Source organism: Macaca fascicularis, chromosome 15 (genome assembly GCF_037993035.2).
Source record: "Macaca fascicularis isolate 582-1 chromosome 15, T2T-MFA8v1.1".
Lineage (NCBI taxonomy): Eukaryota > Metazoa > Chordata > Mammalia > Primates > Cercopithecidae > Macaca > Macaca fascicularis.
Window position 1 is genome coordinate 123103082 of NC_088389.1, and position 71301 is coordinate 123174382.

The 71301-nt window shown below is 50.3% G+C and overlaps 1 protein-coding gene and 1 long non-coding RNA gene across 5 annotated transcripts; one reads left to right on the top strand and one right to left on the bottom strand.

Annotated features, from left to right (window-relative positions):
- Positions 1-381: 381 nt before the first annotated feature.
- On the bottom strand, positions 382-48954 carry BICD2 (BICD cargo adaptor 2). Of its 4 annotated transcripts, none has more exons than XM_005582258.5 (8): positions 48626-48954; positions 17992-18204; positions 11682-11834; positions 9335-9790; positions 7574-8617; positions 6835-6986; positions 4297-4507; positions 382-2483 (listed from the first exon to the last, which is right to left on the bottom strand). In XM_005582258.5, exons 1-8 carry the CDS (start codon positions 48863-48865, stop codon positions 2478-2480), a joined length of 2475 nt encoding a protein of 824 aa, XP_005582315.1. In that variant the 5' UTR covers positions 48866-48954; the 3' UTR covers positions 382-2477. The 4 variants fall into 4 exon arrangements, with proteins under 4 accessions (XP_005582315.1, XP_045228913.1, XP_005582314.1 ...); XM_045372978.3 differs by having other exon boundaries at positions 48545-48954; XM_005582257.5 differs by having other exon boundaries at positions 382-4507.
- A 2797-nt stretch (positions 48955-51751) lies between these two features.
- On the top strand, positions 51752-64149 carry LOC123569079 (uncharacterized). The gene is made up of 3 exons (XR_006692597.2): positions 51752-52155; positions 60260-60397; positions 64051-64149. It is a non-coding gene; the product is annotated as an uncharacterized lncRNA (long non-coding RNA).
- The last annotated feature ends 7152 nt before the right edge of the window (positions 64150-71301 follow it).

Here is a 71301-nt window from a genome sequence, read left to right on the forward strand (position 1 = left end):
GCCTCTGTCCAGGGGGCACTGTCTGTGATCTCCACTCCCACAAATGTCGCATGGCCCAGTGTGGCCTGGCTCACTTCTGCCTGGTGGTGTATTTGATTGGCACAGGCACCCAGACACCAACTCTACCCTTTCTCTACCCTCATCTTCTGGGTCCTTGAACACATTCCTGCTTCAGGGATGGAGTGACAGCCTTCCCACATATACGTGACCCCTCCCCCCTCTCCTGAAGGTGGACCCCAGGCTGCTTCCAGCTCCCACTACCAGGGTTACTTGCGAGGCTGGCTTTATTGCTGTTGTTGTCTGAGGCAGTGGAATTACTGTGCCTTGCTTAAACCACAGTCATCTGGAGCACGGAGTCAGAACAACCACAGAGAACAAACATGTGCTTTGTCTTTTTATTATTCTTTATTGGTCCTACCAATGTGACTCTTTACCCAGGCCCACTGTTCCTATGCGCACTGGCTTTGTAGGCATTCACATCACATGTCTGTGTCCTGAAAATCTCAATTAATTTCTCCTTCCTATTCCTTTTCCATGCTCTGCCTCATTTTCTCAGAAATTGAAGGCATTTAATTATTACTATTTTTTTGTTTGGGTCTGTGTAAAGGTTCCTTGGCAGGAGAACATGCATATGACTTTAAAATAAAGACCAACATTCTGACACTAAGGTAATGCACAGAAAAAATACAGTACTCAGACATCGTTGCAAATAAATACCCCATACAGATGAAGTTATCTCAAATGTAACAATATTTCTTATGAATCAACACTGTAACGGAAGGTAAAAATAGGAGTCCCTACAACTAGGAATAAGAAATGCTTATTCCAGGAAACAGAATTCTTTTATTTTTGTCATTTATATTATTATAATTTTTCCTTTTTTGGAGAAGGAAGGACAGTTTTTCTTCCTCCAAGAGTACCAATTTGACCACTCCCACGAACCTCACTCAGCAAACAAAACAGGATGTAGACCTGGTTTACTAAGGAGTTTTAATGAGTTCTGTTTCCTGAAATTAACAGTGATTAGTTACACCAAGCAAGAGAAGATATAATGTCTCGCTTTCACATTTGCAAAGAATACTATGGCTAACCCTCGTCCCCTACTGCGCATGCCAACAGAGCGTCGGCCCTCCTGACACCCTCAGCTCTTCACAAACGTGGCGTTCATACAGCTTGCTCAGCTTGTCCCAGAAGGTCCATTTGGTTCCCAAAGCACACTCAAGGTTTTGTGTTTGCTTTCATTTTCTAAGCCCCTGAATTTGCAAGTAAAGAATCACTGACTAACAGAATTTTGCACAATGACTGTTTTCTTTCCCTCAATGAAGATGCCCAGGTCCGGGTGTGAGGAGCGCCTGCCTCACCTGCTGTCCACGCTGGCCTTCGGCATGCCCACTAGCTCTTCCCTGCTCGCTTTCAAGAATGATCTACGCTGGGACACCTCCCTTAACTGATGAAGGCACTACTGGCAATGATTACTAACAAAAAGGTGTTGAAAGAGAACACCCTAAAAATCGACGACTGTAGAATTTTCTAAGTGTACCACAATTTGGCACAACAACCAGAGTAACAAAACAATTCCAATTTGGAATTTTATTGGTACAGTTGTATAAAATTCTGTTAATCAGTCATGCTTCACAATGTCCTAAAACCCAGAAAATTCTGGAATTTGTAGGTAATACTACTCATTCAATAATTTATCTTTTTTTTTTCAAGTGCCTATTACTGTTTTAACCAGAGCAAAGGTCAAGTTTTCTTCTTGTTACATTGAACTATTCCTAAGAATAATAATAATACAATATGAAAAACCCCAGAATCTGAATACCCTGGATTTCTTAATGAACATGGCATTTAAAATCTGTAATTTCAAACATGAACCACAATGCCGTATGATCTAAAGGCTGCTGAACCACAGCGTGGATACACGTAGCCGGGCTCCTTGCTGGGTCAAAGCACTCATCTCCGAGTCTAAAGCTACACGCTACGGAGCACACAGCTCTGCCTCGTGCTGACACCAGACAAACACAGTGGGAGCTGAGGCGGACAGCTACAGGACCACGAGCATAGACCACGGCACCTGAGACCGTCTCTATGCGAGGAATTAAGGAAGCAAATATAATATCAAAATATCAAAAGTGCACAGGTTGATCGGATAAAAAAAGAACATGTGTAACAAGGAGCCCCGTGGTGGGCGTTTCCAGCGGGCTCCTGGCGAGCCTGGCAGCCAGGGAAGAAGGGTCTTCGGCCCACACAGAGGCCTTTCCACGCAGCAGCTCGCAGCATGCTCAACATTAAAGCTTTTTTTCCTCCCATTAAAAACTTGGGGAATGCTATTTTGAAAAGAATTGCAGTGGTATATCCAAAAAGTTTCTAAGTGGGCTTTTAGGTTGCCCTTCCTTCCTCCTTGTGGGCCACGAGAGGGAAGGGGAGGGGGCTGCAGTGTGACAGGGCTGGGTGGCCAAGTCCTCCTGGCAGCTACTCTACAGCTGAAAACGGGAGAAAAGAGAGCGTTAGAAAGCGGTCATCAGTCGCTTCCTGTTTATCTGACAACTGAAGCTCTCCACGTGCTGGGAGGGTGCGAGCACGTTAGTTGGCAGAAGAGAAGACCTGCGTGTGTTAGGGGGAGCCCAGTGGCTTGAGTGTCTGCAAAGCCCCTTAGGAGTATGGAGAGAAGCTGTGTGCCAGGCTTGCAAGGAGAGGGCAAAGCACGTGCAGGGTGAGCATGCCAGCAGTCATCCCACTGCGAGTCTTGCTGGGGCAGGGGGATCTGGGCCCAGGATGAACACGCAGGGAACATAACATGGGCCTGTCCTGGAGTCTGGAGAGGACCGAGACATACTCGGCACCAAAGGGAAGAGCACGCAGGGTAGACAGCTGTGGGAGGGGGCAACACGGTCTCTCACCAGGTAACTCGAATGCCTCTTCCGCATGAGACAAGGCAAGCAGCCTGCAGGGGAGAAGACTGCAGCCTCAAGTCCAGCTGGTTCCACGGGGTGATCGGGAGAAAAATACTGATAAAAGTTCTGCTCAGAATGTGGGAAGGCAGGCGGCCTGATGCCAAAGCTCTGGTGTGGATGGAGCCTCTGGAAATGGGAGAGCCCTACAGCTACCTTTCCTCTTTCTCTGTTGCCATTCCCCAAATTGCACTAAATAAAGAGACCTAAACATCTCCTACCTGTGAATCCTGACAATTGGCCCTGGCCCCATGCAAAGCTTTCCCAGCACCAGGCTAGGCTCTGGCTACAACTGTGGGTGTCCAACCCAGCCAAGCCCCTGGTGGCTCAGACTTCAGGCTAGGGTTTTCAAAGCCCCATGTCTTTGGGACTGAACCCCCTAAGGACAGCCAGATAATTGGCTGCTGAGGTCACCCCAAGTACAAAAGGACAGGCTCTGCACTGAGGACCAAGGTCTGGCCAGGCACTTGGACAGCTTTTCTCATGAAAAATGAAAACCTGGGGCCTTGGGCCCTGCCCATTTGTCACCACACAGGCCACTAGACAAGCATCCTGATCTCAGAAATGTAAAACCGAGCTCTGGATTCCTGGGTTATGGTCAGCTGTGTCTCTGCCATGTGTGTCTGGCCAGCAGAATACAGGGGCTCAGGGCTGCTCTTCTCTGGGCTTGGGGAAGAAATTCTGCACTTCTGTCCTGAATATGATTTGCAGTGAGATAGTGCATAAACTACAACATAATCCTTTCCATGAAACTATGCCAAGTGCAGAGCCGTCCTCTGAAGCAGTACCTATACGGCAAGCTGGAACCTCCTAAAACTGCTTTCTAGCGCTGACATTAGACACATGCGAGGAACATGCAAGTTTCAACTCAGGTTCTGCCCCATTTGGGTGCTGAGGGAGCAGGACCAGGACTCCTTCACTTGGGTTTCCCCAAGGGTGCCCAGGGCTTAGAAGATGCTTTCATCACACATCTGCTGCAAGAATGTGCAGCTCTATCCCCACCTCTGACCCCCACCTACGAGAGCAGCTGAGGACTGGGTGCTCCTGAGGGGGCTTTGAGGAGTGAGAAGCGACACAAAGCTCTCACAAGTGTCCTGCTGATGCACACGCCCCATGGCGCCTCAGCTAGAATCCTACCCTCTGTGCATTAGTCACGTTAAGATTGACCTAGCGCCGCTGTTCCGCTGCTGCTGGGTTAGTTGAGGTGAAGCAGATGTTAGCTGCAGCGTGCGGCGCCCCACAGCCCCTAATCACAGTAAATGCTGTGCTTCTCGCTGCAGAACACCTGGTTGGCCAGCCCGGTGCCCTCGGCCCTGTCGCTGGCACAGGCGCAGGCGTGACTTACGCTCGGGGTGGCTGGCTTGGCCTTCGGGGCAGCTTTGGTGCGGCCACGCCGGGTCTGCTCATGGTCCAGCTCGAGCAGCTCCAGCCGCTGGGTCAGTGCCAGCTTCTGCTGGATGGCCATGCGCAGCAGCGAGTTCAGCGTCTTCTTCTCGTCCTCGGCGGCCGCCAGCTGCCGCTGCATCTCATCCAGTTGTGTGATGTACTCGTCACACCTGTGGGTACCAAAAACATGACTGAGGAGTGGGCAGAGCCGAGCAGAGGAGAGCAGGGCAGAGCCTGTGCAGCCCTTTGAGAGGCCTGCACCAGAGCCATCCTTCGGTGTGGCCTCTGGACTGGAGGGTGGGGGTGGGGGAGAATTATTCTGGCTTATTTTAGCACAGGCTTTGCTCGGACAAATCCCTGATAAGGGTGAGAGGGAGGCTTGGGCCCAGGCAGGGCAGCCCTATGAGGCTGGCTTGAGTTTTGTGGTTTTGTACGGGAGGGGCTGCTGTGCTCATTCAGCAGCATGTAGTGCTTACAGAGAGGCTATGCCCCTCAGTGACTGGGCTGCTTCTAGGAGGTGCGCTCCCCACTTAAAAGGCCTCGAGGTGGCCTGGGGCATCAAGACATGGAGATGCCATGGCTTCTAGGGTGTGGACGTAAACCTAAGCAGGACTGGGCTTGTTCCCAAGGTCGATGCTTCGTCAGTCTGTGCTGAGCACTGACCGGAGCCAAGGAACCATGTGTGTGGATGCCATCGATAGCTTCATCCCAAAACCCGGTGCGGAGCTGTGGGAGGGTGTGATGTGTCCCTGGATGCCCTTCCTCCACATGTCCCATATGGGTGGGGCTTGGTAGAGACACAGGGCGGGTTAAACCCCGGGGCTCCCAGGGTGGTAAGGCTGTGCAGGCACTGAGCGCAGCCCCACCCTGCCCACACGCACCCCACCCTGCCTGTCCCCACCTGCCAGGAACTGGCCCTTGGATAGCACCCTCTCCAAGGACTCTGCTGCCCACCCTTTTGAGGACACACACTGAGCTGTGATCCTTGCAGGTTCAAAATCTTGGCTCCATCTGAAAAGTTAACTTTTAAAATAAAACAAATTTTAAAAGGTAGGGTTTACATGCCAGATGCTGAGAAACTGTGGAATTTTTTCCCAAGCCCCAGAAAGACAAGACGCCTCCAGAGAAACCCTGGGCCTCTTCCTAGTCCATACCCCGCCCTGGCAGGGCCTGCAGGGATACCGAGAAACTGGGAGTGCCTGGCACCAGGCTTGAGAGAAGCAGGCCCTATGTGCAGTTCCCACCCTGTCCAGCTCAGATCCTCAGCTTGCTCACCCACAAAAAGGAAACATCTAGGTTATCTGCTGCGCCCATGGTGGGCCTGGCTGTCCCCCATGCAGGGCTGGCCCCATGGTGCTATCCCAATATGACCCAGCAGGTGGCACTACCCATCTCTGGAAGATGAAAGACAGATGGGGGCACCTGTCAGGGAGCACCTGGGAAGATGCTGGAACCAGGACCTGCCCCACAGAGGCCCATGAACACCTAGGGAGCCTCGATTCCCAGCCTTGGGGTCTGACTCCCAGCCAGGGAGGGGTGTGCACCCACCAGGGGCAGCCCACCCAGAGCCCACTACTAAGAGACCCACCGCGGAGGAGGAAGGAAAGCTGGTCTCCTCCAAGCCCCAAGGCCCTCTCCTCACCTTCCCCAGATTGGCAAAGTGGAGGATGGGAGGTGAGTACCCAGTGGTCACAATGACGCAGAGGTACAGGGCTATGCACAGAAGTGGGACCCGAACTGTGGACCCCAGCAGTGACCTGCTCCAGCCAGGAGGGTAATCCTCCTTCTGATTCTACAAACATAAATGCATACTTGTGCCATATGGCCAAGTTCTTGGGGGCGAATACCTCATGAGAGAAAAGGCCAGGACTCCTCTGTCACCTGTTGGCCCCAAGTAAGTCCCTGGAAATGTTGGATCCAAGGGGTGGGAGCCCAAGCACCCCCTGAAGCTCTGCAACTCTGGCCCATCCACTCCAGGATCTGCTCTCCTCAGCCCCTCTGCCCTCAGTCTCCATATATGCAAAGCAGAGGCAAGCCTGGGCCTGCTGTGCTTTCAATCACAGCAAAATCGAATCAGCGCCACAGAACCAGGCTCCTGGGGGCTGGGCTAGGTGTGAAAGGAACAGAAAAAGGATCACACACGCTCTGCTATCCCCGGCCACATGTGGTCACCTGCCAGGCATGCGCTACGCTCCAGCACCTGCTTGCGTGACCTCGAAGGAAACTGAGGTGACCTCGGAGGAAACCAACCCCATGTGGCCCCCATATCGCCTCACCCTTTCTTGTCACCAACTTGAGCACCAGTATGCCAGAGATGTGCCAGGGGCCATGCTTCCCCAACCTTGTACCATGTTGGCCCCAATGGAGCTGGGCACAGCCACTGACTAGGCAGGGCTGCAGGCCTCAGTATAAGGCAGTGAGAGGCTAAGGGTTTCAGAGCAAGTGCTGAGGACAGCTGGCCTCAGGGAAGGGGAGGGCCCGACAGCAGCACGGTTACCTGGTGGCAAACATGGCACGCAGCGAGGAGAAGGTGGCTGCGTCCTCCTTGAGGGCCTTGAGCTCATTGCGCAGCTTCATCATGGTCTCGGTAACCATGGCCTTCTCATTCTCATACTTGCTCTTCAGGTTGGCAAGGGCCACCTCGGCTGTCTGGGGTACAGATGTGTAGGGTAGAAAAGTGAGAGGCGTGAAGTCATCCTAGAGGTGCTCTGGGAGTAGGACGGGGAGCCCTGGTCTGAAGTGGTGGCGGTGCCTGGGAAGAGAGCTCCTGGGAGGCCCCTCCCTCTGACAAACCCTGGGGATGGACTCCAGCAGCTACGCCATGGGGAGTCCCACCTGCTGATTCTGACTGGCAGAGGAGGGACTGCCCCCAAACCTGCCTACGGGACCCCCACAAAGCCCCACAATCACTCTCCACAGCTCAGACTACGGCTCTCACACGTTTTCCCGCCAGCATCAGGAAGCACTATGAGGCAGTCACAGTGAGTGAATGGCAGCGGCATTTCTCACTGGCTGAGTGGCTCTGCTGAGGGGCCCTCATGCCCACCTGCCTGCTCCACCCTCCCAGCTGGGGGCCCTGAGCAGGGGAGGGCAGGCGGCCAAGCTACTGTGGGCTGGCTTTGCCTGGTGGTGACGTAGGCCTGGGGGGCCCCGTGGCAGGGGTAGGAAGGAGGCCAAGGGGAAACACCCTGAGGCCAGCAGTGGGTGACAAGTGGCCCTGCCGCCTGGCGTCTCACCTGCTTGTTGGCCTTGAGCACAGTGCGCAGCGTGGTGATCTGCTCCCGCTTGGTGCTGAGCAGCGACTTCAGCTTGAGGATCTCCTCCATGAGCGCCTCCTTGTCCTTGTCCACAGCAGGGCCCAGCTCCTGAGAAGCAATGCGCTGGCGTGACAGCTCCGTGGTGCGGTCCACGGCTGCCTGCAGGTGCTTGATCTGGTCGCGGATGATAGCAATCAGGTTGTAGATGTTCATGGGCTCCCGGCGTGGGTCACTCAGGGGTGATGGCAGTGAGGAGCCAGGTGAGGGGCTACTGTCCCCGCTCCCGCCATCGGCTCGGCCGGCCTCAGGAGCCAGCAGCCCCTTGGGTAGAAGGATGGGTGAGCGGCGGCCACGCCCCTCAGGGCTGGTGCGGCCCCCGGGGCTGGTGCGGCCGGCCCCGCCCTGGCCCTCGCGGTAGTAGTCCAGCATGACACGGTTGGGCGTCTCATTGTTGCACATGCACACATGGTGGTAGAGATTGGCCAGCTCCTCACTGAAGGTCACCAGCTCATCCTGGGCCACACTCAGGCTGCCCTGCGTCTCACCAGCGACGTCGCTCACCTTCTTCAGCTCCTTCTCCAGCCGGGCCAGTAGCTCGCGGTCCTGGCGGCTGGCCTTCTCCAGCAGGGAGACCTTTTCCATGAGCGCCTGGCCCTCAGCCTCGTAGCGGCCCTTCTCCTCAGCATGCTGGGCCTCACGAGCCTCGTGCGTGCTGCGCAGCACCTTGAGCTGCTCACGGAGCTCACCAGCCTCAGCCACGGCCACGTGGTACTTGCAGGCCAAGATCTCGGGCCCGTTGATGTCCACCTCGTAGTAGTCGCCATCCTCATGGCTGTCACGGTCCTTCTCATTGTCCAGGGCCGTCTGCCGCTCCTTGCCGGCCTGCAGGCGCCGCAGGGCACTCAGATTCTCTGTGAGGCGGGTCACCTTCTCCTGCTGTTCTGACAGGGATCCCCGCGTGTGCTCCAGCTGCTTCTGTGTGTCCTGCAGCGTCACCAGCAGGCCCGCCTTTTCCCGCTCCATCTGCAAAGGCACAGGCAGCAGGACACCACGTCAGTTGCTATGGACTCCGAGAGCTTGGAGGACCCCCAGGATGGCCCAGTGACATCCCACCCCACGTCAGGGCAGGCTGTGAGCCCCAGGTTCCTTGGTCATGCTGTCAGTGAGGTGGACAGAGACCCACAGGGTGTGGAAAGGATGGAACTCATGCTGGGCCCTCAGAACACTGCCCGTCACCAGTAATGGTGGTCACCCTCAACGCAGGCTCTTTCCCCACTCATGCTACAAGGGATCTGGGCTCAGAAAGTGGAGCTCTAGGCTGGCTGGGTGTGTAGTCGGGAATATTAGTGCCCTAGCCCTCTGCTTCAGAGGACGGGACTCTGTTGCCTTGGATCAACAGGGTCCACGTCCCAGGAGATGAGCCCATGTATGACCCTGGTGGGCCCCTCTGACACCTGGCCTGCGTGCAGGGACCACATGTGGGGCCAGTGTCTCATCACTTCACCCTGACACCATGTAGGTAACAGGGGAGCAATGTGGGTGCTGTAGTGCCAGGAAACCACTTCTCTGGGACTCTTCTATGTGTGCTCCTGGAGTTCCATTTATGGTAAGGAAGCAGGAGATAAAATCAATGTAAGGAAAAGGGGACGTTAACATCAGCAGAGTCAGGCAGGCACTGCTCAGTGAGCCCTGCAGGGCTGGAGTGGGCACAGTGTGCCGAAGGCCCCGCTGCCTGCTCACCTGCATAAGCTGCTGCTTCAGCTTCTGGATCTCGGAGAGGTTGAGCTCACTGAGTAGGTCGGAGACGAGACTAGGGGAGGGCGGTGCAAGGCCCTCCTTCTTGGGCGTGGAGGTCTTGTTGTCCAGTGGCAGCTTGGCCAGACCGCCGTGCTCAAAGCCATTGACCAGGGCCTCGGCATCGTTGTTGGGCTCAGCAGCATCGTCACTGAACTTGAGGCCATCCAGTGAGACGTGCAGGTGGCTGGTGTAGAAGGAATCATTGATGCTCATGTAGTGTGACAGCTCCTTGCGCAGGCTGTTCTTCTGCTCGCGCTCCGTCTTCAGCGTCTCCAGTGCCTCCTCCAGCTGCCGCTCTGAGATCTCCTTGAGGCGGATGGCATCCTCCAGCTGGCTGTTGAGGTACTCGGTCTCCTCCTCCAGACGCTTGATCTCATGCTTGAGGCCCTCAAACTCCACCTGGGAAAAGAAGTCAACGCTCTTGCGTCAAGGCAACATGGAAGCTCCTTTTAGGCCCCATAAATGAAGAAAACACATCAGCACACCAACTCCAGCCACCCATGAAGCACAAGGTGAAACGCCAGGTGAAGTGCCATCCTGGGAAGGGAGGGAGCCCGTCCAGGCCAAGACTACTTCCCCTGCTCAAAGATGTGGATGCTAACAAGATTCCAGGGCATGAGATGTGAATGCAACGAAAGCCTCAGCCCAACCCACCCACCTTGGGATTAGCAGACATTGGGAAGGCAACACAAATGTCTGAGGTGGCCCCAAGCCAGGACTGTACATGTGGAGATGCACCAAGAACAACACACATCCACCCATAGAAGGCTGCCAACCTTGTATTAAGTCATTCACAAATATTACCAAGTGCATGCTGATTTAAAATTTTATAAAGTTATTTAATTAACATTAACAGTTAACTAAATATCTTAAGATACATAAAAATGCATTTCAATGTGCGCTGTGATCATGACTTCTAATCATATTTCAAAATGAAGGAACACAAACTCCCAAGGCAGAACATCTCAGCTACTAAACCTCCACACGCACATGACACCCAGACCTGGAGGAGCTCGAAGGTAGGTGGGAAAAGCAACATCAAAGTCTTGTCTCCATGAAAATCGTATTTGCAGGTGGACAAGGCAAAAGTAGATAGAAAATGATGCCTGATGTGGAGGTTCAGAATTTGTGGGCAATTTCTAAAACGATTTCTTATTTTTCTGTAATATTTGGGCAAAAAAATCAGAAACAAACCAGTAACAGGAAGTGCTGAGCACATCTCTGCGGTCTTGGGTCGGAAGGGACACCTACTACCACATCCAAGGTGTGCTCACAGGTGGTGGGTGGAGCCCTCGGTCTCAGCACACAAATGGGGAGGTGAGGAATCCCAGACAGGGAGAGACTCAGACTCCACTGAGCGCCAACCCGAGGACAGGGTCGCCTCAAGCCTCAGTGTCGCTTCTCCTAAGGCCACTGTGCGCTGGGCTCTGCCAACAGCAGCACCAACGACCAAATGGTACTTACAATGTAGACAGCGGCTAAGACTGTTCATGTGCACGAGCTGTCACAGAGGGACCAGGCTAGGAGCTCTGCACAAACACATGAGCTTCCTCCTCCGGGCACAAATACCACATTCCCTGATGGTGAGACTCAGAGGATTTTGGTGGTAGAGGATTTGAGGAAAGCAAGGAAGACATCCATGGCATTCTGGGGGAAGTTTTGGGGTTTCCTGAGAGAAAAGACTCCCATTCCCCACCATGCAGGATTGTGGCTCTTGGAGACAGAAGAGCAAGTTCAGGCCTTGAGTGGCAGCAGAACAGCAGAGCACGTGATAATTTAGTCACATCACAGAAAGAAGGGACCCTCCTCATTCATCTCTGTCACAGGCAGAGACCCTGCTCATCCCTGTCAGAGAGGGGTCCCTCTGAGACCTCATAAGAGACAGAGGGGTGTCTGTTCATCCCCATCAGAGAGAGGACCTTCCTCGTCCCTGTCACAGGCAGAGACACGGGAATACTGCAGGCCTCATGGTCAGCACGCGATGGGGGAAAGAGTCTCAAAGTCCAGTCTGGGGTTTTCCAGTGTAATCTCTTCATCACCTCTCAGATTTTTGTTTTCATTTTTGTTGGCTGGGACACCTCAGCCTGGCCAATGTTAGCAAACACTGCAGCCAGAGTTTCATCTTTTGGAGGGTCTGGGTCCCACCAAGTGTACCCTCTGCCTCCCCAGTGGGAAAGCTGGCCCTGGGCCTCAGGTGTGCGGAATGAGACAGGAACCCTTCTCAACAGGGAGAGGCCTCGAGGCCCAGTTAACCCGCGTGCCACCTCCACCCCACAGGCCCAAGACTCGCCTGGTTCTGTCTGAGCACAGACACTTGCTTCTGCAGGCTGATGTTCTCCTCCTCCAGCTCTGAGTAGTCCTGCAGCAGGCGAGCTTCCCGGAATTTGTACTCCTTGATGTCATCCCGCAGGCGGCCACGCTGGATCTCCACATTCTGGTTGATCTGTTGAGGGAGAGGGAAAGGCAGGTGTGAGCAGCCTCCACAGGGCACGAGAGGGGCTCAGAACAGGCAGGCACACCATGGCTAGCCACACAGCCAGAACTCAAGAGCCCAGGCTTGCAGGTGCTAGTATGACTGCCTGGAAAGGAGAAGGAGCCCAGAGCAGTGTGCCAGAGTGCATGGCGGACTACAAAGTTTCCAGAGTAAATCCCCTCAGCCCTTCTCAGCTGGGAACCCCTGACAAGTGACTACCTGCTCCAACCCTTGGCTTCTTCATCTTTACATTAAAATGGGGTTAAAAGTAGTTCCTGCCTTCTATTATTGGACACGTACACAGTAGTGTGCAGGTGGGCATATAAATGGTATAGTGCTGTGGCAAACAGCCTGCAGGTGCTGAAACTGTTAAACACAGAGTGTCGACCCCAGAGAAATGCACACATGCCCACAGAGAAACTGGTCCACAAATGTTCACAGCAGCAGCGTTCATTTTGCCAAAAGGTGGAAGCAGCCCAAGTGTTCATCGACTGACGAATGAATAAACAAAATGTGGTCTCTCCACAATGGAATGTTGTTCAGCCACAATAAGGAATGACGTATTGACACATGCTACAACATGAATGACCCGTGAACACAGTCTGCTGAGTGAAAGAACGCCTGTCACGAGAGGCCATGCATTGTATGATTCTATTTCCATGAAATGTCCAGAATAGGCAAATTCATAGAGACAGAAAGTAGGTTAGTGGCTGCCAGGAGCTGGGGAGGGGGATGGGGAGTGACTGAAACAGGTTTTCTTTTTGGAGCAATGAACTGTTCTAAGATTGTGGAATGGTGCACATATATGTGACTCTAATAAAATATACTGAATTGTACACCTTATGTGGGTGAACTATATGAGACATAAATTATCTCAATAAAGCTGTTAAAATTTAGTTTGGGTTGTAAGTTGCCCATAAGGAGCCAAGAGATGTCATGGGAGAGGCTTGTGCAGGGTTGGGGCGAACAGGATGCAATCAAGGCAGAATTCCAACTTGCTGCCATAAGCCAGGGACCTGGGCCCCTCAGCCGCTGCCCTAGCAACATTCAGGGATGTTTCTTCTTTGTGATGGGAGCTGGCCTGTATATTACATGTTTAGCATATCCCTGACCTCTGCCCACCAGACACAGCCATCTCCTCTCCAGACATTGCCAATGTCCCCCAGGGACAAAATCATCCCCTTGACAAACTCTCTATCTCCTCCCTGTACTCTGCTGACCCAGCTGCCTCCCTGTGTATCTGCAAAGGCCTGGCTCCCCAGACCACCACCACCCCTGCTCCAAAGCCCTCCTGGACTCTCAGCCAGAAGCCCTGTCCATCTTGCAGGCCCCACAGCTTCGTCCACCTCTTGCACTGTTCTCTTGGCTCATGCTATGGTTTCTCCTGGTCACATGTGTGTGCTCATCTGAATGGAACATGCTTTATAGACAAGATTCCAAGATCCCACGCAAGTACACACAAAACAGTCATACTGGGTTAGCAAAATGAAATAGGACATCCCTCCCCAAAACAAAGGAAAAAAGGAATGCAACAGAGAGGGGAAGAGAGTCAGCGATATAGAGCAAGTACTACTGACAAATGCTTATTATTCACAAAGATTACACTTAAAATCTACAGCAAATGGACACAGACATAGTCCTCTCATTGTAAGTGATCCAAGTAAGTGACAGAAAGCTGACACCAAAAGAAACAGAGATACCATACAGGGAGGAAGAGAAGGCCTGGCAAAGCCTCGTACCAGAGGAGAAAGTGAGCAAGCTGCATGCTGGGATGAAGGGAGAGAAAGCTGCACCAGCACAGCCACCACCAGGGCCAGGCCCCACAGTGGCTACACGAGGAGTGGATGGGGAGTGGGCAGGCTCTCCAGCCTCTCTCCTGTTAGTGAGACTGCAGCGAGTGCAGCGCTCCCCACGAGTGTGCCTAGGGGAGCTACACAAGCCAAGTCACACCCAGGCTCTCCACACCCCAGCTGGGGACTTGGGCACCTCTATGCCAGAAAAGTTTCTCCAATTCCTGCTTTTTCCTTGCTAACCAGCAAGCAAGCAGTCTGCAACAGGTGTGCAAACATGTGCCACCTGATTCAACGCAGTCACCCAGCTGGCTCCTCAGGTGGAGTGGAAGCTGAGGGGAAGGTCTAAGTCCCAGCAACTCTCGCAGGCCTGCCAGTCAAGATCAACAAACCTAGAAGGTGCTCCAGGCAGTGGGAAGAGAGGGCCAAGAAGCTTCCATGTGCCTGGGCAGAGAGACAGTGCCATGCCCAACTAAAGACTGAAGCAGAGAGCCTGGCTGGATGCCTCATAGCATTAGGGTCCCCCAGAGGCACACACGAGATTTCTGTTCCCTTGGCAGTGCCCATGTGAGTCCTCAGGGTCCTTCACCACCTGGCCCAGGCAAGGTGTACTAGTTCTGCCTTGCACCATTGCCAAACCCAGAACACAGAGGCACACCCATGTCAAATGCTGGCCTGGCCATACCATGCCGTGGGTGACTATGGCACCATCTCTGCTGATGCTGTAGGACACAAACACTGTGCTTTCATGCCCACACCACTGGGCGTAGGCAGCCAGGCTCATCTGGCCTGCCACGTAGCACCTCCATCCAGCACACGCCCAATTGCCAAGGGCTCAAACAGGCTGACTGGTCGCCATGGGGTTTAGTTTTCCCTCAAGTAAGCACCTTCTCCCAGTGAGCCTGTCTGATGTCAGCCCAAAGGAGTACAGGGGACAAACTCTGCTGTGTGTGGCCGAGCAGCCCAGATGAAGGAGGTGGGAGCACAGGCCTGTAGCTGACCACCAGGGTCCCATCTCAGCTCCCCTTCTATGGGATCCCCACACCTCAGACGGCTCATCAGCAAGCACGGTGTGACAACTGCCTGCTTCAAGGAGCCACTCCGCAGGGGGTCGGCTGCCGTCTCTCCTGTCCCCACCAGACCTCAACCCCAGGACACTCTCATCTCTGCCTTGACGGCCTAGGCCAGCCCCTTCACCCTACTCCTTCTTGGGGCAAATATGAAGAAAGATCTTGGTGTGTGTGTGAGACCTGGCTCTGACCCCAGGCCTCCTGTGGCTCTCTGGGCCTCTGATTCCCCATCTGGGAAATGGAGCCACGTCCCCACTAAGGCCCCATCCAGGTCAGTCCTCAGAAGCTCCCCCACCTGCCAGGGGCCGGGGCAGGAAAGATGCTCTCACGAGCAGCAGAGAAGCTGGAGGACCTGCCCACATGTGGGGCCCACACATACACAGCGATTAGAGTCAAGATCTGAAAAGCACCTCTCCTCTACCAGCCAGGACACCTTAGGCACATGGTGGAACCTTGCAAACCTCTGTTTCTTCACATCTGACAAGATACCAGTAGGGTCACCAGAAGGACCAGGTCTGAGGCAATCAGAACTGTCCAACACATGCCAAGTATGTTTGTTACTGTAAAGCTTCACAGGTCCTCATGGTGTGTTGGGGTGTGGAGGTGGACAACCAGTTGACACAAGGGAGGAAAAAGGGGAAGGGCTGTTGAGGGTAGCAGGGTGGTGGGTCAAAGGATACAATGAAGGTTGTTTTATCGTCAAATGTACCCTTTCTGACCCATGAGATGTGAGCCTTGGGCAGTGATTGGGCAAAGCCATGTTGGGGGGTAGGGGAGCATGGAGGAGCTTGGCACAGTGGCTCAGAACAGCAGGCAGCAGAAGACAAGAGTTGTGCACGGCTGGGACTGGTGGTGGTGAGACAAGGTCAGTCCTAGAGATGCTCCACCCCAACCAGGTACCCAAGGCGAGGACCTGGGATGGTTCCTACAGCTCTGCAGCAAGCCAGGGCAGGGACACGGGCATGGGGGACACAGCATGCCCAGGCACCCAGGCAGGGACCCTCAGGAGAGAGAGGGAAGGCTGAGGGGTGTGCAGGGAGTGTCAGGATTTCCTCCTGAAGCACAAACAGAACCACAGAAATCCTCTCTTCCCCACAAGACCTGCAGCATCTTTAACTTGCTGTGCTCATTTCCAGTCTCACCTGAAGCCAGCAGGGCCACCCAGCCCTCTTTGGCCTCTGCCACCAGAGATAGGTCTGTTGGAAGAGACAAGGAGTGGAATGTGCTGGGCTAGGGAGAAAGCACCTGCACACGCTTTTCAGGAATAGAGGGGCCAGACAGATGGCAGCTGGGGCAGCCAAGGATACATCTCTCCAGCCACACAGCCCCTCCTCCCACTGACCAGAGGGCTCCTTGTGGGAGGAAATGAGATCATGTACTGCCGCTTCAGAATCTGAGACTCGCCACCCTGACTCCAAGCCAAGCTCCTCCCTGGACCCCTAGGGCCTCAGCGATCTCTGACCTCTCATTCCTACCGCTGCTGGCACCGAGGGCAGTATCCTTCAGTACTGGCATGCTAAGCCAACCGCAGCAGCCCTAATCACTGCACACCCTCAGGGCCTATGCCCTGCTGACCTCCAGTAAGATTATCTGCTGCAGAGGGTGGGGCTCCTGTGGCAGGAACAAGGGTCCACAAGTGCTCCGACAATGTGGGGAGAAGGAGCTGTGGGGCGAAGGAGCTGTGGGGCATCCTCTACAAGGGGCTTCAGAGACTGTCGGTTTACAGACGGGGAAACTGAGGCCAGGACTAACGATAAGGCCTAGGCCAGGCCCCAAGTCTCAGTGAAAGGCAAAGTCAGTATCAGCCCATTCCCAACCGACTGGTGCTCCACTCCTCCAGCCATTCCCAATGAGAACTTGGGGCTGACCCTCAAAGGCCACGGCCAGGAGGACTACAGATCACTTGCCAACTTCCAGCTCCACTTGCAGAACCCAGGGACCATCCCACCTCCATCTTGGTGATGGGGCCTCATCCTTCCTCAGAGGGCATTGGCCCCTCTTGCCCCCATGACAGGCATCTCAGCCCCACTTTTGTCCCCACAGCCCACTCCCCGTGTAACCACCAAACCCAAGCTGGACCCTGCCTCCTTCAGGGCCCCACCCAGGCCTGCGGGACTCGCCCGACACTCCTCCTGCCCTTGGCTCAGCCCCACAGTGAACATGCCCCTGCCCCAGGGACAGGCACGGGGTACGGCTCTCCCCTGATATCTGCCACATGCCTTCTAGGAGAATGAGACTTTCCTCATGCTGTGTCCTCAGGTTCACAGACACCGAGACCCCAGCAGGGCTCAATTAAAATACGTGCCAGTCAGTGAGGAAAGACACTCAGGGGCTCACTCAACCTTCCCTGAGCCTCCTGTTCAAGCCAGCGAGACTCACCTCCCACCTGCCCCAGTGGAAGACTCTCCTCCTCCTGGTGGCTCACACTGCACAGGCTCCACGCCCCACAGCAAACCTCCCAAATCCTGCTTTAGCCATATCGTTCCCCTGGGCTCCCCAATCCTCCCCGACTCCAGGGCCTAAGTGTCAGGGCCATGAGCAGCTGGTCCTGTGGCCTTTGTGCCTGTCAGGGCCCAAGAGCCAAGCTGGTTCCTCTGACTTCATGTTCACAAGCTCATGGATGGACACCACAGTTTCATTTCTAGATGCAGAGCCTGTGCCATGTACCCATGGCTGTCCATGGGTACCCAGGACTCCAACAGGCTCTAGTGCCAGGGACCACTCACCCAGACCCTCCCTGCAGGCACTCTGCTGTGCACAAGGCAGGGGTGTGGCCGCTGGGGCCACTGGCGGTGGTCTCCACCCCTAATTCTCAGACACGCACATCCTACCTCGAGTCTCCATGGAATATTTGGGGTTTGTGTTCTTATTACAGTTGGGCATAATGCAGGCCCTGAATGACACAAAACATTCCCAGGGCAGGGGGGAGTCCAATGACGAGGAGTGCCCCATGGGCATCAGCCCTTAGCCTCCACGAGTGGCTAACCGCACCCCTCCCTGACTGACCACCTCTCTGCTCTGGACTTGCTCATGGGACTTGCTTCACTAGTGAGATGGAAGCAAGCCAGATGCAGCGGAACTCGTGGGTCCATCTCTCTCCCTTCTGCCACATGGGCAGTGGAGGATGAGACAAGGAAAGCAAGACAGCCCAGCCAGCTGCAGCATCCCCAGAAGCCAGCCCAGCCCAGCCACCCACCAGGCACACCTGCTATGTGACCCTGGTGGCACTACTGCAGCCACAGAGTAGGCCCCTCCTCACCCCCTCACCTCCTTCAGCTCCTGGGCCACGGAGGCCAGGCGTTCATTCTCCGACTGCGTGTTGGTGAGGACATTGCGCAACTGCTTCAGCTCCGTCTGCAGCTCTAGCACCTTCCGCACGTAGTACTGCTCCTTGGAGGCCGACTCCTGGATCAGGCTCTCCTCCCGGCTCTCTCCGTCAGCAGCCACCTTCTTGTGATTCGTGTGTGCTTGTCCAAAGGCCTGCATCAGGAGACAAAACACTTGTCAGGTGGGCCTCCCAGGGGCACTGAAGGATAGAGACTCAGCTCACAGGCGACATTCATGCTGCAGAACAACAGCAACAACGATGGGGACTGTGGGCCTGAAGGGAGGGCCCCCGCCCTGGGAGGTGCATCTGTGACGTGCCTATGGTTTGCACACATGCAAACGCAACAAGCTGCACCCAAGATTCATTTGCTTCACCAAAATAAGAGAAAGCCTGGTCTCTGAGGAACAGTGTCTGCACTGGCAAGACAAGTACTGGAGTCAGGGAGCCGCAGCGGGCACGTGTGACAGCAGCTGGGGCCCGCGGAGGGAGCTCCCACACAGCTCCTACCTCCTCCCACTCCAGATGGCACGCCAGCCACCACATATGAAGGGCAGAGGGAGTCTGTCCATCCTGCTGCCTGATGCTGGCTCATCCTTCACGCCTGGGAGAGACCTGGACTGAGCAGTCAGAGCCCCAGTCCCAAGGACGGCAGTGATGGTAAGAATTAGACAGAGGCCAGCACAGTGTGCCACCTACTCTGCCTAGTTCCTGGCTCAGAGGCCAACATACCAGCATGTTCCAGAGGGGTGAGGAACAAGGGGGGCGGGGGCTGCATGTGGCAAAGAAGTGTAGGGCCCTGGGGCTCAGGGAGGAGACCTTATGGGTGAGATCGACCAGAAAGGCGTGCTCGCCTAGCCCAGGGTGACCACCTGCCCACGCACCCGAGAGACGACAGCTGTGTCATGTCCATGCCCAAAAACCCAGGCCAGCCGGCTTCCCATCGTGTATACCCCAGGCGAGTGGCCCAGCCTCCAAGCAGGTGCCATCGCCCTCCTTCCCTCCCACTGCCCACTACCCCCGCATAGCTGGCATGGCAGGACAGGGCTTCCATGGGTAGAGGGCAGAGGGCCCGCAGTGTGTCACCCCAGCAGCCCCTGTCTCACTGGCCGCTCCACCACAGAGTTCTTGAGGGAGACCTTATCTTTTTACGGTAATCCTGGCTCATGGCAGAAAACAAGATCAAGAGAGATGCGACTGAAAGTGGATGACTTTGTTTCCCTAAGAGAGAAAAAGGAGCATGTTTCACTCATTTACTATTCAATATTAAATCTAAGAATTCAGTTCAAGAAAATAGGGAAAATGTACAAAACCATGAAGAAGGATGTTACTAAGCAGGACAGTTTCTAATTTCAAGAAATCAAAGCAAAGAGTAACTCATTTCCTCCCACCAGGAGACTGGCAAAAGAAACCAGGGTCTAGTCTGAGTCCAGAGTCTCACGGGACCAATAGGGGAATCAAGGGGAAGACAGACTGATCTCACAGCACTGTGAGGATCACAGGATCCTGCCTGGAAGAGCACACATGTGCTGTGGCAGGTGTGGTGACATGTGCTATAAGGTATGTGTTGTGTGTGTGTGTCTCGTGGTGTTGTGGGGGACACCCCTAAACAAGGCTAACAGGACAACACAGCCCAGCAGGAAGACTGGTGCTGGCACTGGGACTCCACCTGGGGACTCAGGACTGTCATGGACACTCCTGCTGTGGATGTACAGACGTCCATGGCACCCACACTTCTGCGGAGGCTGGGTCTTGCTCACCTGCCCCACCCATCAACACAACACCACTCTGTGGAAGATGTCCGTTCTTCCACAAGGCAGTCGGGTCAGCGCCGTGATTTCTGCTCTGTTCTTATCCTAGTCCCAAGGAAGGACCGAATCATGATGTCTACACAGCACCTGATCCACCCTGCCCAGCCCCAGGCCACAAGAATGGAAACCAGACATGGAACTGGCCCCAACTGTGGGCTCCCCACCCAAGTGGCAGCCAGGCCCCAAGTCCCTCACTGAGTGAGGGGCCCACAGGCTGCAGGCGGCATGGGCAGCACCAGACCATCTGGGCCTTCTGACAAGCAGGCGGGACCCAACTGAAGGGTCCAGCACACATGGCTGCTCAGAATACGCCCACAAGCCTGGAGCTGGGGATGCACACATCACCTCAGAAGCTTTCTCCAGGTATGACAGCTAAATGCCATGACACGACATTCAAGTCCGGGCCTCCTGGCCTGAGACCTGGATCTTTTCCTTTGCTTAAGCTCCCAGCCCGGGGCCCATGAACACTCCTAGGCAGCTTTTCAAACACACTGAGATAGAGACTTCCGCCTACAGCCAAGACAAGATTGTTGCAGAAATTAGGACTACCTTCTCTGTGAAAACTTAAAAAAAAAAAAAACACAGACAATGACAGAATATAAATAAATAATAAGCAGTGGTTTTCACGTCATGGGCACTAGATAGTGAGGGACAGATCAGGGGAGTTCCAGGAGCCCCCTCCACCAAGAGAACTTCCCAGCCATGGAAAAATGGGAGACTGAGTCAAGGCGTGGCAGACCCTGTCAAGGAGGGACTGGAAGATGGCAGCAGGGCAGCCAAGCTAGGCAGACCTGCACACAGAGGGCCAGAATCTCCACTGAGGACCAGGCAGCACAGAGCTGAGGAAGTCACTGAAGGACCACCGAGAGGGGCAGAGAAAGCAATCCCCACCATTTACACCAGCCAAAAACAGCACCTGCTCCCACCAGCCACAGGAGAGCCCTCCTGATGCACAGGCAGCAGGGGAGCACTCCCAGGGCCTGACAAAATTCGTCTGGATTAAATCTGCTCTGATACCACAGAGTAAAGCTTAAAGACAAAACCTGAAAGGACCGATCTGATTCCAAGTCACTTAACTACATCCCAGAACAAAGCTCAAGAACACATGAAGGAATACAAAAACATCCATCTCCCAACAGGTGAGGTCCACTGCCCGGCATTCCATCACTAACCACTGAGTAGGCAAAGGTGTACGAATGAGGAAGACAGAAAAAGATCCAGATAGAACTTCTAGAGACGAAAAGTACAGCGGATGGGATTCACAGCAGATAAAACAATGCAGAAGAAAAGATTAGTCAACTTGAAAAACCACAGCAAACTATCCAAAATGAAACACAGAGAAAAAAGGCTAAAAGACAAAAGCAAAACTCGAACAGAGCATTGGTGAAGTATGACACAATTTCAGGAAGTCTTACATAAGGACTAATTGGAGTCCCCAAAGGAGAAAAACAGGAAAATAAAAAAAAAATTGAAGAAATCAGAGCTGAAAATTTTCCAAATTTCATGAAAATTATAAACCCACAGACATCAGCAGCTTGTCAACCCAAGCACAAGAAATATGAAGAAAACTACACCAAGGCATAACATAAAATTGTTTAAAACCAATTTTATAATAAAAATATTAAAATCAGCCAGAAGAAAAAGGATACATGACTCAAGAGGAGCAAAGTTAAATGACAGCTGATTTCTCTAACAAGCCAGGAGACAGTGGAACAACATCTTTTAAACGGCAAAACAAAAAAACTTAACTAGAATGATATACTCACTGAAAACTGTTCACAAATAGAGGTGAAATACTTCAGACGTACAAAAGCTGAAAGAATTTATCAACAGCAGATCTGCATTGGTATTTAAAGATATGTTAAATAAAATCCTTCAGGCAGAAGAAAAATAATACCATATGGAATCTATATCTACATGGAAGAAATGGTAATTAAATAGGCAAACATAAAATACTTATTTTTATTATTTAAATCTCTTTAAAAGATAATTAACTTGAAATTCAATACAATCCCTACCAAAATTCCAAAAGCCTTTTTAGCAGAAACGGAAAAGCTGATTTTCAAATTCATATGGAATTGCAAAGGGCCTAGAGGATCTAAAACAACATTCAAAGAGAGTAACAAAGTGAGAAAACTCACAATTTCAAAACTTAATACAAAGCTACAGTGATCAAAACAATGTGGTACTGGTGTAAAGATATAGAGACCAACGGGATAGAATAGAGTCCAGAAATAAACCCTTATATATATGGTCAATTGATTTTTGGCAAGGGTACAAAAATAATTTGATGTTAAAGAATAGTTTTTCGGCCAGGCGTGGTGGCTCACGCTTGTAATCCCAGCACTTTGGGAGGCCGAGGCAGGCGGATCACTAGGTCAGGAGTTTGAGACCAGCCTGGCCAACACAGCGAGACCCCGTCTCTACTAAAAATAAAAAAAATTAGCTGGGCGTGGTAGCGGGTGCCTGTAATCCCAGCTTCTTGGGAAGCTGAGGCAGGAGAATGGTTTGAACTCGGGAGGCAGAGGTTGCAGTGAGCTGAGATCACCCCACTGTACTCCAAGCTGTGCGCCAGAGGGAAAAAAAAAAAAAAAAGGTTTTCAACAAATGATGCTGGGGGCAAGTAGCTATATATATGCAAAATAATGAAGCTGAACCCCTACCTCACATTATACACAAAAATTAACTCAAAATGAATCAAATACCTAAATATAAGAACTAAAACTATAAAACTTTCAGAAGATAATGTAGGGATTAATCTTCATGACCTGGGATTTGGCCATGAATTCTTAGATATGACACCAAAAACGTTAACTAACAACAGCAAAAAATTAGTCACTTGAACTTCATCAGAATTAAAAACCTCATACATCAAAGGACATAATCAAGTGAAAAGACAACCTACACCATAAAAGAAATGTTTTCAGATTACCTATCTGATAAGGATATGGTATCCAGATCATATAAAAAAACTCTTACAACTCAATAAAAAGATAAACAACTGGCTGGGCGCGGTGGCTCACGCCTATAATCCCTGCACTTTGCGAGGCTGAGACAGGTAGATCACCTGAGGTCAGGAGTTCAAGACCAGTCTGGCCAACATGATAAAACCCCATCTCTACTAAAAATACAAAAAAATCCGCTGGGTGTGATAATCCTGTAATCCCAGCTACTCAGGAGGCTGAGGCAGGACATCCACTATGGAGGTTGCAGTGAGCCAAGATCATGCCACTGCACTCCAGCCTGGGCAATAACAGCGAAACTCTGTCTCAAAAAAAAAAAAAAAAAAAAAAAAAAAAAGACACACAACCTAATTAAAAAATGAATAGGCCAGGCACAGTGGCTCATGCCTGTAATCCCAGCACTTTGGGAGGCTGGGGCGGGCAGATCATGAGGTCAGGAGATCGAGACCACAAAATTGAGGCACAACGGAGTTCAATGCTTGCCAAGGGTGCACAGTATGGGATGGTGCAGGGCTGGAGACAGAAGGCTGGCAGAATACGCCTCAGGATGGAAAACAGGGCAGTAAGGATCCTGTCCAACAGATGAGCCCAGTGCCCCACCCTACCCCTACTCCTAGGAGATAGAGAAGGCAGGCCAGGTACCAGGGGCACCTGTGAGCACGAGCCCATCTGTGCCCACCACCCCCATCTCAGGGAAGCACAGCCAACATTCCCTGCTAGCACCTCTGAAATAAGCTGCAGCGGCAGGGCTATGTGACTGTGGTGGGCACCAATCACAATGTGCCTCAATTTCCTCATGTGAAACCTGCGTTAATAATGTCACCAATCTGAGCTTAGTGCTGTGGAGGAGATTTAGTCAGTTAACGTAATTCACTTACCAGAGTCTATGTGGCCTCCTACTCCACCCATCCCCTGATGATAGGAGCTTTAAAATACAGGTTCAGGGAGTTACTCCTTGTTCTCCTCTCTAGGGCTCCCACTGCCTTTCGGATGCCCAAGAAGGAGCCAGCTCCTCCAGAGTCAGCATATCTCTGACTCAGGATGTGGCTGAGGCTATTGTCACTGGACCAGTGTTAACATGCTGAGATCCCGACAACCCCAGTGTGGGGGCAGCGCATGGGAGGCTGGGTGGCTTTAGAATGAGCCCATAGCAGATGCTTAGGCCCCCATCAACCCCCCAGCAGAGGCTGAAATCCAGAAACAGAAGCTGGACGATGAAGGAAGAGTAAAAGATTACGACCAACAACGGGTTACGGTTACCCCTGTGGTTTTCATTCTTTCCTGACGCCAGTACCAGCAAAGCTCCCTGTTATCACCTGGGCACTCCCACCACCTTAGAACAACTCTTCAAGCGTTACTTTCTGTGAAAGTAAAACTAAGTCTATGCTGGAATGGCTGAGACCCTAGCCTGTGCCTAGTGCAGAGGAGGAAATAGTGGCAGGTGATCAGAGCCTGGGAGGACGGGGAAGTGCGCCAGGTGGAAGGAAGAGCAAAGCAAGAGGTAAGACAAGGTGAGGCCGGAAGGAGAACTAGGTCCTCATACCAGGGCCTCTGAACCTCTGGACAAGAATCTCTTTCCCTCCCTCCTCAGCCATGTAGGCCTCCAGCTTTGCCGAGGTACCCCACTGTGCAAGAGGCACTGCCCTGCCTGCCCACTTCCCAGCGGCACAGCAGGAGAGCCAATGGGTATGTGCACACCTGAAGCCAGGCTGCCTGGGCCCACGTCCTGGCTCTGCCACTGGTCAGCTATGACTTGGTGAGCTCCTCCCTCACTGTGCCTGTCTGTCAAAGGGGCTACGGGGTCAAATTCCCATAGTTGGGCGTGTGTAAGCCCACCCTGATGCCAAGGCAGCATGGGCATCGGGTCAGGGTCATTCACAATCACCCCATTTATGAGAAGTGGCAGGGCTTGAAGAGCAGCCCCAGGCCAGTGCCTGCCCCCTCCCACCTGCCACAAGGTTGGTCCCTGATGGTCCCCACAAGGCCAGGTGCTGGCTCCAAAGTGGCCTCACTGTCCTTTTTCACGTGCAAGATGTCCTTACTCTGTAGTCAGCCAGTGGGGCTGCCTGGCTCTGTGGCAACTACCTAATCACAGTTCCCTCAGCTACAAAGGAAGGTCACCCCACTCCCTCCCCACTCTCAAGAGAGAATGTGTATATCTCCACAATAAGAGCTGGCCATCAGCCCTAGCTAGTAGAGGTTGACCCTTCAGTCTCCGGACAAACCTGTACAGGGCGTGGAAACAGGTCTGCACAGGAAACTGAACCAACCCCACTTGCCGACCTTCCACTGGGGTCTGGCTCCCTGGAGAAGGCCTACACCACCAGGGCAAGGAACCAGACCTCTAGGCAGGGCTGTCCCAGGGAATTCTCTTTCATCCTAAACCAGTTTGGCCATCTGATACAACAGGAACAACACTTGCCAAGCCAGGAGAGCCAGCCTCAGCATTCCAATGAGGCAGGACTTGTTCCAGGATGCAGTTTCCACAACAAAACTGGGAGCCTCAATTCCTTCATCTGCTAGGCTGATCCAGCACCACCCACTGACAGCCAGCTGGTCCCACACTTGTCCCTGAAGGTCCACGATGCCTGCATGAGGGTGGGCCCAGCCTCCTGGGAACGGCTGGGCCTGGGCATCCCAGAAATCCCACTAGTCCTAGCCTGGCTGCCTCCGCTGGGCCCTCCCACCACCTGCTAAGGTAGAGACACTGTTGGGCTCCTTGTCAGGGCTGGTCCAAGCAGGGGAAAGGCCTGATCCTCATCCACTCGACGGGCTGTGAATACCCTCTGCTCAGCACCCATCTTTCTACCCAGGCTTGTTGAAAAATCCCAGGGACTGGCTTCACCATCCCCTCAATGTTTACTAACAGCACTTATTAGTGCTTACTGCATGCCTGGTCTCTGGTAGGTACTGGGACAACAGACTATCAGGCCTCCCAAGACCCAAGTCTGAGGGCCTGTAGCCCAGATAGTCAATTGAGACCACAAATCCTCCCACCCTGGGGAACCACAGGATGATAAAACTCACTCGATTACGGATTGTCAGTATCCCAGGCTCTCTATTCCCCCCAACCACAGTGAGGAGCCCCTGAAGTGCTGGTCAACTCTTTACTGTTTTGAAGCAGTATTCCTATCAGAAGTTCGCACTTGGCGGGCAGGGAGGCATAGCCTTTGGAGGAAGACCCGACCCCCGACCACGGTTTTACTCCTTGTGAGAGGGAAGAGGCAAAGAAATCTGCAAAGCCAGGAAACAGCAGTTCAAGTCCAGCACCCACCTCCTTCACAATCATGCAGTCAGTAAATACTATCAAATGATGAACTTGCCCCCCAAAAACTGCCACAACAAGCCACAGGGCTTCAACACCTGATAGGGTCAAAGGGAAATCAGGTGTTTCCGAGGCCTTAAAAGGAGCTGGGGTGGTCTGCAGGACATGAGAAGACCTGGAGGCCTCAGACGCTTGTGTCTATACACCTTGCTCCACTCCGGGCAGCTCTGCATGTGCTGTTCAGAGTCCTGTCCCGCATAGCCAGGACTCCACAGGAGTCCAAGTGGCATCAAGCCTTATTACAGTCATGAGGGTGCTCAGGCCTATCAAGTTGACATAAATACAAGCTCAACAATATTATTATGAGATAAAGAATTTAGGCCAGGCGCACTGGCTCACGCCTGTAATCCAGCACTTTGGGAGGCTGAGGTCTGATCACGAGGTCAGGAGATCGAGACCATCCTGGCTAACACGGTGAAACTCCGTCTCTAATAAAAAAATACAAAAAAATTAGCTGGGTGTGGTGGCGGGTGCCTGTAGTCCCAGCTACTTGGGAGGCTGAGGCAGGAGAATGGCCTGAACCCGGGAGGCGGAGCTTGAAGTGAGCTGAGATCATGCCACTGCACTCCAGCCTGGGCGACAGAGTGAGATTCTGCCTCAAAAAAAAAAAAAAAAAAAAAAGAATTTATAGCATTATGACATTAAACTATCTCATAGATTAATCAAACCTATCGTGACCCAAACAGCCTAGTATAAAATACATCAAAATGTCAACCACGCAGAGGGAGAGATCCAGGCTCTGCAATAGCCAGCAAATCAGAACTGGCACAGACACCAGGACTCAGGGCATAAGGAAATGATACCACAAGAGGATACAGAATGACATCAGAGCAATCTAAAAAAGGAAGAAATTCCATTTATGTGTAGGTGCACCACAGGAGAACAAATAAAAGACGGTATTTCATGTAAGTTTTCTGTAAATCTGAAACTGTTCTAAAAAATATATGCTGTAAAAAGTTAGCATACACTCAAACGTGAAAATTGAAAAATGATCTCTTAAATACATCTGTATTAGAGAGGGTATACAGAACAAACCAACAGGAAACCAAATAAACAAAAAATAGAAACAAATCATATGAAAACTTCAGAATCACCGCCAAAGCAGTACTGTGCGGGGGGTTGCGGGGGATTGCACTAAAAATAAATAATGATAAAAAGAAACAGTCTCTCTAGACTGGGATTGCAGAAACTGAATAAAGTAACAAGCAGAAGTCTCACAAAGGGGAAGTGATACAACAAAAACCCAGAAACAAAAGAAAAAGCAAAGCAACCATGTTCATGTATTTTTTTAACCCGCTAGTGACTGTATTCAGGTTGGTAAGTCTGTGCAAAGTACATACCCCTAAATCAGGGAACTGAACACTTACCAACCTGTCCAGTCCCCACAGGCAACGTGAGGACTGAGCTACCACATCGCTGGTTCCACCCCACAGCCATTGGCAAGATGGGCATCGGCACCAGCAGGCCTGCCTCATGGGAGAACTGACACAGGGAGTGCGTGCCCAGGAGGGAGTCTGGGTGCTGTGTAGCACAGCAGGTCTTGAGCTCTGACCTCGGCCTAAAGTGTCCCTGTCCACATCCATATTCTCTCAAACAAATAATGAGAAAGGAAAACAGAAAGACATGCCTTATCAGTTCTTGATGTATCTGTTGAACATTCCCGTTGAGTTTGCTGAGTTTGTAATGTCCTCTCTAAGGCAGAAGAAAAGACATTACAAACTCAACAGGAATGTTCAACAGGTATGTCATGAACTTACCTGCTAGTTTCAACAGATCTTCCCTTCCAATGGGCAGGGACTCATGGACCAACTCCATGCCCAACACGGATGCAAAAAACTGACAAAATCTTAGCAAACAGAAGTAACAATTTACCTTAAGAGTTACTGTGATCAGAAGACCTTGCCCAAGAACATAAAACCAGGGTAAACCAATTCAATTTTAAAAATCTATATTCAGCATCTGCTATGAAACAAGATAGGACAACAAGTAAGTAAACCATATAGACAGACTGAAGGCAAGCTACCAATATTTCTGCCACAAACTCATATTTTAAAAGGAATTAAAAATGTCATCTATGCTAATATGCTTTACCATAATTTAGCCTGAACTCTTCTCAACTGAAGCACTTGAAAAATGGATGTGGTAATTTTTTTTTTCTTTCTAAATGTCATAAAAAGAGCATCAATAGAGTAAATCTACCTGGATAGATTTAAAACAAAAGCAAACATAGCAAATAATGGAATGCATTAATAAATAATGGAGAAGCATTGGTAAATGAAGATGCATTTGAGTTACCCACCCTCCCCTTAAAAGGAGAAGGCAGGACCACACTCTTCACCACACTCAAAAAACATCGGAAGAGGGAAAAAAAGCATACCGCTAAATTCCTATTTTTTTGCAAGTGATGATTTTGTCTAGAAAATGCACTAAGAAACATCCTCAAAAAAGTCAGAGATCTCAAATACACCAAGATACCCACAAAACCCTCCCAAATTAAACTGTTGAGTTATGTACGCAAAAGAAGAGCAATTACATTTATAATCTTGACCTAAAAAATTAACCCCCAGATATTAACTTAACTAGAAACATGAGATTTATCCAAAGAAAATTATAAAAATACTAATGAGAAAGACAGAGGGTAAGTTGGAAGGTAAGATTCCTCGAGTTGTCATGTAGATTCATGTGATATGGATACCACAGCTACAGACCTGGAAGAAAGCTGCCTCAAATCTTCTGGGGATTACTTCAGAATAATAGTGAAATTTACCTCAAAGATTTAGCAAGCAAAAAGACTCTCCTGCTTACCTCCATTAAAAAATGTTAAAAAGACCTAATTCACGTCATAATATCCACCCTTTTAAAGTGGTTTTCAGTGGTTTTTAGTACATTCACAGAGTGAACATCACCATTAATTCCACAATTCTATCACCCTCCAAAGAAACCCTGTCCCCATTAGCATTACTCTTCAGCTCTCCCCACTGCCATCCTGAAAACCAATCTATCTTCCATCTCTATGAATGTGTCTATTCTGGACATTTCAGTCTTTTGTGACTGGCCTCTTCACTTAGCACAATGTTTTCAAGGTTCGCCCATGTTGTAGTATGTATGAGAATTCCCTTCCCTTTCATGGTCAAATAATATTCCATTGTATGAACAGATCACATTTGTTTATCCATTCATCATTTGATGGACACTTGGGTTGTTTCCACTTTTAGGCTATTATGAGTGGAACCGCTAGGTCATGTGGTATCTCTAACTTTTTTTGAGGAACTGCCAAATTTTCCACAAGGGCTATCCCATTTTATGTTCCCACTAGCAACACAGGAGGATTCCAATTTTGCCACATCCTCTCCAGGACTTCGTACTGTCTATTTTTTGGTCACAACCATCCCAGTGGGTATGAGAGCTCTTCCTATTTTCTTTCTTTGGAAGACAGGGTCTCGCTCTGTCACCCAGACTGGAGTGTAGTGGTGAGATCATAGCTCCCTTCAGCCTTGACCTCCTGGGCCCAAGCAATCCTTCTGCCTCAGCCTCCTGAGTGGCTGGAACCACAGGCACGTGCCACCATGCCAGCTTTTTTTTTCGAGATGGGGTCTCACTATGTTGCCCATGCTAGTCTTGAACTCCCGGGTTCAAGTGAACCTCCTACTTTGGCCTCCAAAAGTGTTGGGATTATAGGCACAAGACACCGTGCTCAGCCTCTTTCCATTTTATTAAAAAAAGTATTAGTAACAACAATAGCCACCACTCTGTAAGTCTCCTTAAGTATATTATTTCACTTAATGCCTATCTCAAAGTTCTCAGGAGAATCTGTGTTCCCATTTTATGGAGGAAGAAACTAAGGCTCCAAGAGGCCAAGGTTGTGACAAGGCAGAGACACAGATGGAAGACAGCCATCTCTGCCTGCTCCATGCTGGGTCTTTCTGCTGCATCACTGGGTCAGAACTACTGCCTGATGGCAAAGGGCTTCATATCCTGAATATATAAAGATCTCCTACACATACATAAGAAAAAGGCAGACACCCAATAAGAACACTGGAAGAAGGTCTTGAAGAGGCTCTTTACAAAAGAGGCTCTCCAAACGGCCAGTAAACACAGGAAAACGTACATGGGGAATGCAACTTACCACCAGAAAGAGCTACTGTGACATGCTGATCAGAATGGCTAGTATGTAAATTAATAACACATCAAGTGCCTGCGGTGAGGATGGAGAGGACAGGGGCTTGCCACACACTCCTGTGCTCCTCTAGAAGAAAGCCTGCCCTGTGTCACCCTAGCCAGTCCATCCAGCAGAAACAGGCATCGGCCACCCCATGAGTGTTCTGACAGCTGAAAACAACCCTAAGGCCGCTCCACCTGACAGTGGGTGAGGAAGGTGTGGTATGTCCACACAAACGAATCCCATGTAGCAATGAGTGCCAATAACCTACAAATACAAGCAGCAATGAGGATCAGTCTCACAATACTGAGGGAACACACAAAAAAGTACAGTACAGCTCCCTCTATCAGATGTCCAAACCAGGGGAGATATCATCTCTGCTGTCAAAAGCCAGAATGATCACACCTTGACAGGGCTCAGACAGCAGTTCTGGGAAGCTGTAACATGCAACTTCTTGATCTGCTGGTAGCTACATGGGTGCACTTACTTTGATAATTTGTCAAACTATACAATTATGATTTTTATAGTTTCCATATTTACCTTACGCTCCAGTAAATGTTTATTTTTATTAAAAATTAGTGAAATATGAAAACTATCAAAAGCATTATGAATAGGGTTTAAAAATAAATTATATCTTGATTTAAAAAAAGGAGAAACAAAATGATCTCTGAAATACAATAATGAAATAGAATCAACCTATTAAAAAAAATCCTGAAGCAACCCAGCAATAAGCACACAGTATCTGAAACGCTATCCGAATGCATAGCACTCGCGAGATGAGCTCAGGGCCTTAGCTACTATTACTACTGGGCATTAAAAAGAAAAGATGCCGGGCGCGGTGGCTCACGCCTGTAATCCCAGCACTCTGGGAGGCCAAGGCGGGCAGATCACAAGGTCAGGAGATCGAGACCATCCTGGCTAACACAGTGAAACCCCGTCTCTACAAAAAAAATACAAAAAATTAGCCGGGCATGGTGGCGGGTGCCTGCAGTCCCAGCTACTCAGGAGGCTGAGGCAGGACAATAGCATGAACCCAGGAGGCGGAGCTTGCAGTGAGACGAGATTGCGCCACTGCACTCCAGCGTGGGTGACAGAGCAAGACTCCATATCAAAAGCAAAAAAAGAAAAAGAAAAGCTGCAGAATATCAAATGTACCCAAGGGATGATGTATTTGCCAACATACACACGTGCACTTAAAATCTATACATTTTACTATATGTAATTCTAGTTTAAAAGATTAATAAAACCCCAAACCAAACATATCACAGGCAGTTAAATTACTTGTTATTCATGAAATAGAGAGTAACAGAAACAAGACGAAAGATCAAATTTTCATAAATGAACTTCAGCAAAAACCTGATACAAGAACAAAGGATCAGGTCAGGAAATGGTGGCAGGAAATGGACTTCAGATTTACACAGGGCCAGATGCTTCAGATCACCGCACAAACAGATGTACAGCCTTGCTAGCAATTTGGGAAAACAACTTACAGCAGCTATAAACACCAGCAGAAACAGAGTCACAGGGCACACTGGGATGGGGGATGGAGGGCTCCAGGGCCAGGAGGGAGGTATAGTTGGGAGATGGATGTGAGATGAGCTAGAACCTCTGCCTACTGTTCAGCCCAGTAATGACCCAGATCCAAGACAGGGTAGAGGGAGTGTGGCGATGGGAGAAGGGGATCCACCTAACTAAGGGTGGGAAGAGGGGAGGGGGGGTCCCCTGTCCTGAGGCATCTTCACTGGCCCTGCTCTGTCCAGATGTCTTCCCAGCCTTGGGCTGCCGTCAGCACCCCTCCAGCTCTGATGTGGGCCCAGAGGGAGGAAGACAGAGGACAACACAGTTGTTAACAGACAAGAGGACTCTGGTGCCCAGGGGAGGAGGGCAATAACCCCAAGGCACCACTGCACTTCACAGTTTGTACCAACGTAAGCTCATTAGCTTCTCTCACAGGAGGTATTAGCTCCTCTCACAAGTGAGAAACTGAACTCTGAGAACACACATCTCCATAAACGGTTCCCCAAGAGGGTCTGAAGAGAAAGCAAGAAAGAGGAGGCTGATAATCCAGAAGTGGCTGGGCCTGGGCCTGGGCCTGGACCCCGGCCCACAGTGCTCAACTGTCTGATCAGTTCCGCAACCCTGCTTGCTCCTCAGAATCACCTGGAGAACTGGAAACTCCCATTCCTAGGTGCATGAACATCTGGGACTCAGTCCTTCCTGGTCTTGGCCTGGAACCCAGAAAGCTTGGGCTCACTGTGGGGACTGCCTGACACTTGAGATCTGGCTGAAGCCAGTCATAGTGGTCCCTGGGCCCCACCTCCCACAATTTATGGAGATCATTTCCTTCCGGACACACGGTCCCTCCCTCCCTAGAAGCAGGTTACCTGAGGTAGCAAAGCATGAGTAAAAGGACTAGCCTTCCTGCTGGGATGTGTTGACATGTGAACACAGAGGGGAGAGGGGCTTGCTGCAGGTACCACCCAAGAAAGATGGAAGCACTGGCCAGGTGTGATGGCTCACGCCTGTAATCCCAGCACTTTGGGAGGCCAAGGTGGGCAGATCACTTGAGGTCAGGAGTTTAAGACCAGCCTGGCCAACATGGCAAAACCCTGTCTCTACTAAATAATACAAAAATTAGCTGGGTGTGGTGGCGGGCGTCTGTGATTCCAACCATTCAGGAGGCTGAGGCAGGGAGAATGGTGTGAACCCGGGAGGCAGAGGTTGCAGTGAGCCAAGATCACGCCACTGCACTCCAGCCTGGGTGATAAAGTGAGACACCGCATGGTCTCCAAAGAAATAGGGAAGCACATGCCACATGTCCACACCAAGTATGGTGCATTCACAACGCCCAGCGCCCAACAATAGGTGGAAGGCAGTAACTCTGGTGCGATGACACAGTGGATGATGCTCAGCAGCCGGAAAACTCACTCCTCATGCAAGTAACCGTCGTGATGGCTCTTAGAGAAGCCAGACCCAAAGGGCCATACACCAACTATGAAGAAAGCTAATCGCTGTAGAAGGTAGGCAGTGCGCTGCTGGGTGGACAGGAAGGGTCTAAGCACTTCAGGGTAACCTGCACCATGGGGCAGCCACACATGAGCACGCAACTGCACAACCGCATGTGGTCTTACAGGCAAATCATACCTCAATTTAAAACTGAGAGCTGCACAAAACAATCATCTAGTCAGCAGCCAGAGCTGCTCTGGAAATGTCTGCCTGTTGAGGTCAAAGGCCACCCTAAAAAATGCAGCCTGGACTAAAATGGGGCTCAGCCCTGCCTCACAGTGAACCACACCAACGTGGAAGGTGGGTGGCGGGGGTCTCCCAGCAGCTTCTGGAGAAAGGCCACCAGTTTGGTAGTGCTGCCAAGCTCCCACACAGACAGACCTTCTGGATGACTTCCCTGGTGGGTCCCCAGTAGGCCAAATCTCAGAGCCAGTATGTCGCTGGGGGCCAAGAAAGTGAATGGACTTGTCCACCACCTGCCCCACCACCAACAGCAGCCTCAGGCCTGACCCCTCCTAGGTGCTGACCCCTGGCATCTTGGCCTAGTGCGGGAGGCTGGGCAGCTCTGTGGAGAAGCCCTTTGCCCAGGCCCCTGGCTACGCTGGGAAGTGGGTCTGTATGCCTGTATGCTTTCTTCCAAAGTCCCCGCCAGGCTCCTGGGTGAGGTCCTGACCTCCAACTCTTTCATAGCCATACATGAAACAGCTCCAGGGGCATGGCTCAGGACAGTGGGGTCAGCAGGGAGTCAGCAGGGAGGGCCAGACCCACTGGGCAGGATGGGAAAGTCCAGCAGCTGTCCCAGGACAGCAGAATTCCCCCCAGCCCAACACTACCCTCGCTTCAGCCAGCACCCCCATCACTTTAGCTCACAGATGCTGAGAAACAGGTCAGGCAGGAGGCTGGGCCGACCATCCAGATACACACACAGTGTGGGTGCGGCAAGGCTTCTCACACGGGAAGGGTTCAGGCCTGTCCTTGTGGACAGGTGGACACCCACGTCTACCACACATCTGCACCTCCTTAGCGAGTGCAGGAGCGGAGTGAGGAGCCCATGCCCAGCAAGTGGCAAGGCTCAGGAAGCATCTGTGGCATGAATGAAGGACAGACAGGCGGACCTACGGACACAGCTGGGAGGTGACAGGCCCCACACCAGAAGTGGGTAGACAGCACGGCAGGTCCAGGGAATAGCCAGATGCTAGCGTGCTGAGAGTGCAGAGAGGCGCTGGATGTGGCTCAGTGAGGCAAGGACTGCAGGGAATTCCAGGGGTACAGGGTGGGCAGGCCTTGGAGGTTCTTCTGGGGCATCTCCTCTTTGACCCTCTCTCTCCAGCCAGTGGAGGGGACACACCCCAGGGACTCAGCGGCAGGAATGGCTCCCAGGCTCGCCCCTGCCCTGGGTCTTCCCTTTGCTCATGCACACTCCAGAGAGGGTCAGGGAGGCACCCCAAGTTCTCCACTTGAGGGGCTGTACCCCCTCCAGGGCTGAATCACACACGACATGCAGAGCAGGGAGGATTCAGACTCCCAGGTGTAAACTGCAATGACAGGATGGTGCTCCCACATGCATCTTTCCCCTGCGATCATTCTGGAAGTGTAAACACTCCTGTGACTGATTTCATAGGTCTGAGTGTGGCCCCTGAGCTTTAGAATTTTTGAAAGTCCCCCAGTGACCCTGGGGTGCAAGCAAACTAGCCAGCTCCACATGCTTCTACTGGAACCCAAGTCAGCTAAGAAGCCAGAACTAGACCTGTTGACTACCTGGGTCCCTCACAGACCCAACGACCCACCCAATGGGATCCCATGGGTGTTATGTGGGAGACCCCACCTCACCACCCCTCAGCCAGCTCTTCCCACCCACCCCCAGCTGGGTGGGGATGCTCCAGGAACGCCCACCACCATCACCAAACCAACTTCCTCCTCTCTTTACTCAAAAGGTACTTCCCTAAGCAGACACGGGCAACAAAGGATGTGGGGTCCAGGGCCCCCAGGAGCGGACAGAGGTGAGTGTGAATCATGTGTCTTCACACAAGCCCTGCAAAGTAAAAACCTTTATCGCTCCCTTTCACGGGTGAACAAACTGAGAGGATCAACAAGGTGAGATGATTCATCTGAGTGGCACCATAAGGTTTCTTACTCCAAAATCCATTTTTCTTCTTTGCAGCAGGATGGTTCCCAGAGGAAGTGGTACACGGAGGGGGAAGGGGGTAACAGGAGGGGGGGCAGGAGGTAGAGGTGGTCCCTGAGGAACTCAGACAGCCTCACCTGGCAGGTAGACAGGGAGGAGGAAGGAGGCCCAGGAACACTCAAGCAGGAGCCTGGGAAAGATGCAGGAGTCCCTACAAGAGAGGGTGGTGCCTCTTGGGGACTGGGGTCCAGGTCAGGAAGAGAGAGTGGGGCCTCCAGGCCAGGAGACAGCACCCACCCACCTCTGCCAGCCTATATCCATCAGGCTGGGCACCGCAGGACCAGCCCAGGCCCAAGCCCCTCTCTGCAGACCCATCTGTCCCTCACACCACAGGAGGCTGAGGGGTGCTGGCCCACCCTTCCCACTGTGTGGCTTTGGAACTGCATTTCCCCAAGGAGTACTTACACTTGTGGATGTGGGGATCGCTAGGACTGAGGGCTGAGAGGCACCCACACAGGGAACACTGTAGGGCTGTGGCGCTTGTCACCAGCCTCTGCCTACCCACGGCCCCTCCTCTGTAAGGCCCACATCAATCGGAAGCAGCCATCCCATCGCCAACCGCGAACCCCAGCTGCCCTGGGCAATGTCCAAATGCTAAGCTGCTTTTAGAAAACTGGGAATTCATCCCTGGGCAGGAGGGATTTAGCCAGAATTGGGTGCCATTTAGAGAAGATTACACCCTAATTGCCCCAGTGTCAGCAGACAGGCTTCTGGCCAGCTGCGCCCAGGGCTGGCAAAGGTCCCCACAGACCCTGGCTCCCCCGCCCAAGGACACAGAAGCCAGTCCTGGGGCCTGGGGACCAGCCCTCATCTTCCATGGCAGCTGGCTGCCCTGACACAAATCTCCATTCAACAGCTTGTAGTCAGGGCAGGAGGGGACAGCTTGGGGGCCCTGCCAGGCAGCTGTCCAGACCACATCTGTTCCAAGTGAGGGGCGGATGGCACAGTGGGCACAGCAGCCTGGGCCAGGCTGGGTTGAAAACCACAGGAGAGCATGGCTGTAGCCCGGGTTTTCTCCTCACTTCATCTCTAACCCTCATCACACTTCTTCACCTTATTAGTACTGTTTTAGAAGGAGACGCCAGCAAGGTTCACAATCAGCAAGTGGCAGGAGACTCTTACGCCTTGCAATCTCCTTGCAATCCCCAGAGTTCTTCCCACCACAGGACGAACTATGAGGGTGCAGCCTGAGGAGAGGGAACTCTTGTTCAGTGCTGGCGGAAACAGAAAATGGTATTCACATTTGGAAGAGTCTAGCAGTTTCTCATAAAGCTAAATACAGTCTTATCATAAAATCCAGCGATCAGACTCTTCAGGTATTTACCCAAATGGTTTGAAAACTTAGGTCTACATTAGAACTTGTATGTGAATGTTTAAAGCAGCTTTATTCATATTTGCCAAAAAGCAGAAACAACTAAGATGTCTTTCCGTAGGTGAACAGATACACTGTGGTTCACCCAGATAATATTATTATGACTTAAGAAGAAAAAAAGAGCAGTCAAGCCACTAAAAAAATGGATAAATCTTAAGTGCATAATGCTAAGTGAAAGAAGCCAGTCTGAAAAGGGCCACATACAGTATAATTCCAATTATGTGACATTCTGGAAAAGGCAAAACCATATGATGTGTTAAGAAGATCAGTGGTTGCCAGAGGTTGATGGGGGTGGATTTAAACAGGTGAAGCATAGGGTTGTTTTTTTTTTTTAAGGCAGTAAAACTGTTCTGCATGATCCTGTAATGGTAGATAAACGCCACTGTATTTATAAAAACAAACAGTGAACCTTAATATATTAGTACGTGAACTGTTTTACAAAATCATTTGGGAGATCAAGGGATCCTGGACTGGAATGTAGAATGTAACAAAATAATCTAATTGTATTACAAATGTATCAAACAACCTCACTGAAGGGGATGGGAGAATAAAGCACTAACTTAAACAACTCTTTTTTTTCTTAATTTGTTTTTTTGAAACAGTCTCGCTCTGTCAACCAGCCTGGAGTGCAGTGGCGAGATCTCAGCTCACTGTAACCTCTGCCTCTTGGGTTCAAGCAATTCTCCTGCCTCAGCCTCCCAAGTAGGTGGGACTACAGGCACACACCACCAAGCCTGGCTAATTTTTGTTTTTTTTTAGTAGACAGGGTTTCACCATGTTGGCCACATGGTTGGTTTTTTGTTTTTTTGTTTTTTTTTTTGAGACAAGTCTCCGTCTTCCAGGTTGGAGTGCATGGTGCAATCTCGGCTCACTGCAACCTCGGCTTCCTGGGTTCAAGCGATTCTCCTGCCTCAGCCTCCCCCAGGTAACTGGGACTGCGGACGCCCAATTTTTGCATTTTTAGTAGAGACAGGTTTTCGCCATGTTGACCAGGCTGGTCTTGAACCTCTGATCTCAGGCAATTGGTCCTCCTTGGCCTCCCAAAGTGCTGGGATTACAGGTGTGAGCCACTGAGCCCAGCCCTAACTTAAGTAACTTTGGAAATAAGTAGAGTCTATAAGACTAAAGGCAAAAGAAGTATATAAAAGCACTGTAGTTGATAAAATTGTTTTCCATGGGGACCCAGGTTAACAGTTCTGTTACCGCTGTACATGTGAACTGGAATGAAACAATTAAGTTACTGGATGGTGGATGGTGGGAGCCAGGTGTCTCACTGTTGGGAGTGGGAGGTTACAGATAAGCAAGGGAAGATGGTAAGAACGATCCATGTGGTAATGGATTAGAGTTAATTACAACAGCATGAACTCATGGTTAACTAAATATACATATAGGTATATTTACTGACATGTGTATATACATGGTGTTAGTATACACTAACTGCATTTTTTTTCTTTTGAGATGGAGTTTTGCTCCTGTTGCCCAGGCTGGAGTGTAATGATGTGATCTTGGCTCACTGCAACCTCCGTCTCCTGGGTTGAAGTGATTCTCCTGCCTCAGCCTTCCGGGTAGCTGGGATTAAAGGGGCCCACCACCACACCCAGCTAATTTTTGTATTTTTAGTAGAGACGAGGTTTCACCATGTTGGTCAGGCTGGTCTCGAACTCCTGACCTCAGGTGATCTGCCCACCTTGGCCTCCCAAAGTGCTGGGATTACAGGCATGAATCACTGCGCCTGGCCACTAACTGCATTTTCAAAACAATTTCCTTGTTCTGTAGCTGACAGGCCTTAAATCAAAGACACCCTAATAGCAATGAGCACACCTAGCAACCAGATCTTGGTTTCTAACATCTTTCTCAACTAAAGAAACCAGGGCTTCTTGGGGTAAATAGCTGATTCTAGGACTGAGGCAGGAAACAGATAAGTCTGCAACATCTTGTAGTGCCAGAAAGAAAGGAAGCACTTAAAAAAAAAAAAAAAAAAAAAAAGAAGCACCACGATGTGGTATATTAAAGGGGGTCTAAGACATCTGAAAGAGCTCTCAAGAGCCAAAGCTGGAGCAACTTGAGCAACAAAATGAGGTAATGCTGGATTATAACCCAAATAACAAAATAAACTTTTATGGGCTGGGCACAGTGGCTCATGCCTGCAATCCCAGCACTTTGGAAGGCCAAGATAGGAGAAGTACATGAGCCAAGGAGTTGAAGATGAGTCTGGGCAACATAGTGAGATCCTGTACCTACTAAAAAAATTAAAAAATCAGCTAGGGGTGGTGGCATATGCCTATAGTCTTGGCTGTTGGGGAGACTGAGGTGGAAAGATCATTTGAGCCCAGGAGGACAAAAGCTGCAGTGAGTCACGATCACACCACTGCACTCCAGCCTGGGCGAGAGAGTGAGACTCTATCTCACAAAAAATAAATAAAATAAACTTTCATGAGTCTACATTGATAAAATAAACAAGAGTGGGAGGGAGGGAAAAGTCTCCCACGCAAAAAAAATTGCAAATAATTTATGTAGATATCACCCTGCCCTCAAAGAGGTGGAGCAAACTCCCTACTCAAGTGTGGGCTATGCACAGTAATTTCCTTCCTAAGAATACAGCAGGGACAGGAAGAGAAAGAATAACTTTACAGTGGCGGTCAAGTGATCAAGGTCAACAGCAGCAGTGACAGGTCATGTTGACAATCCACACTCTTGATATGTGATGAGAAGGGCATTTACTTCTGTGATCTTCTTCCCCCAAACCGATAATCCCAATCCAACCATGAGAAAAAACATCAGACAAATTCCGAGGGAAAAACACTCTACTAAACACCTGACCAATCTTCCTGAAAACTGTCAAGGTCATCAAAAACAGGGAAGGTCTGAGAAACTATCAGTCTACTGGAGCCTAAGGAGACACGACAACTACATGTAATGTGATATCCGAGACAATACTTGTGACAGAAAAAGGACATCAGGTAAAAACTAAGGCAATCTGAATAAAGTATTCATAATAATGCCGTGATATTGGTTCATCCATTGTAACAAATATACCACACTAATGTACAATGTTATAATAATAAGGGGGCAGTTGGGTGTGGGGTATACAGGAACTCTGTACTATTTTTGAAATTTTTCTGTAATCCCAGCACTTTGGGAGGCCGAGACGGGTGGATCACGAGGTCAGGAGATCGAGACCATCCTGGCTAACACGGTGAAACCCCGTCTCTACTAAAAAATACAAAAAACTAGCCGGGTGAGTTGGCAGGCGCCTGTAGTCCCAGCTACTCGGGAGGCTGAGGCAGGAGAATGGCGTAAACCCGGGAGGCGGAGCTTGCAGTGAGCTGAGATCCGGCCACTGCACTCCAGCCCGGGCGACAGAGCGAGACTCCGTCTCAAAAACAAACAAAAACAAAAACAAAAAAAAAGAAATTTTTCTTTTTTTTTTTTTTTTTTTTTTGAGACGGAGTCTCACGCTGTTGCCCAGGCTGGAGTGCAGTGCCGCGATCTCGGCTCACTGCAAGCTCCGCCTCCCGGGTTCCCGCCATTCTCCTGCCTCAGCCTCCTGAGTGGCTGGGACTACAGGCGCCCGCCACCGCGCCCGGCTAATTTTTTGTATTTTTAGTAGAGACGGGGTTTCACTGTGGTCTCGATCTCCTGACCTTGTGATCCACCCGCCTCGGCCTCCCAAAGTGCTGGGATTACAGGCTTGAGCCACCGCACCCGGCCAAAAAAAGAAATTTTTCTATAAAACTAAAAATTTTCTAAGTAGTTCATTTTTTAAAAATAATGATTAAAAGCAGCACAGTTTTTATTTTATTTTTTGAGACAGAGTCTCGCTCTGTTGCCCAGGCTGGAGTACAGTGGTACGATTTCGGCTCACCTCAGGCTCCACCTTCTGGGTTCACGCCATTCTCCTGACTCAGTCTCCCGAGTAGCTGGGACTACAGGCACCCGCCACCATGCCCAGCAAATTGTTTTGTATTTTTAGTAGAGATGGGGTTTCACCGTTTTAGCCAGGATGGTCTCGATCTCCCGACCTCATGATCCGCCCACCTCAGCCTCCCAAAGTGCTGGGATTACAGGCGTGAGCCACCGCGTCCAGCCGGCAGCACACTTTTATACATGTTCAATGGCTTAAAGACACATACGTCTGTAAATAAAAGAGAAAGACAAGGGTAAAGTGTATGGCAGGGACAGATAAAGTGGGAATCTCCGCCTACCGGCACCCTCCACAGCATGAGAATAGAATAGCGGGGGCTAACGCCAGCACAGTATGAAAGGGGGCAGGACAGGCCACACATGGCGCTGTCTTTAAAGTGACAAGGCCTGTAATCCTAGCAGCTTGCTGGGCAGAGGTGGACTGACTGCCTGAACTCAGGAGTTCGAGACCAGCCTGGGCAACATGGTAAAACCCCATCTCTACTAAAATACAAAAAATTAGCTGAGTGTGGCAGCGTGCGCCTATAATCCCAACTATTTGGGAGGCTGAGGTAGGAGAATTGCTTGAACTCAGGAGGCAGAGATCGCACTGAGCCAAGATCACGCCACTGCACTCCAGCCCAGGCAACAGAGCAAGGCTGTCTCCAGACAAACAAAAAAAATGACAAGGCCTTCAACCAAATGCAACCTGCAGATCCTGCCTGGCTTCTGAAGCAAACAAAGCAACTGTAAAATGAAATTTATGAGCCAAACTGGGGAAGTCCAAACACTGACTGGACAACAGATGACACTAAAGAATTTTTGTTAGTTTCTTAGGTGTGAAAATTCAACAATGGTTAAGTTTTATAAGAAAAGATTCTAATTAGCCGGGTGAGGTGGCGGGCGCCTGTAGTCCCAGCTACTCGGGAGGCTGAGGCAGGAGAATGATGTGAACCCAGGAGGCGGAGCTTGCAATGAGCCGAGATCCAGCCACTGCACTCCAGCCTGGACGACAGAGCGAGACTCCCTCTCGAAAAAAAAAAAAAAAAAGAAAATATTCTATTTTCTTAGCAAAACAACGGATATACTTACAGAAACAGCCACACAAGATGAACTGCAGTAAAGAAATAAGACTGGCCACAACTGCAAACTGCAGGTGCAGGGCAGGAGCACACGTGGACTCACCGTATTATTCTCTCCACCTTTGGTTATGTCTAAAACGTCCAATAAAGAAGGTGGCTTTAAAAAATGAGTAAAGGCCAGGTGCGGTGGCTCACGCCTGTAATCCCAGCACTTTGGGAGGCCAAAGTGAAAGGATCATCTGAGGTCAGGAGTTTGAGACCAGCCTGACCAACGTGGTGAAACCTCGTCTCTACTAAAAACACAAAAATTAGCCAGGCACGGTAGCGGATGCCTGTAATTCCAGCTACTTGGGAGGCTAAGGCAGGAGAATTGCTTGAACCCGGGAGGCAGAGTTTGCAGTGAGCCAAGATCACGCCACTGCACTCCATGCTGGGCAACAGAGCTAGACTCTGTCTCTAATAATAATAATAATAATAATAATAAATAAATAACGAGTAAACGGCCAGGTGCGGTGGCTCACGCCTGTAATCCCAGCACTTTGGGAGGCTGGGGCAGGCAGATCACCTGAGGTCAGGAGTTTGAGACCAGCCTGGCTAACATGGAGAAACCCCGTCTCTACTAAAAATACAAAAATTAGCCAGGTGTAGTGGCACACGCCTGTAATCCCAGCTACTCAGGAGGCTGAGGCATGAGAATCGCTTGAACCCGGGAAGCGGAGGTTACAGTGAGCCGAGATTGAGCTACTGTACTCCAGCCTGGGCAAAAGAGCAAGACTCCATCTCAAAAAAAAAGCAAACCATAGATGAGGTGTGGTAGCTCACATCTCTAATCCCAACACTTTGGGAGGCCAAGGCAGGAGAACTGCTCGAGCCCAGGAGTTCAAGACCAGCCTGGGCAACATAGTGACACCCTGTCTCTACCAAAAAATAAAAATAAAAATAATAATAATAATAAATTTAAAAGCCAACTATAAAAAGCAAACCATGACAATTTTTTCATATAATAACACAACAGCATGAGCTAGAAGTGCCACAGAAGCTCTGGATCCACAGAAACCTTCCTGTCTTTATTCATTTGAATTAAACCTGCTTTTCTCTCAGAGTAGCAACAAACTATCTTTAATAAAAAACAACTATTACAGACACACAAAGTCTTTCCCCTGTTTGATGGTGTCTTGTACACATCACACACTCACAAGGGAAGAAGAGCTGGCAGGGAGAAACGCTCAGTGCTCCCTACATTTGTCCTGCACCATCTACACAGGTCCTATTGACACTGTTCTCTCCACTTTCTGCTGTTCTTAAAGCAAACGCATGATTTTTAAAACACAGTAGCTTCTACAAAAGAAGCTGGGCCCCCAGTGGCTTCCTCCTAACCCTAACCCTAACCCTAACCCTAACCCTGGCCTGCGATGCCCTGAGGGTGGCAAGGGGTGCCTGCTTGCCACTCAGTCCCCATCTCTCCATCCACCTCCCACAGCAGAGCAGAGCCCAGCTTGGGACAGCAGGGTTTGAGCCCAAGGTGGCAGCTAGGCAGCCACATTGGGCCCTCTCCTGCTCCGGAGTTCAGCTTCAGGGGCCACACTCTGAACACTGGACAACACAGGGTCTAGGGCCAATGCTTTACCTGTCAAAGCCTGCATAGTCCTGGCCAGCCCTGGCTACCAGCCACCACCACCTCAAACAGCTGGTGTACTGTCTGAGAAGAAACCAAATCTTTCTTACCCCCGATGTGTGTGACAGTTTCATCTGGTCCACGTGCATGGGGAAGCAGGTCTGACTGACTGGGGGATGCCCAAAACTGACAAAGAAACTGATCTCCTCCCTCAAAGGAAGGGACTGTGGTCCCTAAGTGACAGGGGAGACCTAGCAGGAATCCTATATGGACCTAGGCAGGATGTTCAGACACAAGGGCACAGGGACACCCCTCCCCGACCTTCGGGGCTCACAGAGCACTGGGCCAAGGTAAGCAGCATCATTATTAACCCATTATGGCCCAGGCAGCGGCTCATCTAGGGCCGCAAGCTCCTGGGAGACCAGGCAGGGCCCAGACTCCCACTGTGGAGTCAGTATGGAGTCCACAGGGACAGACATCATATAGTCGGTCCTACTCAGGTGGTGCCAGGCACCCCCAGGGGCCCAGAGGCTCCCAGTACTAGGCCTGGCTTTCCTCCAGATCCACCTGCTAAGCCACAAAGCATGCTCGCTTGGCGTCCCCAAAGACGAGCTGCTCCATCACAGCTGTGCCTGCCTTGAATCCCGTGGAGGGTGCCAGGTCCACGCCTCCACATGCTGGCAGGGCTGGCCTGAAGCACACCATCCGCATGCCTAGGGCTGGGCAGACTCCCTGGCCAGGTCCCAGGATGACTGAGATATACAAGTGCCCAGTCGCCAGGCCCTGCAGGAAGAAATAGCAACAGGGCTCGATGTGGGAGTTTCAGACATTTTTAAAAGTGTAAGGGTCCCTAAATATTCCTTCATGATCCCCTGCCCCACATTCTAAAAGTGGGAAAGAGAGGCCCGGGGGGCAGAGAGTTGCCCAACAATTAAGTGACAACAGTGTGGCCACAGGGTCATCATCTTTGGATGCCTATAGCTGCCTCGCTCCAACTGTCAGACCCATCTGTGCTTCAAGGATTCACAGGGCCCCAGCTCCCACCCACGCCAGGCTTCTTCATACCAACTGCCACCACCCAGCCCCCTGAAAGGCCCTTGGGTCTCCCAGAGCCTCCCTGCTCCCAACAGCCTTCTGTTCAGAAACGGACACAAGGATGTTCTCAGGGGTTATCAGAGGAATGGGAGAATCCCACACTTGCTTTAACCAAGACCAGGACTTTTCCTGTTCTGGAAGCAAACAATCAAGGAGGCTGGGCCTCACCCCCGGTGACTCTGCAGAGGAACCTCCTGGAGGATCCTCTGCCAATCCCCCTATTGCCCCCACTTCCTGCAGCTGCCCAGGTGCTGGGAACAGGGCTCGGCAAGTGCAGAAGGCAGCAGGCAGGGGAACTTTAGAGGCACCCAAAAAGCTTGAAGGGCAGGTGGGACTTCTAAGACGAAGGGTGAATGTGGGCACAGGAGAGGTAGGGCAGTCCCAAGCCAGCCTGTAGGGGCGTGAGACAATGCTTAGGGCAGCCCCACGGAGATGGCAATGGAAGCCACTTGAGACTGAGCAGGGACAAGGACGAGAACGGGGAGAAGCTGCAGGTGCAGCAGCAAGGAGACAGAGACCTGAGTGAGGCATGAGATTCAGTCCGCAGAAGACCTACAAAGCACTTGCTGCGTGTTGGGTGCTGTGCCCAGTCCAACACCCAATTCCACCCACATGCACCTCTCAGACAAGGACAATGATGCTCCAGAGCTTGGCACTATGGCACCGAGGTGGTACACCAAGGCAGTGAGGGTGTCCAGACCTCCTCTCTGAGCCTGAGCTCAGGTGGAGTCAAGACTGTTCCCAGACCTCCCCCATTATCCTCCCCTGACCATGAGGACCACATGGGCACCTAGCCTCAGTCCACCTAGCTACGGTCCCTGCTTGTGCCCTGGAAGCAGGAGCTGCCACCTCAGCACACCTGTCCTCTTTTTTTTTTTTTTTTTTGAGACGGAGTCTTGCGCTGTCGCCCAGGCTGGAGCGCAGTGGCCAGATCTCAGCTCACTGCAAGCTCCACCTCCCGGGTTTACGCCATTCTCCTGCCTCAGCTTCCTGAGTAGCTGGGACTACAGGCGCCCGCCACCTCGCCCGGCTAGTTTTTTGTATTTTTTAGTAGAGATGGGGTTTCACCGTGTTAGCCAGGATGGTCTCGATCTCCTGACCTTGTGATCCACCCGTCTCGGCCTCCCAAAGTGCTGGGATTACAGGCTTGAGCCACCGCACCCGGTCCACCTGTCCTCTTAAAGCTGCAGCTGAGAACACAGGGCAAAGTGTCCCACAGCCATGCAGGACCAGGAACACCAGGTTGCTGACCAAAGCCCATCTAATTATCTTCCCCACCATTCCAGGGAGAGGAAGGGAAAGGGTGCAGTGGGAACTGGGACAGATATGGCTCTTATTGAGTTAGACTCCAGAAATCACTAGCAGAATGATTAGGCAAAATCAACCAGGGAGCACCCTCCTCACTCATGGCCTCAGCCAGCACCGTGCTATGATGTCGGCAGGACACAGACACATCCCCCATTGCATGAGAAAGGCAACAGGACTGGCACTGTCTCCCATTCACCACCACAAGACCCTCCTCAGCTCTGATGAGAAACCCACACACTGAGACCAGCAGGCCAGCATCCTTCCCTCAACGATCCTGTTAGCTACAAATGCAGGGCAGGAGCACAAGCAACTCCATTTGGAGCACAATCTGTTAGTAACTAAATGCACTTTAGTTCAAGAAATAAAGTTTTTTAAAGAATTAAGGTGGTACACCTCTCTACAGGAGAAGAAAAAAACCCACAATTATTGTCTCCTTAAATCTTGTGGTTTTTTTTTAAATAAAGAGTTAATATTTTCAACTATGATATTGGCCATAATTAAATAGGTTAGCTAGAGCCTGTGTTGGCACAGGTGTGAGGAATAGGCATGCTGTTGATGGGGGGTGAACTGGTACAAACTTTTTGGCAACATTTACTGAAACTGAAATGCTGATGCACATTCCTCTAGACTCTGCTAAAGACTTTGGGCAGAAACATTCTTATCCCACCTTACAAAGGAGAACTAGGCTCTGAACAGAGCAGTAATTTGTCCAAGGCCATGTGACCAGTACATGGGGAAGCCAGGTGGTGACAAAAAACAATAGGCAAGCAGATGCCTAAAGAGCACCCACAGAAACAGATACACTCTCTTCCCCATTCTGCTAGGGACTCACCCTCCAGATACATGCCACGAAAATGCCAAGATTCTTCACTGTGCCGAAACATTTGTGTCAGAATAGCAAAGAGCTGACAAACGAAGGGCATCAAAGTGGGGACAAGTTAGGTCAGCAACAATTCCTTCTCACAGAGGACACTGCCAAACCCAAGCTGTGGACAGAGACAGGCACTGCAGAGGCTGCCCAGGAGCGGCTCACGATGCACTTGGTAGGAGGAAGAGGGCTGCTTCTCTGTGTGCAGAGGGGAAAGTGTCGAACAGACAGTGCAGCCTGCTGGAGAGGGTGAGCCCCGCTACAGGAGACCAGAATCCGGCTGAGGCCACTCCCACTCCATATTCTCAGAGCCCCCGGCCTCCCTGTCACACGCCCCACCCTAAGATGAGGACTTTTGCAAGAGCGGCCGCATCTCACCCCTTTTGTAGCTCCAGCGCCACTGCAGCATGGATTGCAGAAGGCGCCGATACCTGTTGACAGACAACAGACTGGAGTCCTGAGGGTCATGGGGAAGGACCCAGTTCCTGCTGGCCCAGGGTCAGCCACTGACTGGTACTAACTGAGCACCTGCTCTGCCCACACATTGACTTCAACACCTGCTTGGATTCAATCTGTCCTCTCCACAGAGGGGGGTCATACTGGTCTCCTCAGACAAGGGGGAGGCAAAGAAGGCTGCAAATGGTTTAGGCACCTGTCTGGGCTGACTCGGAGCAGAGGTGCCAGCTGATAAGCCTGGAAACCAAGAGCCAAGGGCTCACCAGGTCACAGTCAAGTGGGGGAAGGGAGCACACCACCAGGCTATACTCCTGACCCCACACCGGTCCTTTCCAAATACATGACACTCACAACAATCCTTTCTGGGTACGCAGTACTGCACTCCCATTTTGCAGAGGGGGGAAGCTAAGGCTCAGGGAGCGCCTCTACCCAAAGCCACATCACTAGCAAGGAGCAGAGCCTGGATCCAAACCCTGGTGTCTCCTCCCAGAAAGCAACTCCTGCCAACAACGCTATGGAGTCAGGGAAGGGGAGAAGAGAAGCTGGGGAAGGACTGCCCAGGTCTCCCGCTGCCCTGCCGCCTGGAGACCCTCGACCAGCCTGGCGGTCTAACCTCCCCTCCCCACAGTGGGAATGACACAGACCACTGAGGTCTCCGTCCAAGAGGAACACAGCCAGCCACAGCGAGGGGAAGGGCCTGAGATGGGGGGCTGGACAGGAAGTGGGCCAGGGAAGTCATGCTAGCTGGTGGGAGCGCAATCCCCGCAATGAGGACAGAGCGCTGGGCCTGGGGCAAGGGTACTGGGGGACCCATGCCAAGGGCAACCTCCACGTGCAACCCCGAGCCCCTACTCACTTAGGCCGCTGTCCACGACCTTTCCCCACCTCAGAGGCACTCATGAAACAAGCAGAAACGCTCCGAAAGTAGCTGCGCCCAGAGAGAGGAAGTGATTTGTCTGAAGGTGACAGAGCCGCAGACACTCAGACCCAGGCCCATCATCGGCCTCTCCCAGCGGGTCACCAGCATCCGTGGCCTCAGCTCTCGGCTCAGCCACTGTCCTCCCAACCCCACCCCACGCTCAGACACACCCGGAACAGCGACCACCGCAGAGCATCAGCCCTTACGAAGCCCCGCCCCGCCCGGGCCGCCCAGGTCCCCACAGAAGCAGGCGGGCAGCTGCAGGAGGCGACAGGGCGCCCGGACCCCTGCATTAGCGGCGTCTGCAACGGACGCTGCACCGGCTCGCTAGCCAAGGCCGGGCCCACTCCCACATACTGCCCGGGTCCCCGGCTCTGGGCCCGTGCCCCCTCCGCCCACCCCTGCCGGCCCCCCCTTGGCAAGCTGACCTTGGCCGCCCTGGTGCCAGGGACGACGCCCACAGGCCCCGGCGCCGGGCGGGGGTCGCGGGGCAGGGCGGCTCGGCTCACCTCCTTGAGCTGCTCCATCTCGCCGCGGATAGCCTCATAGTCCACCTCGAGTTCCTCGAACTGCAGCTTGAGCTGGTGCTTCTCCTCGAGCACCGCCAGCCCGTACTCGGCCGCCTGGATCTTCTCACGCGTGGTCTCGGCCAGCTCGTGGGACAGCCGCTTCACCTCGGCGCGCAACCACTCGGGCTGCGCCTCCATCACCAGCCGCGCGTACTCCTCCTCCTCCGACGGCGCCGACATGGTGGCCGAGGGCCGAGCCGGCTCCCACCGAGACTCTCGCAGGCCGGGCCCTCCTCAGCCGCCACCGCCGCCGCTGCTGCCGCCGCCCTGCCCCGACGGCCGCCCGCCCGCCCGCGCCGCCGCACGGCTCCTCCCCTCCGGCGCGCGGGGCCCGCTGGGGGCTGGAGTCCAGCCCGCGCTCCGACTACAAGATCCATCGTGCCCGGCGCCCGCCCGGCCCCCGCCTATGATTGGCCCATGACCTGTGAGGGGCGGGCCCTCGGGCGCAGCCACTGACGCCGATGTCGCCCAGGGGACTGTGGGGACAGTAGTCCCGCTCGCGCACCGACTACAAGGCCCGTCCAGCCCCGCGCCCACCCGTCCCCGGCCATGATTGGCCCGCGCCGTCAGCGTCAGAGCCGGATGCACCGGCGCCTTGCAGTCCCCTGGACGGCGGTCGAGTGGGCGCGGCCCCGCGGCCTTCCCGCACTCAGAGCCGGGGACACTGCTCAGCCGCCGCGCCTCGCGCTCCCCTGTGCCTCTGGCAGCCGGCGGCCACGCGGGGTGGCAAGACGGCTGCCGGGAGCGCCCCAGGGGAGGCGGGTGCGGGCGGCGGGACTGGGCTCCCGACCCTGGGGCGTACAATGCGGACAGAGCCCAGGCGGCCGCGAGCGAGAAGCGCATCCGAGAGCGCGGGCGAACGGCTGCTGCTGGAAACCTGGGGACGGTGTGACGCATGCTCTGTGCAGACGTCTGGGGGCGGGAGGAGGACGGGCCAGCAGGGGGCGCCCAGGGGCCAGCGGGAACCTCAGCGCTGCCCCTCAGTCCTTCAAGGTCTATTTCTTGGAAATAAAGACATTTCCATTAATATAGGGTCATAAACGTGGTAAATACAATTGTTGTCTCCGCATCTATTTTTAGGCCTGACTTAAGTTGTTTGAAAGCCAGTCGTACCCTTCGCCTTGGCGTAGGTAACACTTCTCCTCCGTATATGGTGATGTGTGAGATAGCCCGTTTATTCCTTATCTCATTGACCTATAGCGCAACACACCCCACAGCTGCTGACCGCCATAGCACCTAATGGCCAGTATCGGGGTACTGCAAATGAGTTCACCCTTCCCTCGTGTTTTCTTTAACCAGTTCACAGCCCCCAAGGGAAATCCTAAAGGATGATTCCCAAGGACCCTAGCACAGGCATAGTCCCTTCCTTCCCACCGTCTCTCACTGCCCCTCCCCACCTGCTTGTCCGCCTCCCTTAGGCGTCCCTAACCTCTCCGGGACCTAACAATAATAAATTTCCTCTGTTTTGTGCCTTTTCATTTAACTTCCTCATTGTAGCTCACCAGGCCCTCACACCCATTCGGTTCTCCTAGAGAGTGGCTATCTTGGCTTATGGTCACTCTCAAGACCAAATTAGAAGCCATAACAGCAGAAATCACAGCACACAGGGTCCTGACACTATCTAATGCACAGTCCACACTCTAATGGCACGAGGACCCAACACCATACCGGAGAGTTTCAGTATTATTTTTCTGGGCCAGGATCCAGTTGCATTCAGTCGTCAGGTTTCCTGAGTCTCCTTTGATTGACCTTTCTGAGGCGTGCAGTGCACACCGGTATATGCTCATGGGGAGATGAGGTGATGCGTTTCTGGCAGGACTCTCACTGAGGTGTTGCTGAGTTTTCAGAGCACCAGCTGGGAGACGCATAATGTCGATTTGCATCTCTCTGATCGATGCTGGGATTTTCTTTGGTAATTAGTGTCGTGAGTGAAGACTTTGCAACCATAGATATAGCCTATCACTCCTCAAACCTTGACCCACTAATTTTGGCATTCAAGACTACTTCTTGCCTGAAATAATTATTACCATACTGGCTGTTTTGTTGTTGTTGTTGTTGTTGTTGTTGTTGTTGTTTTGAGAGAGAGTCTGGCTCTGTCCCCAGGCTGGAGTGCATTGGCGCAATATCGGCTCACTGCAACCTCTGCCTCCCGGATTCAAGTGATTCTCCTGCCTCAACCTCCCAAGTAGCTGGAACTACAGGTGCATGCCACTATGCCCAGCTAATTTTTGTAATTTTTTTTTTTTTTTTTTAGTAGAGACAGGGTTTCACCATGTTGGCCAGGATGGTCTGGATCTCTTGATCTCGTAATCTGCCTGCCTGGGCCTCACAAAGTGTTGGAATGACAGGCGTGAGCCACCATGCCCGGCCATACTGGCTGCTTTTCTGTTTCCATCAGTCCTTCTCCATTTATGAGTTGCCTTTGTACTGAGGCAGCTATACCTTCTCATTTATTCCCTTCTCTCTCATTCATTAGCAGTGTGGATCCATGAATTCTTGTTTTACTCCATGGGTTACAATCCATTACTTTCCTTACTTGCTTTGATGCTCAAATGGTAGCAGATTTGGCCTGTGGGAGCTCTCCAAGCTGGCTCCATGTCTTCAAAACATCGTAATTTGTTATTATTGTTATTACTTCCTTGATATCTGATGCCAGTTGTTCCAAGATCATCTTGTGCTCTCCATGTCCCAGACCTGAAATCAATTATTTCCTCAAGGAGCCCTGATTCTTTTTAGTGTTTTGTTTGTCTGAGGAGAATGTGTCATAGTTTGACTTGTGAAATTAACTAATCAGTTGTAGTAGGAATAGGATGACCAAGCGGCCTGGCTTGCCTCGGACTGTCTTGGGCTGGGCAAATTGTTAATGAGTGGGACAGCTCCTAGTGTAAAGAAGGAACAAGCCTTGTTTGAGTGTGTACTTAACAAGGGAGGGACTGATGCCCCACAGTGACTTGCCCAAGGTCACACAGCCTCAGGGCAACACCTGCACCTGATCCAGCCTGATCTGACTCCAACCGCCCCAGCCCCACCCACACCTTCCCATGGGGCAGGTCTGAGGAGGGATGGAGAAGGACCGTGGGGGTCCCACGCAGAGAGTGACCATGGCACTTTGAACTTGGAGACAGGTAGTGGTGGTGGAAGGGAGGCCAGGGAAGGCTTCAGGAACATTCTGTTACAGGTAGGGGCTCTCCTAGGTGCTGGGGGCAGAGGGTCTGTCACTACCCTTGTGGGCTTCCTTCTGGCCGGAGGGAGAGCTCTGGGTGGGAGTTGCAGTGTGTGACGGGGTGGAGTGGATCAGGACAGCCTTCCCTGAGAAGACACCTGAGGGAGGCGCAGAGGATGCACAGGAATTGGCCAGCCCAAGGCTGCAGGAATAGGGGGCTGGCAAGCATAAGAGAAGCAGGGTGGTCCCGGCAGCAGATAACGCGCCACCTCTTACTGAGCTCTGCCTGTGTCCCCAACATTACCAGGTATGTGACATACATCTTCTCATTCAATCTTCACAATACCCTGAGGGGTAGAAATGATGCCACCTTCTTTTCCTCAAGTCTATCTGTCTCTGGCCAGACTCTTCTCCAAAGTTACACCATCAAGCTGTCACTCTGAAGTCAAGCCGCTTCTCTCCAACATCCAGCCATAGTCCCCGACATCCAGCCATAGTCCCCGACATCCAGCCATAGTCCCTGACATCCAGCCATTCTCTCCGACATCCAGCCATAGTCCCCGATATCCAGCCATAGTCCCCGACATCCAGCCATTCTCTCCAACATCCAGCCATAGTCCCCGACATCCAGCCATAGTCCCCGACATCCAGCCATAGTCCCCGACATCCAGCCATAGTCCCTGACATCCAGCCATTCTCTCCGACATCCAGCCATAGTCCCCAACATCCAGCCATAGTCCCTGACATCCAGCCATAGTCCCTGACATCTAGCCATTCTCTCCAACATCCAGCCATAGTCCCCGACATCCAGCCATAGTCCCTGACATCCAGCCATAGTCCCTGACATCCAGCCATAGTCCCCGACATCCAGCCATTCTCTCCAACATCCAGCCATAGTCCCCGACATCCAGCCATAGTCCCCGACATCCAGCTGCTTCTCCTCTCTGCTGGCTGAGCCTGGGGTCCTTATAGGCACAGGATGGGGCAGGGCGGAGCCATGGGTGGTTTAGGAAAGGGCAACATTTAAGTGGGAAACAGATACAAGTTCTCATTTTGTGCTGCGGTTTCAGGCCTTTCAGCTTAATAGTAAGGCTTCACCAGGGACCCGCCCTTTTCTGCCTGGAATTTCTCTGACCCCCCCACCCCCTCCCTGTCCCTATCACCTGGACCATTACCGTCACCCCCTCACTGCCTCCTTGGCTCCTCCTTCCCCTAGGCTTCTCTCACAGCAGGGCAGCCAAGAGTTTCCTTAGACCCAAGTCAGGTTCCATTCCCACTCTGCTCGAAACCCTCGCAGAGTCAAAGCCAAATCATCACAGCTACCTCCAAGGCCCTGCACACTCAAGTGTGGCTCTTCCCCTACCTCTTCCTTCCCCTCTCCTCTTGTGTAGCTCTTGTAAACCAAAAAGTGTCTGAGACAAGTCTTCATCAACTCAGAAAGTGTATTTTGCCAAGGTTAAGGATGCATCCATGACACAGCCTCAGGAGGTCCTGATGACATGTGCCCAGGGTGGTCGAGGTACAGCTTACTTTTATACATTTTTAGGAGACCTAATGTCAGAGACATTTGAGCCAGAGCCAACTCCATCTTGAATAGGGGCTGAGTAAAATAAGGCTGAGACCTGCTGGGCAGCATTCCCAGGAGACTAGGCATTCTAAGTCACAGGATGAGACAGGAGGTCAGCACAAGATACAGGTCACAAAGACCTTGCTGATAAAACAGGTTGCAGTAAAGAAGCCAGACAATGCCGGGCATGGTGGCTCACACCTTTAATCCCAGCACTTTGGGAGGCCAAGGCGGGCAGATCACCTGAGGTCAGGAGTTTGAGACCAACCTGGCCAACATGGTGAAACCCCGTCTCTACTAAAAAAATACAAAAATTAGCCGGGAGTGGTGGTGGACATCTGTAATCCCAGTTACTCAGGAGGCTGAGACAGGAGAACTGCTTGAACCCGAGAGGCAGAGTTTGCAGTGAACCAAGATCACGCCACTGCACTCCAGCCTGGGTGACAGAACGAGACTCTGTCTCAAAAAAAAAGAAGCCAGACAAAACCCATCAAAACCAAGATGGCAATAAAAGTGACCTCTAGTCATCCTCACTGCTCATTATGTGCTAGTTATAATGCATTAGCATGCTAAAAGGCACTCCCACCAGCGCCATGACAGTTTATAAATGCCATGGCAACGTCAGGAAGTTACCCTATATGGTCTAACAAGGGGATGAACCCTCAGTTCTGCAGAGTGCCCACCACTTCCTCAGAAAACTCATGAATAATCCACCCCTTCTTTAGCATATAATCAAGAAATGACTGTAAGTATCCTTAGTCAAGCAGTCCATACCGCTGCTCTGCCTGTGGAGTAGCCACTCTTTATTCCTTTACTTTCCTAATAAACTTGCTTTCACTTTACTCTATGGACTCACCCAGAATTATTTTTTGCACAAGGTCCAGGAACCCTCTCTTGGGGTCTGGGTCAGAACCCCTTTCCAGTAACAGTGATACATCAATCAATATATGTAAGATTTGCATTGGTTCCATCTAGAAGGGTGGGACAACTTGAAGCATGCAAGGGGTGGGGGGTCTTCCAGGTCATAGGCAGATTTAAACATATTCTGACTGCAATTGGTTGAAGAGTTATTTATGATCAGTAGAAAGGAATATCTGGTTTGTGATCAGGGGTTGTAAAGGCTGAGGTTTTATCATGCATATGAAACCTTTAAATAGCAGGCTTTAGAGATAATAGACTGTAAATGTTTCTTATCAGACTTAAGGTTTGTGTTGATGTAAACCCTGGACATGTCCAACCCCCACTTCCTGTCATGGCCTGAACAGGTTAGTCTTTCAGGTTAAATTTTAGAATGCCCTGGCTGAGGAGGAAGTTCATTCAGATGGTTGGGCGGGTCTTCAAATTTTGTTTTTGGTAACACCCTCATGGCTGTAGGCTGTAGACTCACTTCCCCGGTTCTATTTCCCTCCCTCTGTTGCATAGTGTATGGTGTGCATATTCACCTTTGTACACTTTTGTCCCCCTAGAAGGTCAGCTCTAGGAGGGCAGGAGCTTTGACGAGGCCTAGTGAGTCTTTGGGCCCATATCAGGGACACCAGCCAAGGTCCCTTAGGGGTCAGGGCTCAGCGGATACAGACCAGGCTGGGCTCACCATGCACCACTTCCTGGACACAAGCGCCCTCCACCAGGAAGGCGGGACACACAAGATAACAGAGGCGACCTCGACTTCGGCAGAGGTGGGAGGGAGAGAGGCTTGAAGGGTGTCAGGGAACAGCCCGGTGGCTCCCTCTAGGAGAAATGGACCGCTTAGCTGGGGCCTGGCAACAAAACGGGAAGTGATGTTCACCCAACCAAGCTGCTCGGCCTTTGTAAATAAACAAAGGCTCCCCAGGGGCCCAGGCAAAGGCTGGCAGTGCCCTCACACACAGACATGCCCAGACTCAAACCTAACTTGGTGTGTGGTCACTCTGGCAGCTCAGCCTCCCCTTCCTCACTGTTCCCTGGAGAGCTCTGCCTACCCACGTCAGCCCCTTCCTCTGTCTCCTCTCTGCTCCTCACTGGCTGAGGAACAAAACCATCTCCCCAACAGGTGATGGCCTGCCAGGTGTATGTGGCTTGGGCCACCCTCATGGTGGGTCACATAGCAGCCTCCACACTTTCATGCTGTATGACGTCAAAGGATCTTTGGCACAGGTCGGGCATGATGGCTCACGCCTGTAATCCCAGCACTTTGAGACGCCGGGGTGGGTGAATCACCTGAGGTCAGGGGTTCAAGGGCAGCCTGGCCAACATGGTGAAGCCCTGTCTCTACTAAAATACAAAAATGAGCTGGGCATGGTGGTGGACACCTGTATCCCAGCTACTCTGGGACTATTCCCAGCTAGGCTGAGGCAGGAGAATCACTTGAACCTGGGAGGTGGAGATTTCAGTGAGCTGAGATCGCACCACTGCACTCCAGCCTGGGCGACAGAGCAAGACTCTGTCTCAAAGAAAAAAAAGAAAGATCTTTGGCCCAAATGTCATGCATTCGATAAACTCCTCCTCTGTGCTAGGAGTTTCGACACAGTAATGATGATGTGGCAGGCCAGGTCTCACTAACAGTAGAACAGGCAGGCCTCCAGAACCACTGCTTCAGCCCTGACTGAATGGTTAGATATTAAAGGCTGAAAGGGCCAGTGCTCCTACAAAATGGCTGGAATGTAACAGAAGCCCTCCAAGAGTCTTGCCCGGGCCTCTCCTGGGCCTTGAAACATGTCAAGACGATGAAGGAATTCTTACATTCCTCCTACCAGGACCCGTTTAGGATTAAGCAAGTTTTATTGGGGGTCTAAAGAAACTCCCCAGACCTCCATACCTTAGCTGGAGACAAGATAAAGGTAATGAGCCCCGGTGCCAGCACCTATCTAGATCAAGTAGATGAGGCTCTGGAGAAAGGTCTCCAGGACCCACACATTTTTTTTGTTGTTGTCGTTGTTTGAGACAAAGTCTCACTCTGTCACTCAGGCTGGAGTGCAGTGGTGTGATCTTGGCTTACTGCAACTTCTGCCTCCCGAGTTCAAGCAATTCTTCTGTCTCAGCCTCCAGAGTAGCTAGGACTACAGGTGCATGCCACCACGTCTAGCTAAGTTTTGTATTTTCAGTAGAGATGGGGTTTCACCACATTGGTCAGGCTGATCTCGAACTCCTGACCTCAGGTGATCCACCCACCTCGGCCTCCCAAAGTGCTGGGATTATAGGCGTGAGCCACTGTGCCCGGCCGACCCACACCTTAGTTGTAGATTACAAGGAATCCATCACTTGGGTCTTTAGACAAATGCACACTAGAAAGTAGACATATAGCTTAGAAGATATATAAGCACTGGAAAAGCTTTGTAACTTTGAGTTGGTCTGGTGAATTGCCCCTGCCCTTCTCCCTGTACCTGTTTACAGAAATAAACTCTCTTATTTCCCAGGTCATCTGCATCTCGTTACTGGACCATGAGTACAAGCAGCCCGACCCTCAGTTCAGTCCAGGAACAATGATGGTGGTGAAGGCCCCATATGTGCTGAGCATTTACCCTGCTCCAAGCCCTATGTCTAGCAATTGCAAATAATCACTATCTTTCTTAAGCCTCACAAACAAGTTACAAGGCAGGTACCACTGTTTTCATTTTATAGACCAGGAAACTGAAGCACAATAAGGTAGATGACTTGTCCAAGATATCATAGGGTATAACTGGAGAAGCCCAGGATCTGAACCCTGGTCCATGTGACTCCAGATCCCAGCTCCCTGCCCGCCAGCCTTCCCTGGGTGCAGCAGGACACAGCCCAGCCCTCAAGGATTCATGTTGCAGATGGAACAGACGTCAGTGGCTGACTCTGCTGCACTCTGGAGCCTGGGAGGGGCAACACTCCACCTGGAGAACTCAGACGGTGGCACAGAATGGGGGACAGTGGGTTGCATCTCGAAGGAGCAGGTTTCTGCCAGTCATGGAAAATACGCTCCAGAGAGAAGTCCCCAGGGACACAAAGATGTGGAATCATGGATGAGTGTGGCCTGGGGATAAATTCAGGGAAGAGGAGCAAGACGGAGTGTGTGTGTGCTGGGATTACAGGCGTGAGCCACCGCAACCGACCCGCTTCGACTATTTTGAATGCTGTTGTGAAAATGGCTATATAAGTAACTGCTTGAGGCTCTACTTTCAATTCTTTTGAGGATGTACCTAGAAGTGGAATTGCTGGGTCATATAGTAATTTTGTTTGGCTTTTTGCAGAATCGCCATGTTTTTTATAGCCGCTGCACCATTTTACATTGCCAGCAACAAGGTACAAGGCCTTCAATTTCTCCAAATTCTCATCAGTACTTGTGACTTCCATTTTAAAAATAACTGTCCCAGGCTGGGCGTGGTGGTTCACGCCTGTAATCCCAGCACTTTGGGAGGCTGAGGCGGGTGGATCACGAGGTCAGGAGATGGAGACCATCCTGGCTAACATGGTAAAACCCTAGCTCTACTAAAAATACAAAAAAATTAGCTGGGCGTGGTGGCGGGTGCCTGTAGTCCCAGCTACTCGGGAGGCTGAGGCAGAATGGCGTGAACCTGGGAGTCGGAGCTTGCAGTGAGCCGAGATCGTGCCACTGCACCCCAGCCTGGGTTATAGAGCGAGACTCTGTCTCAAAAACAAAACGAAACAAAACAAAAAAACTGTCCCAGTGGGTGAGAGGTGGTATCTCATGGTTTTGATTTGTATAGTTTGGAATCATTACATTTCCCTAATGATCAATCGATATTGAACATCTTTTCAGGTGCTTATTTGCCATTTGTGTTTCTTCTTTGAAGAAAATGTGTGGGAAACTGGATGAAGGGTACTTTTCATAACCTCTGTCTTTACTGGGGTTTTCTATTTGTTGATTCACTGCCATAATCCATTCTTTTGCTCATTTAAAGAGGGGTTTCTTTTTTTTTTTTTTTTTTTTTTTTTGAGACGGAGTCTCGCTCTGTCGCCCAGCCCAGGCTGGAGTGCAGTGACGCGATCTCGGCTCACTGCAAGCTCCGCCTCCCGGGTTCACGCCATTCTCCTGCCTCAGCCTCCCGAGTAGCTGGGACTACAGGCGCCCACAACCGCGCCCGGCTAATTTTTTGTATTTTTAGTAGAGACGGGGTTTCACCGTGGTCTCGATCTCCTGACCTTGTGATCCGCCCGCCTCGGCCTCCCAAAGTGCTGGGATTACAGGCGTGAGCCACCGCGCCCGGCCAAGAGGGGTTTCTTTAGCTTTTTGAACTTCTTTGCAACAGCTGCTTTGCTTTGAAGCCTCTGTTTGCTGAATCCAATATCTGAGGACTGTCAGACACAATTTCTATTGAATTCTCTTTTTTCTGAGGATGGGTCTTTGTATGTCTTATAATGTTTTGTTGAATACTTGATATTTAAGATAATGTATTGAAGCAACTCTGGATTCCCCCTCTTGTGCACTATTGTTTTTGTTTTGTTTGTTTGTGAACTCTGTCTTCTCAGCAATGTGTGGCTGCTTTCTTCTTATTTTTATGTTTAAGCCTGCTTCCTAGGTTCTGCAACTGTGACTTCATACATTAGCATTCAGTTGGAGGTTAGTCAGACTATGCTCATAGCCAATGAGGCTTCCACACTGTGCTGATGGATCTGCAATTTGGCAGAGAAGCACCTTTTAACCACAGGCCACATTCAAGTCTACTCTAGCTATTAGATTCCACTAGGATCTCTTGCATCTTCTCCGCATATATAGTCACATTCAGTTGGCCAGAGATGCATGCGTGGCTTCAGCTCAATCCAATCTTTGTCACACATGTGCTCATCCTCCTCTCAATGTGGCATATGTGAGAGTTTATCAAGGCCTCTATTGCTGTCTCACCACCTGGAACTCCCTAGTAAAACCTTATCTATCCTTTTGGTTCATTTCTTGTTCAAAAAAGATCTGAGTTTAGGCCAGGCACAGCGGATCATGCCTGTAATCCCAGCACTTTGGGATGCTGAGGTGGGCAGGTTATTTAAAGTCAGGAGATCGAGACCAGCCTGGCCAATATGGCGAAACCCTGTCTCTACGAAAACCACAAAAATTAGCCGAGTGTGGTGGTGCATGCCTGTAATCCAAGCTACTGGAGAGGCTGAGGCAGAATTGCTTGAACCCAGGAGGTAGAGGTTGCAGTGAGTGGAGATGGCCCAATTGCATTCCAGCCTGGGCAACAGAGTGAGACTGTTTCTCAAATAAACAAACAAACCAACAAACAAAAAAGGTCTGACGTCAGGTTAGCAGAGCTGCTGGACATCCCTGATCACTTGTCAGTGAGATCCAATTTAGCTGACAATATTTAAATCAAGTGACATCCCTCTGGTAGTGTAATCAAAGGTAATAGTTTCTTTATCTGCCCCTACATTCATCAGATTAAACAGTGTTGGGAAGTTATGACAGTTTCCCCAGGTAGGAACATCACAGACTTTTGCTATTTGCACCCACATTTAAGCAAACCTACCTTCCTTCCTTCCTTCCTTCCTTCCTTCCTTCCTTCCTTCCTTCCTTCCTTCCTTCCTTCCTTCCTTCTTGTATAGTTTGGAATCATTACACCGGGAAAAATGGAAGAAAGATACACACCCTAACACCCACAGGTCTTCCTCTCTAGGCAGTAGCATGACTTTCTACTTTCTTTATCAGCTAAATCTGGCTGCCTGTAATAGATTTCAAAAAAAGGGCATGAAGCTTGCCCTCTCTCTTCATTCCTTTGAAAAGTGATTTTGCAGCTCCTCCCAGTAAGAACTGGAGTCTGTTTCTTCATGCCTTGATTCTGGACTGCCCTCTTGAATTATTTTCACCAACAGGATGTGGCAAAAGTGATGTTGTGTTAGTTTTCAGCCTGGGCCTCAGGAGATTTTAAACCCTCTTACTCTCTTACAGAAACTGTCTCAGCTATTATGAACACAAGCCTGGGCTAGTCTGTCAGATGATGAGAAGCACTTGGTGCATCACCCACAACACCCCAGCAGATTGACAGCCATTTGAGTGAGGTTATCCTGGACCATCCAGCTGACGCAGGTGCATGACTAAAAACACTCTTGTCATTCTAATGCACTAGTTTTGGGGTGATTGGTTATGCAGCTGTAGCTAACTAATACACTGACCCTGGTTTTGCTCATTGGGAGGCTCTCCTCTGTCCATTGATCTCTAGGTCGCGTCTAAGCTGGACAGTGAGTAGGATGACTCAGGGACTGCCCTTCTCTACTAGTCTGCTCTTGGCGTTGGGTCCCATGTCATCATCACAGGATTGCCTAATAGCAGGATTTGGCAAACTAGAGCTCATGGGTAACATCCAGGCTGCCGCCTGTTTTTGTAAATAAAGTTTTATCAAAATATGGGTGGATCACGTGAGGTCAGGAGTTTGAGACCAGCCTGGCCAACATGGTGAAACCCTGTCTCTACTAAAAACACAAAAATTAGTCAGGTGTGGTGGTGTGTGCCTGTAGCCCCCACTACCTGGGAAGCTGAGACAGGAGAATCACTTGAACCCAGGAGGCAGAGGTTGCAGTGAGCCAAGATCCCACCACCACACTCCAGCCTGGGCAGCAGAGTGAGACTCTGGCTCAAAACAAAAAAGAAAAGAAAAAAAGAAATATCGTTGCTGTGGTCTGAATGTTTGTCTTCCCCCAAATTCATATGTTGAAACTTAATCCCTCACAGGATAGTATTAAGAGGTGGGGCCTTTAGGTCATGAGGACTCTCTCCTCATGAGTGTGATTAGTGCCCTTATAAAGGAGGTTTGAGGAAGCTCTTTTGCCCTTCTGCCAAGCGAGGATGCACAGAAAGTGCCATCCACGAATAACAGGCCCTCACCAGACACCGAATCTGCTGGTGCCTTGATCTTGGACTTTCCAGCCTCCTGAACTGTGAGCAATAAATGTCTGTGGTTTATAAATTACTTTATCTAAGGCATTCCGTTACAGCAGTCCAAGTGGACTGAGACAACAATCATGCTTATTGTTTCTTTTGTCTATGGCTGCTGTCCTCCTGGCAGAGTTGAGTAGTTGTGACAGAAAACACATAGCCTGCAAAACTTAAAATATTTACTATCTTGCCCTTTATAGAAAAAGTTTGCTGACTCTTGCCCTACAGGATAATGATCACAAGGATTTCTCTCAAAATACAAGTTTCTTTCAAACCTGTAAATCATATAAACTATCTGAATTTATTGAAGAGCTAATAACCTAAATCAAAAAGCTTACTGAGGCCGGGCTCAGTGGCTCATGCCTGTAATCCCAGCACTTTGGGAGGCCGAGGTGGGCAGATCACAAGGTCGGGAGTTCGAGACCAGCCTGGCCAATATGGTGAAACCCCATCTCTACTAAAACTACAAATATTAGGCTGGGCGCAGTGGCTCATGCCTATAATCCCAACACTTTGGGAGGCCGAGGCAAGTGGATCACGAGGTCAGGAGTTCAAGACCAGCCTGGCCAACAAGGCAAAACCCCATCTCTACTAAAAATACAAAAATTAGCCAGGCACGGTGGTGTGTACCTGTAATCCTAGCTACTCTGAAGGCTGAGGCAGGAGAATCACTCAAACCCAGGAGGCAGAGGTTGCAGTGAGCTGAGATCGTACCACTGCACTCCAGCCTGGGCGATAGGGCAAGAGTCCATCTCAAAAAAAAAAAAAAAAAAAAAAGAAAGAAAAGCTTACTGAGTCTTAGGTTATGAAGCTAGGAACCTAAGAATCTCCTCTATCCCAGCAATCAGATATTCTGACTTTAGCTGTTGCTTTAATAGCCTTGGTTTAGTATATCTCTGAAACAGTGGCCTTGCAAAGGAGGCACCAACTAGTCAGTATTGCTCTCAAACTGCATCTTCATGCTCCTCACAATCAAGGTTACTGTCCTCTTTCTCAACAAGTAGGTACTTTAGGAGACTGGAGGATGAGGCTTCCTTCTTGTCCCAATTTTAAACTGCAGTAGTAGTTTCTACCACACTGCCTTAGATATCACTATCACCTTGAGGTGGAGACATCAACTTTTTCAACTATGCCAATTAGGGTGCTTCTAGCTCAGTGCTAAATGACTCTCCCAGTGGCAGCAGTTGTGGAATATTTCAACATCAGGGCTGCCTGAGCTGATAAATAATAGTTGGAGTAAGCAATAGACTAACCATCAAGGTTAAAAGGAAAATTTGAGGAATGAGGTGTCCATGGGACCTTGAAAGGCACCAACATATTCCTGAAGATCTGGGAGGCCATGTGCATGCCCAGGGCTGTATGCAGCAGTGTGCATGCTCAGGAAAGACATGAGAAGGTCTCACCTCTGACTGAACATGAGGATATGCACAAGCAGGAAGTGAAGGCTAAGGCGGAGCTTAAACCATCTGGCTGAGTGGCGAAGGCATTCCCCAATGCACATATAGAGCCTCCTGGCAAAGACTTGGAGACTTACTGGTTCCAGGCATTTACAGAAACATGTGTCAAATCATTACTTGACCACTGTGATGGTTAGTTTTGTGTGTCAACTTGGCTAGGCTATAGTACCTCAATGTAACTTCAATCAATATAGTACTTCAATCAAACACTAATCCAGGTGTTGCTGTGATGGTACTTTGTAGATATGGTTAATACCTACAACCAGTTGACATTAAGGAGATTATTCTGCATACTGTGGATGAGTGTCATCTAAAGTGTCATCTAACCAATTGAAAGGTCTTAAAAGCAAAATTTGTTTCCCTGAAGAAGAAATTCTGCTATAAGACCACAGCATTAACTCTTGCCCAAGATTTTCCAGGCTGCCCTACAAAATTCAGCATAAGTCAGCAGCAAAAGCCAGTTCTATGAAGTAAATATCTTTATCTTTTTATCTATCTGTCTGTCTATCTGTCTACCATCTACTTATTTACCTATCTTATCTGTCCTACTGGTTCTGTTTCTCTGGAGAATTCTGACTGATATAGACTTTGGCACCAAGAGTGTATCTAGAGGTATCTAGAGGAATAGAATATTAAGGAGGATGAGCTTTCTTTCTTTCTTCCTTTTCTTTCTTTCTTTTTTTTTTTTAGATAGAATTTCACTCTGTCACCCAGGCTCCCGAGTAGCTGGGACTATAGGTGCATGCTAACATGCCTGGCTAATTTTTGTATTTTTATTAGAGACAGGGGTTTCCTCATGTTGGCCAGGCTGGTCTCGAACTCCTGACATCAAGTGATCCACCTGCCTCAGCCTCCCAAAGTGCTGGGATTACAGGCATGAGCCACTGTACCCCGTCTTAAGGATGAGCTTTCTTCATTAACTCTAGGGTATCTAGAATTGGTTCTCAATTTGATTATATTTGAAGACACTGATGACTCTATTTCTGGCAGTAAAGACAACACTGATAATCCATTGTGTGATCTGGCAATACATATATAACAAATATCACCCTTTGATACTCCTAATCAAATATTTACAGGCGGTAAGGTTCTGGGTGATCACGTATTTGATATCTTGGAACATTTTAATCAAACTAACTGCTGTGATTTGATGTGTCCCCTATTGTTCATGATTGGAAACTCGATCCCCAATCTGGCAGTGGTAGGAGGTCGGGTCTAATGAGAGGTGATTAGGCCATGAGGCCAGAGTGAATGAATTAATGCTATTATCCCAGGGGAGGATTTGTTATAAAAGAGGGAGTTCAGCTGCCATTTATTCTCTCTTCCTCTTCTGCTTTCTGCCATGAGAAGATGATGCAGCAAGAAGGTCCTTGTCAGATGCCAGCCACTAGATCTGGAACTTCCCAGCTCCGGAAACATGAGCCAATACATTTCTGTTATTATAAATTACTCAGTCTCGGGTATTACATAATAGGAGCACAAAATGGACAAAAACACTGGCAAATATAATGACATTGGTTGGTTGCTAATTGCATGGGAAAAGTGGGGAAAGAGGAAAAGGACCCTAGGGATCTGAATTCCCAACTCAAGCTCTGTATAAATGACCTGAAAGCTTCAATGTCTGCTCTGGCAAAAACCCTTATCTTCGGTAGCCACAGAGATGAGATTGCTAAGAGTCAAACCCAGAGTCTCATCCTACAATCAGGTGAGTTACAAAGCAAACTGATTTTCCAATCCTCCATGGTGTCTGATGCTAAAGCATTCATTGGGAATGAATGGGATCCTGAAAATTGAGATAGTGCTATGGTTTGGATGTTTGTCCCTTCCAAATCTCATGATAAAATTTGATCAAAATGTTGGACGTGGGGCCTAATGGGAGGTGTTTGGGTCATGGGGGTGAATGCCTCATGAACAGAGTAATGCCCTCCCTTGTGGGTGAGTGAGTTCTCTATTAGTTCCTGCAAGAGCTGGTTGTTAAAAAGAGACTGAAACCTCTTTCTCTTTTCTTTTCTCTTCTTTTGCCATGTGGTCTCTGCACTCACGGGCTTCCCTTTGCCTTCTGCCATGAGTGGAAGCAGCCTCAGCAGCTGAGACCTATCGGGAGATGATGCCAAATCTTGAACTTTCCAACCATCAGAACGATGAGCCAAATAAACCTTTTTTCTTTAGAAACTACCTAGCTTCAGGTATCCCTTTATAGCAACACTAAATGTTCTAAGACAGATGGAGACATATGGGGATATCTGGATGAAGCTGGGGACATTAAATTTCTAAATTTGGAGGTGTTTTCTTTGCCAGTAGAAGCTGTTCCACCTACATCTGAGGAGAGTAATTCTGCTTTGTTTGAGGAAACTGTAATGGCTCCCTGAGAAAATTGCCTTACAAAACATTGCTAATTTTCCTCAGGACCCACGCATCCACCTATCACCACCTGTCTTTGCATCTACACCTATAACTAGAATCACTCTAAGCAGGCCTTGAAAGATGAGGCACGGCCGGGCGCGGTGGCTCAAGCCTGTAATCCCAGCACTTTGGGAGGCCGAGACGGGCGGATCACGAGGTCGGGAGATCGAGACCATCCTGGTTAACACGGTGAAACCCCATCTCTACTAAAAAATACAAAAAACTAGCCGGGCGAGGTGGCGGGCGCCTGTAGTCCCAGCTACTCGGGAGGCTGAGGCAGGAGAATGGCGTGAACCCGGGAGGCGGAGCTTGCAGTGAGCTGAGATCCGGCCACTGCACTCCAGCCTGGGTGACAGCGCGAGACTCCGTCTCAAAAAAAAAAAAAAAAAAAAAAAAGAAAGATGAGGCACAAAGTATGACCCCCAAGGATATGCGTTACACTTCAAATGAAATACATGATTTTTCCAGTTTATACAGACAGAAATATGGAGAATATGTGTTGCCACAAAACAGAGATTCTAGACTCAGTGTTGTGGCTCAGATGGATGGAAAGAACTCTAATATTTGGTTGGTTAATTGGCTGAAACATGAACCAAAAGGTGACCTGCACTAAATGAAGTTGAAGTGTCAGAACTGCCTTGGTATATTCTAGTAGAAGGTATCCAGAGGCTCAGGGAGACTGGAGTGGTAGAGTGGATTTGTTATGTAAGACTGGCTTCTCCACCCCTGGTGGGTTCAGAGAACATACCTTTAACCATGATTGTGAGAAATAAATTTGTGAGGGAGTCCCAGCATCTTTGAAAACCTACGTGGTTGCTTTTATCTGTAGGTAAAAATTACAGTGAGAACTGCTGCCACTGAGTTGGGAAACCTAAATCCACTTAGGTAATTGGATCCCAGGATGGCAGGAGCCAAGGGGAGGCACTTAATTGCCAAAGGCAAGGTGGGTGGGGTTGCTATAATGAACAGCAGAATCAAAGCAGCAATCAGAATATTCTGACTCGCTCAGACCTATGATGTTGACTAGCTGATGATGGTGTTGCTAGAAGTGAAACAGACAGGAAGCCTACTACATTCTTATTTGATCTGTGTAAGCAGAAGAGTTCTAGGTCAGGTAAACGGAAGTCTAACTTGAATTACCAGAGCAGAGAGTCATGGTCCCTCAAGTAATGCCCAGACTTGAGCCAGTTTACAGACGCTGAACCCTTTGAATGAAGGAGAATCCAGGTCACCTTGAAGAAGGAGTCGGCTACGTTGTCAAAAATGTAAAACGGTTTATCTTTCTTCCAGCCTTCCCTAAAGGGACCCATCGCCTTTCATCAGGGTGACTGCACTATGGGAAGGGAAATAATCAGACTTTTTGGGGATTGTTGGGCACCAGCTCTGAAGTGACATGAATTCCAGGAGAACTAAAATGTCACTGTCATCCATTAGCCCGAGCAGAGTCTTATGGAGGTTAGGTGATCAATGGAGTATTAGCTCAGGTCCTTCTCCTAGTGGGTCCAGTGGGCCACTGAACTCATCCTGTGGTTATTTCTCCAGTTCTAGAATGCATAACATTGGAATAGACATGCACAGCAACTGGCAGAATTCCTGTATTGATTCCCTGACCTGTGGAGTGAGGGCCACTATGATGGGACAGGCCACTAGAATTATCTCTAACTAGGAAAATAGTAAGCCAAAAGTAGTACTGTATCCCTGGAGGGATTGCAGAGATTAATGCCACCACCAAGGACTTGAAAGATGCAGGGATGGTGATTCTGCTATCATCCCCCATTCAAATCACTTCTTTGGCCAGCGTAGAAGACAGATGGGGCTTGAAGAATGACAGTGGATTATCTTAAGTTTAACTGGTTGTCAACTCTAATTGCAGCTGTTGTTCTGATGTGTTGTTGTTGCTTGAGCAAATTAACACAACCCCCGGTACTTGATAGGCAGCTATTGATCCTTCCAATTTTTTTTTCCCCTCAATAGCTGCTCACAAAGACCACCAGAAGCAGTTTGTTTCCAGTCGGCAAGGCCAGAAATACACCTTCACTATGCTACCTCAGGGCATCTCATCTCTCCAGCTCTATGTCCCTCTCTGCTTCTGGTGACGCCTGCCTAGGTCTAAGGGGTCTTGTGCAGAAAGTCTCTAATGGTCATCACTGGGACAGCTTTTCCCTACTCTGCTGTCCATCATGTGGCCCTGTCTTCCACCCTAAGGGATCTTGGTACATTGTGGGCAGGGCTCTGCTGACAGTAATGCTTTGATAACCAAATGGTACTTATGACTTAGGACAATTGCTATTGTTACAGAAACAGCAGGGGTTCAGTCTAGGTCCTGTTACTCACCACACAGGAAGCCAACCACTGAGACAACAAGTAGTGCTAAGGAAAAAGGCTTTAATTGGGTGCTGCAGCCGAGTAGATGGGTGCTCAGTCTCAAGTCCATCTTCCTGACTGACTAAAACCAGGAATTTATATAGCAGGCAAGAAATGTGACAATGTGTAAGAAAACAGAAACTTGGGAAGGGCCAGGAAGTGATCATGGCGAATGAGGCCTCCATCATCTGGTGTCCCTCACACTCCCAGGCTGGAGTACGGTGGCACGACCCCGGCTCACTGCGACCTCTACCTCCCAGGCTCAAGCAGTTCTCCTGCCTCAGCTCCTGAGTAGCTGGCACTATGCGTGCACGCAACCACACCTGGCTAATTTTTTTTTTTGTTCGTATTTTTAGTAGAGACAGGGTTTCACCATGTTGGTTAGGCTGGTTTTGAACTCCTAACCTCAAGTGATCCTCCTGCCTCAGCCTCTTAAAGTGTTGGGATTACAGGCGTGAGCCATAGTACCCGGCCTATGACCATTTAACAAGCACAAACTATAACAGCAAGCCTCGGATGGAAAGCCAGGGGGTTTTCTAATTTACTTTTATGTAATTCCATGGTGATTAGAGAATACATTTTGTATGAATTAAATTATTTTAAATTTATTAAGACTTGTTTTATGGCTCAGGATATGGTCTATCTTGGTAAATGTTCCAAGGTCACTTAAAAATAATGCATTCTGGCCTGGTGCGGTGGCTCATGTCTGTAATCCCAGCACTTTGGGAGGCTGAGGCTGGCAGATCATTTGAGGTCAGGAGTTCAAGACCGGCCTGGCCAACATGATGAAACCCTGTATCTACTAAAAAGTACAAAAAATTAGCCGGGTGTGGTGGTGCACACTTGTAGTCCCAGTTACTTGGGAGGCTGAGGCAGGAGAATCGCTTGAACCCAGGAAGCAGAGGTTGCAGTAAGCTGAGATCACTCTATTGCACTCCAGTCCAGCCTAGGCAACAAGAGCATAATTCTGTCTCAAGAAAAGAAAAGAAAAGAAAAAAAAAGGGGCCGGGCACAGTGGCTTGTGCCTGTAATCCCCGCACTTTGGAAGGCCAAGGTGGGCAGATCATGAGGTCAGGAGATAGAGACCATCCTGGCTAACACTGTGAAACCCCGTCTCTACTAAAAATACAAAAAATAAGCTGGATGTGGTGGTGAGTGCCTGTAGTCCCAGCTACTCGGGAGGCTGAAGCAGGAGAATGGTGTGAACCCAGGAGGCGGAGCTTGCAGTGAGCCAAGATTGTGCCACTGCACTCCAGCCTGGGTGACAGTGCGAGACTCCATCTCAAAGAAAAAAAAAAAAGCATTCCTACTGTTGTCGGGTGGAGTAGTTCATTAATGTTAATTAGATCAAGTTGATTGATAATATTATTCAAGTCTTCTATGTCCTTGCTGATTTTTTTCTATCTATTCATTCTTTTAATTGTTGAGAGAGGGATGTTGGAATCTCTGATTATTATTGTGGATTTTTCTATTTCTCCTTGCAGATTTCAACCTGACATCATTTTCTTCTGCCTGACGGACTTTTTAAAAAAATTTCTGGCGCCCGCCACCATGCCCGGCTAATTTTTTGTATTTTTAGTGGAGACGGGGTTTCACCGTGTTACCTTGTTAGCCAGGATGGTCTTGATCTCCTGACCTTGTGATCCGCCTGCCTCAGCCTCTCAAAGTGCTGGGATTACAGGCGTCAGCCACCACGCCTGGCCTCCTCTGGCTGCTCTTAAGATTTTTCTCTTTATCACAGGTTTTAAGCAGCAATTTGATTATGACGTGTTTGGTGCTGTTTTCTTCTATTTTATGTTGCACGTGAAGTTGATCGAGCTTCTTGGATCTCTGGGTTTAAAGCGGCGTTTCTCAACCTCAGTCCTATGGGGCCTGGGGGAGGCTGTCCTGTGCACTCTAGGAAGTTTAATAGCGTTCCTGGTCTCTACCTATGAAAGGCAGGTGGTATTCCCCAGTTGTGACAACCAAAAATGACTCTGGACATTGCCAAATGTTCTCATGGGGAAAATAATCCTCCGTTGGGAACCACTGGTTTAGAATTTTTTAGATCAGGTTTGGGAAATTTGGGGCTATTTCTTCAATAATGTTCCCTTTCTCTATTCTCTCTTGCAGGAACTCCAACTCCACGTGTATTAGTATGACTGAATTTGTCCAATGACTCACTGATGCTCCATTAATTTTCTTAAGTCTTTTTAGTGTTTCGTTTTAGACAGTTTCTATTACTATTTCTTCAAATTCACCAGTCTTTTCTTCTGCATTGTCTAATCTTCTGTTAATCCTATCCAGTGTATTTTTCAACTCAGATATTGTGTTTTCACCTCAAACAGTTTGATGTGGGTCTCTTTAAAATTTCCTACACTCCTGCTAACGTGTTTGATTTTTGTGGAACATATGGAAAACAGTTATGATCATTATTTCAATGTCTTTATCTGCTAGTTCCAATATCTGTGTCATTTCTGGGTCTATTTATATTAATAGATATTTCTTCTCATTATGAGTCTTAGTTTCCTATTCCTTTGCATGCCAAACATTGTGGATTTTACCTTGCTAGTGCTGGCTCCTTTTGAATTCCTATGAATATTAGTGAATAGTATTCAAGGATGCAGTTAAGTTACTTGGAAACAGCTTGATCTTCCCAACTGTTATGCTCTTCAGCTATGTCATGTGAGATTAGAGAAGCCTTTATTCAGGGACTAATTTCACCATTTCCAAGTACCCTATCTGATGCCCATGAAGTAAGAGGTTTTCTTCTCCGGCTGGTGGGAGCAGCAGGAACTATTCCTGTCCTATGGATCTCTGAGGTTTGTTCTCTCTGCTTCTTTTTTTTTTTTTTTTTTTTTTTTTTTGAGACAGAGTCTCACTCTCTCAGCCAGGCTGGAGTGCAGTGGTGTGACTCGGCTCACTGCAACCTGTATCTCCCAAACTCAAGACCTCTTCCCACCTCAGCTTCCCGAGTAGCTGGGATTACCGGTGCCCGCCGCCACACCTGGCTACTTTTTTTTGTATTTTTAGCAGAGACTGGGTTTTGCCATGTTGGCCAGGTTGGTCTTGAACTCCGACCTCAGGTGATCTGCCCACCTTGGCATCCCAAAGTGCTGGAATTACTGGCGTAGGCCACCGCGCGCAGCCTCTCTGCTTCTTTCTGGTGGCTCTTTCCCCAGCCTCAGGTGATCTCCCTCGCACTAAGTACACTGCTTAGCACCCAGCTGAGGCCTCAAAAGGGACCCTCCGGAATCGTTCAGAGCTTTCTCTTCATCTGCACAGCTTTCTTCTCTTAGGTACCCTGCCCTGGGAACTCTCTCTCCTTAGCCTGCCCAGGCTCCCAACTCCCTGTTCTCAATGCCAGCAGACCACCAGCTCCCCCTAGAGTCTCTTCCTGGACATGCACCCTGGATGCTGTCTCCAGGCCATGAGCTCTCCTCTCCCAGGACACTGTTCACCACCCTCCAAGGACCAGTGTCAGAAAATAACTGTTTCATAGGCTTCATCTGTTTTTGTTTATTTTTTACAGTCTGGAAGGCAAATCTGGTCCCTGTTATTCCATATTGAAAGCTTAAACCATTCTTTAAATGCTTAATTTTCATGTTAACTTTAATTTTTATATCTTTTTTTAAAAAGTGTTTTCTGTTTCTATTTTTAAAGTGTCTATAGAGGGCTGGGCATGGTGGCTCACACCTGTAATCCTAGCACTTTGGGAGGCCGAGGTGGGCAGATCACCTGAGGTCAGGTGTTCGAGACTAGCCTGGCTAACATGGTGAAACCCCATCTCTACCAAAAATACAAAAATTAGCTGGGTGTGGTGGCGCATGCCTGTTATCCCAGCTACTTGGAAGG

Coding starts and splice junctions, on each gene's coding strand:
- BICD2 (XM_045372977.3), bottom strand. CDS start 48,865: ATGTCGGCGCCGTCGGAGGAGGAGGAGTACGCGCGGCTGGTGATGGAG. Junction 18,205..48,544: donor CTGGCACCAGGGCGGCCAAG/GTCAGCTTGCCA, acceptor CTCCTGATGCAG/GCCTTTGGACAAGCACACAC. Junction 4,508..6,834: donor CGTGCCATGTTTGCCACCAG/GTAACCGTGCTG, acceptor TGGTACCCACAG/GTGTGACGAGTACATCACAC.